General features: G+C 44.5%; 4 protein-coding genes across 8 annotated transcripts in view; all 4 read right to left on the reverse strand.

Annotated features, from left to right (window-relative positions):
* Positions 1 to 9,355: 9,355 nt before the first annotated feature.
* Positions 9,356 to 29,098, reverse strand: LOC102089843 (ly6/PLAUR domain-containing protein 2). The gene is made up of 3 exons (XM_005513746.3): positions 18,179 to 29,098; positions 13,089 to 13,208; positions 9,356 to 11,462 (listed from the first exon to the last, which is right to left on the reverse strand). Exons 1-3 carry the CDS (start codon positions 18,228 to 18,230, stop codon positions 11,251 to 11,253), a joined length of 384 nt encoding a protein of 127 aa, XP_005513803.1. The 5' UTR covers positions 18,231 to 29,098; the 3' UTR covers positions 9,356 to 11,250.
* Positions 29,099 to 31,848: 2,750 nt separating this feature from the next.
* LOC102089526 (lymphocyte antigen 6E) lies at positions 31,849 to 38,075 on the reverse strand. The gene is made up of 3 exons (XM_005513744.3): positions 37,872 to 38,075; positions 33,785 to 33,904; positions 31,849 to 32,681 (listed from the first exon to the last, which is right to left on the reverse strand). The coding sequence occupies exons 1-3, from the start codon at positions 37,921 to 37,923 to the stop codon at positions 32,476 to 32,478; spliced, it is 378 nt and encodes a 125-aa protein (XP_005513801.1). The 5' UTR covers positions 37,924 to 38,075; the 3' UTR covers positions 31,849 to 32,475.
* An 11,316-nt stretch (positions 38,076 to 49,391) lies between these two features.
* On the reverse strand, positions 49,392 to 65,194 carry LOC102089150 (lymphocyte antigen 6E). Of its 5 annotated transcripts, none has more exons than XM_065054594.1 (4): positions 59,955 to 60,093; positions 54,285 to 56,670; positions 50,476 to 50,595; positions 49,392 to 49,676 (listed from the first exon to the last, which is right to left on the reverse strand). In XM_065054594.1, exons 2-4 carry the CDS (start codon positions 54,334 to 54,336, stop codon positions 49,474 to 49,476), a joined length of 375 nt encoding a protein of 124 aa, XP_064910666.1. In that variant the 5' UTR covers positions 54,337 to 56,670; positions 59,955 to 60,093; the 3' UTR covers positions 49,392 to 49,473. The 5 variants fall into 5 exon arrangements, with proteins under 5 accessions (XP_064910666.1, XP_064910665.1, XP_064910664.1 ...); XM_065054593.1 differs by lacking the exons at positions 49,392 to 49,676; positions 54,285 to 56,670 and adding exons at positions 60,750 to 60,869; positions 64,974 to 65,194 and having other exon boundaries at positions 50,524 to 50,595; positions 59,955 to 60,109; XM_065054592.1 differs by lacking the exons at positions 49,392 to 49,676; positions 50,476 to 50,595 and adding exons at positions 60,750 to 60,869; positions 64,974 to 65,194 and having other exon boundaries at positions 56,575 to 56,670; positions 59,955 to 60,109.
* Positions 65,195 to 68,536: 3,342 nt separating this feature from the next.
* LOC102088955 (lymphocyte antigen 6E) overlaps positions 68,537 to 70,440 on the reverse strand; it is a 3,816-nt gene continuing 1,912 nt past the window's right edge. The window contains exons 2-3 of the mRNA XM_005513742.4: positions 69,592 to 69,711; positions 68,537 to 69,020 (exon numbers count right to left, since the gene is read on the reverse strand). Of these exons, the coding sequence (XP_005513799.1) occupies positions 68,812 to 69,020; positions 69,592 to 69,711 (329 nt within the window). The 3' untranslated portion in view covers positions 68,537 to 68,811. The remainder of the gene's footprint in view (positions 69,021 to 69,591; positions 69,712 to 70,440) is intronic.

Raw genomic sequence — 70,440 nt, forward strand, 5'->3', positions numbered from 1 at the left:
GGCAGTTGGTCCTGTCTCAGATGGTCAGTTAAGCTAAACAAGCCAGCCTGTTCTGATATACTCTTGGAGAATCAACTCTCCAAGCACAATAATCTTCATTACTTGTGACTGTGTCATCTTCAAGCCATGCTTACCTTGAGACATCCAAGCTATGTGCAAGATTTCATGAGCTAGAAGGCCATCACAAAAATCATCCTTAGATGATCTGTTGTTGCAGTGGTCTCCTGGGCTGGATAAAGATGCTGAGAGGTGTTTTGCTGTGGCAGTCTCTGTGCTACAACGTTATCCCTTTATGGAAGCAATTCATGAACCCTTATTCAGTGGAGGAACGTAGATGAGACTCTTGCTGGAGTCCTCTTGGTATGCTAGTTCTCCTGAATGGGGCAGGGAAAACAAACATTTTTCACTAAATAAGGAAAGGGGGTGAGCAGGATCTTCTGTCACCTAATCAGAGCACACATGTGTGCACAGTAATTGCCCTCCACTGGCAATGTGAGGATGCATGCACAGGGCTGAGCTTCAGCTTTTAGGGCCCCATGTCAAAATCCTCTCAAAATCCTCAGAAAAAGTTTAGAAAACATGCACCCTTTTTTTTCACATGTAATAAAATGCAGTTGCTGATACGTTGCTACTTCAACAAGCCACGAGGTCTTTTGGAAAGAAATATAAAGTGTGAGCAGTCAAGCACTAATTTTCTGATCAGGAGACAATCACTTGGTCACACAAGTGACTCTAATCCCTATAGAAAATGCTGCACCATGCCTTAAGTAGCAGCAAAATGTAAATGGATGTTCACGCATTCAATTTTTCTTTTTTTCTGGAAACATCTCGGGGTAGCAGAGTAGAATAGAATAGAATAGAATAGAATAGAATAGAATAGAATAGAATAGAATAGAATAGAATAGAATAGAATAGAATAGAATAGAATAGAATAGAATAGAATAGAATAGAATAGAATGGAATGCTTTGGGTGAGAAAGAACCTTAAAGTTAATCTCATTCCAACCTGCCATGGACAGCAACACATTCCACTAGACCAAGCTGCTCAAAGCCCCATCCAGCCTACATTATTGCTTATCCCTATTTGTTCAATAGTGTCACTTGTTTACTTTGGCATAATCTTGACAGACCTGGAGGCCAAGGGAGCGTTAATGGTGTTTCTGGTATTCTGTAATCACACAAACCTTGAAACAACATCTGACAACATGATTGTTTCATTAAGTAGAAGTAGGTGCATCAAAGGTTAATGAGGCTTTTGAGAGACACTTTGTTTGTAGTCGAGCACCAGCTAGCTGTCAAACACCACCTACAACCCCCCAGAAATTTGCAGCTTATTGTCTCCAAGATCCTCGTGCTTTGTTTTTGGGGACATGGAGTGACATAGTCAGCTCCTCCTGACTCCAGAACTCAAGTAGAAAGAGCCCTGAGAAAGGTCTCTGCAATGTCCTGGGTGCACGCAGTCTCAAGGGACTGACCATGCCACAGGGATCGGTGGTCGCAAGTTGCTGTATGGGTGCACTAACCAACTCTGCAGCCCAAGCAGATCCAGCCTAGAGCAGGATCATCTTTTACCTGATTGCAGGAGCAGGCACAGTGCCAAACCTTTCCTGCTCCTCATTTCATATTCTTATTCAAACTCAATATCTACCCACATCCTGACCCAAATTCTTCCATGACTATAGGACTGGAAAGATGCAGCAGAGTTAATGACCACCTAAGTAAACAGTTTTTAAAGCAAATCAGGTCCATGGCATACCTGCAGCTCTTGAAATGCAGGGCTGTTATTTCTAATGTTTTCTTTAATTCCTCATGAGGTTTTATTCCTCTCTATTTTTGGTACTGATATGTAGGTTTCCATTATAAATAGCTGCATATTCTAATTCAGTCTCATAACTAGGACAAGGATGCGCTGGGCATCCAGACCTTGATTTTGGGGTAAGAAAACTGCAACATTTCAGGCCAAGCTTCAGGCTTTCTGTGAGATTCTTCTCTCAGGAAAACCAGTACCTTTGCATCTGGAAAGTGTCCTGCACTCCGTGGGTGTAAATCAAATGGCAGCGCTGGTAAGGACTCATTGCCAGGCTAGCAAATCATAGAAACAAGGCTTTGAAGCTCTATAGCAGCTTTCCCTCAGAGGAGCTCAGAGTCTGAATTTAGACACAAGGATTTCAGCAACAAAGCTGAGTGATAAATATTCTTCCCATTTTATAGTCAGAGAGGACATGCTATAAGCTGTGCATCCTTACACATGACACTGAAATAAAGCCCTTTACAAAAATAAAAAACAAAGGATCTCTGTGGTTTGTGAACACTTTTAAATGACTGATTACTCCAAAGAAAATCAGAAGCAGGTTGCAAACATGTCCCAAAGAAATGTTGTTCAGCCATGAATAAGGGAGAGCTGATGGTTCAGAGCAACTATGATGATGACTCAGTTCCCATCCCACCCTCATCCTACTGTAGGGTGGGGAAAGTCTCTCAGCCTATATAATTTACCATGAACTTTAGATCAGGACTTTAATTTAGATGTTTCACAGGTATTTGTTTGAGCAAAGCAAAACTGTCGCTCATGCTGCTGCCTTGGGGCTGGGGAAGGAGAGGACAGATCTGTGCTCACACAGGTTCTACTTATGTGTGAAACAACAGCAGCTAGTGAAGAAATTAGTTGGACTGAACCCCAAACCAGCCCTGCTTTGTTCAGGGGGTTAGAAGGCAGACCTGAGATCTCCCTTCCAACTGCAAATCTTTGATAATTCCAGATCTGGACCCATACTGGGGGTAACTCCTTGTTCTCTGCTTTACTCTCAAAATGCCTTTCACTGTACACCAATTTCTGTCACTTAGATCTGGATATCTTTCAATATTACAACAACAGTATGTATTCTTCTTCTTCAAAGGACTACAAAACAGTGACTGTGCTGTATCTAGTCCTTCAGAGTTTGTTTGCCAAGGGGACGCTGCACAGGGAGCACAGATTTGCAAGTGCATAATCGACTGATGACACAGCCTTCCTCTTAAGGCCATGACTCATATTTATATAGCCATTAAGTGAAAGATAATCTTCTTGTTATATAACCATGGCTATTCTTCTCTGATTGAAATAAGTCACCTAGACTTGTTTTAAAAGTAAGTTTTGAAAAGAGCTTCCTGGATTTTACAGGTGTACATAACTGCTTTGCTCTCTATGCACATACGCAACTCTACTAGCAAACGGTGACACTCACTCTAGGTACAACTATCCAGGTTTTTTTTTTTTCCAGGAGGGTAATGTAGCTCTGTGTTGCTGAAGGTGTGCCTCTCCAGGCTTGATCAGAAAAGTGCATGGTGAAACACAGCAAATGAGAACAGCCATGAATAATAAATAAGCAGTAAATGAGATGAGGTCTTGCTGTGCAGCTCTGCGGGCAGCAGGGAATTAGTGATGCTTTTCCAGAGGGGATAGCACGAGCACGCCTTGAACTTCAGACTGCAGCTCACCTTGTCAGCAGCAGCAAAGTGCGTGTTTATGCAGCGACATGAAAGGAAACCTCCGTGCCTCCTCCTACAGATATTACTGAATGGCTCTGCAATCTCAGCAGGAGGTCACAAATGCCGTGGCCTCCTGAAATGTTTCTTCTGGGGAAGAATTAGTAAACACAATAGATTCATACTACTCTGTGAGGACTGTAAGCATGATACTGGTCTATGCTTCTCAGATCTGGAACAGCTCTGCAATGAGGACAGGCTGAGAGAGTTGGGATTGTTCAGCCTGGAGAAGAGAAGCTCCAGGCAGACTTTACTGTGGCCTTTCTGCACAAAACAGGGGTCTATAAGAAAGATGTGGACAGACTTTTTAGCAGGAGCTGTTGTTATCAGACAAGGGGTGATGGTTTTAAACTAAAGGAGGGTAGATTCAGGCCAGATGTGAGGAAGACATCTTTTACACTGAGGGTGATGAGACACTGGCCCAGGTTGCCCAGAGAGGTGGTAGATGAACCGTCTCTGGAGACATCCTAGGCCGGGCTGGACAGGGCTCTGAGCAACCTGAGCTGGTGAAGATGTTGCTGCTCATGGCAGGGGTTGGACTGGATGAGCTTTGAAGGTCCCTTCTAACCCAAACCACTCTATGAGTCTATGAACAGACAGTCATGCCAAGTCTCAAACCAGAGCATTTTGGCAGGGGTGTTTGTTGCCTTCTAGTTTCCTTGCTTGTGCTACATGGTGCAGTCACAAAGCTGGATTTTACCTGGAGGGCTTCCAAGCAGAGCGTTCACCTGCCCAACCAACTCACTCCCTTTCCTTTGCCACTGGGGAAAGGGAGAAAACACAATGTATCCAGATAAATATGTTTTAGGTAGCTTAGCTCTGCAAACAGTGATGTGTTTACCGAGAGTGCTGGCTGATACCTGCTTCTCCCTGGACAAACCTGTCTTAGATGGCTGCAAAGCCCAGGGGAAGAGCTCTTGGGCTGGTAGCTGAAGCAACAAGCTGCAGCCAGGTTGATCTACAAAAATTTATTGCTGAGCTGAGATAGAATGAGAATGCAGATTACTTTGAGAGATACTCACATTAACAAAAAAATTAGGCATCAACTCATCCCAGCCCCATACAGGTGTCAGGAAGGTGTGGGATGCATGGATGGATGCATGCATGGATGGATGGATGGATGAATGGTTGTCTACTTCAAAGCCAGTCTCTTCTTCAATGACCAAGAAAAGTCCTGCCTGATTTCCTCAGACAGCTCTTGGTCACATCAAGTTTTCCATCTCTCCCTGAAATTCTCCTTGCCTTGCACCTGGAACATGAACTATTGCACTCTCCTAGCATTTCAAAACACTTCCTGAGATAGTTTACATAGGTGTTGGGTTTTTTTCATTTTTAAAATAAACAGCCCACTTCTGTCATTGTTGCAAGCAGTCGACGAAGAATCTCCATGACATGTTTACAGAGACCTCAGATATGAAATATGCTAAGCTGTTTTTTGTCATTGAACCAAGAATTCCCAGATTTTTTTACTCTCCAAACTTTTCTAAACAAAATTAATAATTTTGACTTTTCACTAGTTTGGGCGAGTTTGTAAAACTTCCACCCTTCTATTCAAAAATATAAATCAAAGACCAAACATAATTCTGGGAATTACTGAGGAAAATATTACCCAAAATATTGGGATGTTCAGAATCTTTTGGGGAATGGAAAAAAAATATTTAACTGGAAATCACATGAAAACAACCCTCTTCCTCCTACCTGTCTCAAGCTACAACCTGTTGTGCAAGAAGATACATAAGGGCTTGTGAAGCAGCAGTGTGCAAACAGACAGGCTGCTGTTGCCATTGCTTCACTTTGGGTGAAGATACCTCATCCCTGCAAAGTACCTGATATTACATTCATGTCCTGATCATCTTTCTGTCTTAATTCAAGCACCAAGTGCTTTGGCATATAAAAAAACAGGTTGACTGCTCTCTCAGCCCACCTGGGTCATGTTGTTGCCACCTGGTTTCAAGGCAACTCTAAAAATGCTATTAATCCCATGGTCATATGTAACATGAAGTAGGCACTGCTGGATGGCAGGGGTGGTGCTGTGATGGCACAACGTGGTTCATGCCCATGTGCTCTCCTAGTAAAGGAGAGAAAAGAAAAGGAGAAGGAAAAAATGTCATTCAGCTTCACCGTTGAGGAGCTTTGATACTGCAAAATCATAACAAATACGTCTCCTTTGGGACACCAATACCAGAAAGATGTTGAGAAGCCAGAGCAACTCCAGCAGATGTTTTCGGGGGGCTGGAGCCCAAGAGGTATGAGGAGAGGCTGAGGGACTGGTCTTCTTCACCCTGGAGCAGAGAAGGTTAAGGGAAGACCTTATTGCTGTCTACAATGACCCAACGGGAAGGAATAGCAAAGACTGAGCCAGAGTCTTCTTGAAGATGCACAGTGATAGGATAAGAGACAACAAACCCAAGGCATTGGGAGAGCTTAGGGACAGAGGCCATAAGTGAGCAAAAGACTCATTCCTAAACAAATGCAGGCAAACCTTCAGCCTTGAACACTCCTCAGGACTGAGAAGGACGGAAAAACACAGATGGACCTGGAGATGAACAGAATGAGGAATGAAAATATATTTTAGCAAAAATGAACAAAAAAAACCCCACCCTTATGTGACTCTTGGGGGGAAACATATGTGCAGAAACATCATTTCCAGAAGCAGGCTACGTGCAGAAAATTTTACACCAGGTCAGTGGGAACAGAGCTATTATACATACTAATTTTTCATGCCACGCTACTTGCTCCTTGCAAGAGAAGTTCAGGTTTATGTTTAACCAGATAGAGTTGCCCTGTGGTTTGAGAGCTTTGTTTGGTCTGGGGGTGCAGCTACAAAGCACAGTTCCTCGCCCACACAGATTTTATGCTTTTCAGACTAAATCTCATCCAGAAGCTGTGATCCCTGCCGTAATAGCTGAAATGTGGGAAATGTGATGACAAACTGGCCAGAGATCAAAGAGGTGAAGCATCCATGGTCGATGAAGGGAGGGGAAGATTAGCCTCCTCCACATGCAGTTTGTCAAAGTGATGACAGCTACGCAGATGCACAAGTTAAAGTCATGGAGCACGAGCCATGAGAAACGGCAGCAATCGGCTGTGTCTAATGCTTTTTAGCTGGTGGGGATCTCAAACAAATCTCCTTGGTTCAAGGGCATCATAAAAGGAAGGGATGAAGCACGCAGCTGTATGAAGAATTCTCACCGCTCACCTCTGATGAAGTCACAGGACAGTCAGGTTGTTGGGATATTTTGATTTTTTTTCTCCCAGTTGTCACCTTTGCCACATCTACCTCTGTGGTTTTGGTGTAGAAAACCCCACCAAGGGTTGCTGTGCATTCACATCTGACTTTCTTTCCCAGTATGTGCTCCTTGTTCTGGCTTGTTGTGATGCCAGCCTTGTTACTAACATGAAAAGACACTGAAGTTAGAGCCTAGCTCACCAAATCTTGAACATTCGTATGTGGAAGGCTCCACCATAACTTTTTGTTCAAGCTCCTTGAACAACCACAACTGAGCAATAGCCATTTCCATCCCACTCTATACTAGAATAGATGTTTGTTAACACATAAAATTACTTGCGCCCTGGTCAAATTAATTGTGATTCTCTGTCTTTCCACTGATTTTCAAGGGAGCCACAAGGACTGGCTCAAGTGTAGATGACTACACTGTAATTCTGCCCCATTCTCAGTTACAGTACTCTCTACAAAAAATATTTCCCCCTAAGAGAGAATCCATCCAAGCACTTAGTAAACTGTTCATGAGGTTAAATACGCACAGCTTATTTCCAGTCTGAATTCGTCTGTGTTCAGTTTATAGCATCTTGTTATGCCATTGTTTGCTGGAGTGAAGAGTCCTGTGTTATAAGATTTCCTTTTCTTGTGGAAATACTTATATGGCTCATTCTCAAACTCATAATACGAGCACAAAAGAAAGGAGAAAAGTGCAGCTCTACTCCTCTATGTCCTGCCACAGGAAATCCCACCAGTCCACTACAGCCAAATAAGCATCCCTTGAAATAAGGTCTACTTAAGCATCTGTGCATCAGGCTGTCTCTCCATACCCAGCTGGGAATATCTGTGTTTTTGTTACTCTCAAGATCTTGCTGTGGGCAATAAGGAAACACATCTTATATGTAAAGCCAAGAATTTATTATTACTATGTATGAAACATTAATATTTTAATCAAAGAATTATGATTAGTGAAGATCAAATTATTACAGATATAAAAAGAAAAATGAAATTATTATTGTTACCAAAAAAGTTTTGATAACATTGCAGTTAAAATTGTTATACACATACTTACTAGTTTCCACCCATTTTCCTGGTGTTATGCTCACTCTTCCACTGCACATTCCACCTTGCAGAGATATAGTGAGTTATCTTCACCCTGAGTCCTCCACTGGGAGGAGTATGATGGTGGAAATTGATTCTTCTTCCTCAACCAAGGATCTACTCGGAGTCATTTTGATTATGTTTGCTAAAACACTTTTATGCCGTGCTCTTTTCTCTTTGGCTGGAAGGTGCCGGTCCACCTCACATCTGATTTTACCACATATGATGCATTGGTTTGATATTGGGTCTTTACTCTCCTTGTTATCCATAAAGCCAATTTTGACCATCTTTGGATCTGCATTTCTTTAACTTACTGTTGGTGATTTGTTCATAGCCAAGTGGTCTTTAATGCCAAGACAGTGTCCCACCTCTTATAACCCCATGCCTGCAGTATTCTGGGCCATGTGCTGCAGCTTCACCTCTCCAGGTCTCTGCTACAATGCCAGGTCTGTATTTCTTTACACCCCATCATTACTCAGAGTTGTAAATAATTCATTCTACACATAAAACAAATCCTTATTACAGCTGTCTATGTAAACTTACAGTTGCACCATACAAAGATAAACAAAAGCAACTCAAATTAGGCATAATTACCTGGCCAATTAGGAAAACTGCTGTGACAGCTGAGCAAAGTAAAACCAACACTGAAGGCAGGTCAAGGCAAGCTCAGACAAAGCAAATCCAACAAGACTTATCCCTGAGGACTTGTGAATTCCATAAAAAGAGCATGCCCTTTCATGAGCCATGCCAGTATTGTGTTTACTAGACCTCTGTCATCTCTTGCAATTGGGAGCTAATGGTTATTCTTCTGTACACCTTTCTGGTGATGTGACTTTAGCTCCAGCAGCCAGATGTGGTCTGCTGACCTTCCCAAGCCCAGCTTGGTTTCAAGCATTTTCGGTATCTCTGTCCATGACTTAAACTATCAGTGTCCATGACTGCAGTGGTATTTTTAGTGTCATTCTCTAAAATGACGATATAACACAATAATCTGGCTCTTGATGTATTTGTTTTTAAATGCTCTTTGACATGATAATTTCATGATGTTCTGGGCTATGACTGTGCTGCTTATCAACCAAGGCAGGCTAAGGACAGGGTAGTCTGAGCCCAGTAACTCATGCCTGAGCAAGAGCAGTGCTGTGCAGTGAAAAAAGTGTGTAAAGTTGTATTTCTTCCTGAGTTTTGCTAGTATTTATTATAATTAATGTTGGTTTCCTGTGCGGAAGTGCTGACATATGCTTCTGGACAGTGAAGAAGAAATGTCTAATAGCTTTTCTACTCCTAGCAAGTGAGTATCCAGGTATTTTGACCATTTCCTAATAAACCCTCCATTTACAACAATGCAAAATAATCAATGGGGTTCTCTTCAACTTTGTTTGGAGAATGAGAGGTGGCCATGATGGAACCCAGTGGCCACGAGGTGATCTGTCACCATCTTATTTTACCAGTGCATGATAAATCATCTGTATTAGGTATTAGCAACGGCACAGCAAGAACATGAAGTTCCCACTTCATGTCTTGGCACATGTGCATGTCCTACGACTGGTGAGAAAATTCGACACGTCTGAAAAGAATAAGATATATTGGTGGTGTTTCACTGTTGGTTATCATACACAGTGGTCCTGATACAGCCCCTGGGCCAACAAAACCTGAGATCGTTGACTGACAGAACTGGTAGGTAAAAAGGGACAACCTCTACGTACCACCCTTGTGCATCAGAAAGCCAAAAACTTATCTCACACATCTGAGGACTGAGCTCTGGGCATGGTTCACAGGTAGAGAACACTGCAAAACACATACTGGCAGGAAATGCAAGCCTGCAGCTGGTTTCCAAAGTCCTTCCATAGCCAGGGATGTGGTTCATCCAGCCGCCTCCACACCCATGCAGCACCCTGACCACTTACATAATGTTGTTCCAGCAAAGGAATTATATTGGAGCAACCTGGGAGTTGTGTGTGAATCCAGAATTGCTGTTTGTTCCAAAGTTGATCTAATTTTGGCAATGGGAAGCAACGCAGGACAGGTGAAAATCATTGCAGAAACATCTGCCAGACTTTGCAGAACACCTGGAAATAATGGTTTGTGCTCTGGCAATCTCAGTGAGTGCATCATAAGATCATAGAAAATGTGGATTGGAATGGGGAACTCAGAAAGTGTGTAACACAAGTTCCTGAACAAAGGTCTCAATCATGAGGTCAGCCCAGGTTTCTCAGGACTTCATTCAGCTGACAAAGGATGGAAGGATGCAAATTGTACCAACTCTCTTAGAAACCTGATCTTATGCATATGCTACATGGTAGACTTTAAATCACATCTTTATTGATTATTTCAAATATCACAAGCAGAGTGATAACTGGAGGAGGACGTTTTTTGCTGAATCTCAAAAAGGGGATTATAGGAAAATGCACAACCAGATCAGGATGGCTAACATCGAAACTTAGTAGCCCTGACCAACACACAAGCAACTGCAGGTGATGCTCTGGAGGACTAAAGCAAGGGAGAAAGTCACTGCATGGAATACCCAGTTCAGGCTAGAACCATTATATAAACCATTCACTCTTGCCAGTAAAGGCAGTGTCATACCAGTGGAGCTGGTGGAAGAAACGTGGATGGAAGGTCACTGCCAGTGGGGGATAATAGGAAATGTCTTTCACATCTAATGCAAGACGTATCACCAAAGCTAGCTTATATCACTGTATGAACAATACTGAAAGGTGGAACTGGAGTTTGGAAATAATTAAAATAAAATAAAATAAAATAAAATAAAAAAAAACAAAACAAAATTTAAAAAACAAACTTCACTATATATAACTTTAGTGATCACTACATCTTTAACACAACATTCTTTTTATTCTGCTCAAAAGGATACAGAAAGCAAAAGATTTTAGCCTCTTTGGATCACATCACTGGCATGGGCAGTTCAGTCTCCTGCCTTATATTTTGGACACAGAACTGTTTCCTTAATTTCTCGTGTACAAAGAAGGAGATCTAGACAGCACAAAGAGCCCATAACTGAATTTTATTTGAGGACACTGCCCAATTCAGCTATTCTGCTGGATAACACCTGGGGAAAAATGTTCTAAGGAGGTATGACAGCTTCTTAGTGCAAGGTTTTTTGTTTTAAATGTACCTCATACTGTAGAATTTTTTTAGTTCAAAATGAGACAGACCAACAGAGCAAAGAAAATCCAGTTTTGTGGGAGCTGTTGAACAGTCAATTTAAAATTTTATGTCAGGACTTCCCGAGTCTTCCTTCTCTCTTGGTCCTGGGGAAAGGGCAGGTAATAAAAAAAGCAATTTCTGGGAGATATTGAGGGTTGTCCATGAGGCATCCAAACAGAAAAGTGGGCTAGTTAGTGTTAATTCTCTTCTTCATTGGGTTCTTCAGGTCTCCCCATCAGCTCCTCAAGGTCTAGTCCAGAAGAAGGCACAAAGGGAACTTGCCAGCACCCCAACTGGCACAAAGCTGGTCCTCAAACCAGCTGCACCATTAGAGTTGCACAAGTCAGTGTAGCAGCAGGAGACGGGGCGCGTCTGGCCAATCCCATCCACATCAGATGGGACGCATTCGGACGCGCACATCTTGGTGACAGTCAAGACTCCTGTGAAGGGATAAACTACAACAAATCAAGAAAGAAAGAACAGTTAGGAATGGCAGGAATAGAGAACTCCTTAGTGAAATATTAGATGCCTTCACCTCCAAAGTCTTAGCTCCAGTTCAAACACAATTGGTCTACTTCCTTCCAGGAATATAGGAAGAATTTCCCAGGTAATGGCTGCAATCTGAACAGCACCTTGCATCCTCTGCCTCCTGCCTGGATCACCTTTATCTTGCAAAAGGTCAATTAGGCACTTTTGCTGCCACTGCTTTGACACCACTCACTATCAATGGACTGAGGCCAATTGCAAGTGCCAGGTCCTGCACTTGGGTCAAAACAACCCCAGGCAGCACTACAGGCTTGGGTAAGAGTGGCTGGAAAGCTACCTGGCAGAAAAGGACCCGGGGGTGTTGGTTGATAGTGGCTGAATATGAGCCAGCGTGTGCCCAGGTGGCCACCAGTGTCCTGGCTTGTGTCAGCACTAGTGTGACCAGGAGAACCAGAGCAGTGATCGTCCCCTGTACTGGCCACTGGTGAGGTCAAACCTCAAATCCTGGCATCAGTTTTGGGCCCCTTATGACGAGAAAATCCTTGAGGTGCTGGAGCGAGTGCAGAGAAGGGAATGGAGCTGAGGAAGGGGCTGGAGCACAAGTGTGATGAGAGCGACTGAGGGACCTGGGGGGTTCAGCCTGGAGAACAGGAGCTGAGGGGAGACCTTCTCACTCTCTGCAACTGCCTGAAAGGAGGTTGGAGCATGGAGGGGCTTGGTCTCTTCTCTCAAGTAACAAGTGATAGGATAAGAGGAAATTGCTTCAAGTTGCACCAAGAGAGGTTTAGATTGGATATTAGGAAAAATTTATTCCTGGAAAGGTTTGTTGGGCATTGGAACAGGCTGCCCAGGGAAATGGTGGAGTTACCATCCCTGGAGGGGTTTAAAAGATGTGTAGATGAGGTTCTTATGGACATGTTTTAGTGACAGTGTGAGCTTAACAGTTAAGCTTGAGGATCTTGAGGGTGCCTTCCAACCAAAATGATTCTACGATTCTGTCTTCTCCCTCTCTCATGTGAACCAGAGTTTTATCAGCAGAACCTCTATCTTCACAGTGCATTTGGTTATTTGGGCAGGTTATGACCAGGTTACCAGTCATAGAATTAGACTGATGATTCCTTCCTAATAGCTCCAGAGAACTCAAGAGAATTTCTATTTTGCCCCCAAATCACCAGAAGTTGGTGGCTCCACCTTACTGAGCTTGGTTCACCTCTACTGGCCTCTCTGCTCCACCCAGCTTTCATAAACAGTTTTTGGGTCAGGAGAGTATTATTTAAACCTCACCCATTGTGTGTACCATGCAACTGGTCTGGAGAGGCAGAACTCTTTATCTCCATATCTCAAGTTCTATTCAGTGTGGTTTTTTCTAACTGTGCTCAACACTGAGCATTAACTATGAGCTTGCATTCACTAAGTATTCACTCACATGAAGATTGCTCTCCACAACAGCAGGAGAATGCTCTCTGCCCTGCAGGAGCTCTTTTCCAGGCTTAAATATTTAAGTGAGAAAAGGTACTACTCCCCACATCCAAAGTCTTCACTGTAGAAACACTGACTTATGTTAAAAATACAGATAAAAAAGTAATTATTTTTACCATCGTCCAGGGAATACATGGTTGTCTTGCACATGGTTTCACCTTCCGTGCAGTTCCGGATCGTCACACAGTGCTCAGCAGCAGTGAGTTCAGGGCAAGAGTAACATTGTAAGGTTTGCACTGCAAGGAGGAAAAGTATGTGGTTAACCTCAGCGTGGACCACGAGATTCTGTCTGTGCCCCTCCAGGTACCTCTGGAGAGTGTATCTTTTCAAAATACTTCTGCTGAGAACAGAAATGGAAAAGTAAAAAGTGATTGTACCAGTGGGAGTGAGAAACACAGCAGTCTGGTGGTCAAAGCAAAGCCTCAGATGTGGGTTCACACCACTTGGAACAAGTCCAGCAAGACAGAGCCACATACATGGAAGACCCCACGATGCGGGCAAGTCCTATTACAGAATCACAGAATGTTAGCAATTGGAATGGACCTTGAAAGATCATCTAACTCAGGTTAGACACAAGGAAGAAATTTTTTACAGTGATGGTGGTGAAACATTGGCCCAGGTTGCCCAGAGAGGTGGTGGATGCCCCATCCCTGGAGACATCCCTGGCCAGGCTGGACGGGGCTCTGAGCAAGTTGAACTGGGTGAAGATGTCCTTGCTCATGGCAGGGGTTGGACTAGATGAGCTTTGAAGGCCCCTTCCAGCTCAAACTATTCCACGATTCTAAGAAATTAAACACAACCCTCCCCTGTGCTGAGATTCTGGTTTTGCCAGAAGAACGTGTAAAAACTTATTTTTAAAAGATGACAATGGCCATAATAAAGTAGACTCCTTAAGACATGTACTGCTTCAGATATACACCATGACAAACAGATTTTGGTACTCGAGTCCCTAAATCACCCTGCCTCCTCACTCACTAGCTCCTAGATGTTCTTCATCACCTCCCTGTTGAGTCGCAAAGGCTTGTGCAAGCCTGCAGGTTCCATTTGGCTCTTAGACATCCAGAATAACGACAGCCCAGGTTCTTCAAACCTGTGTCTAAAGACTTTTGAGATGGACAGGTTTTACAGAGACACTGAAGAACCCAGATTGTTGCAATGCAGTACTTCCAGAGCACTCCAAGCTAAATGTATCAAGTCAAAATAGTGTCTGGAATTTCCCATCACCATTTTTGGACAAAGTTTCCAGGGAACTTTGCTTTCTTCAGGGCTTTCTGAGGAACCCAACACCTCATCTAGGTCCCCTTTTCCAACCCCCATCCAAACACCAGAACTCATGTGCCTTATAGGCATAGCAATGCATTTTGGTACCATCACAGACCAGCAGCCCCTCCTTGGTTGATCTGGTAAACAGTTCTACCCCATCTGTGTGACAACCCTGATGAAATCCCTTTAAATCTCATTTAAAAAGAAAAACAATTCAGCTCATACTGAGCACACCTAAGATGGGGTGTCACAACAGCAGGCTTAGGCAAGTAAGCCACCTTATGATAACAAGTAATGCAACTTCACCCTAACTAGTAAGCCAGAAACAAACTCAGCAATTATCCTGCATTTATTCAAAGGATTATTGTGGTTCCCTCAATTCGAACTGATGTGTTGTTTGCATCAATTCTGACAGCTGTCAAATACAGCTTTAGGGAGGATCTTCATCATTAGATCATGATAATCATCACTAGACAAGACAAAGCTACCGAATTTGTGTTCCTCTTTGGCAAAAAATAAAGTAAGCATTGTCCCCAACATGTGCAAAACAGGTATTTTCATTAACCTTACCCAAACTAACATGGTCAAACATGGCTAAATATGCTAAAAAGTAGCTATAGTTATGATCATATCTTTATTTTTTTCTTTTTTTTTTTTTAAGATGGAAAAGATAAAAGTTCAGGAAGTTTTTAACACTGTAAAATAACCAAAAACTGGAATGAAACAACTTTACTTTTGCAAATGAGACAGCTCTTCAGCAGCAATACTCAGCTGACATCTCACAGAGCAAGGAGAAAACACAATGACTTGAAGAGCTGCTGTCTAAAAACCCAGTTTTAGGAGGGCTTTGGGATATCTATCTGGCCTATTTGTGAAGGGTACATATTTGTGAAGTTAACGGAACTATAGTGGTCCTTTTTTTTTTTTTATTTTTGCAAGCTTATGAACTTACACACAGACAAGCAGATATGTAGTAGCATAAAAATGAAATTACACTATAAAAATGAATAGAGACACATTAGAAGCCTTCTTTAAAATCAGAGGTAAATATCAACTGCTAAAATGATTCAGTGTAGTTATAGTACATTTTTTTTTGGAGAGCTGAAAGCAAAAGATGAGATAAAAGTGCAGAAAATCTTGGAATTTATTAGAACAGATTTCAGTAGCTTCATTTGGATGTTGGCAGATGATCTATCTCCTTCAGCTCTGACTGTCTTTCAAGGAAATGCCAAAATTACACAGATTCCACTCATGCTCAGAAGAAAGCTTGGAGGAACTGCTGATACATCATGGTTTTATCCCAGCTTTGCAGAGGAGAGACCATGCAGAAGAAAATTCTGCTTGCCCAATCCACCATGAAGCTTCCAAATTCTGTCAATGTTTGCCTGCCAAAACAAAGCATCCACCCTGACTATACCTACCTGAGTGGGCCAGGGAAGTGGGGAAGGACCAGAAGGAAGAAATGTGGCAACACCGAGTCACAGCAGGAGCTCCTCCTCCCCAGCTGCCCAACTCTTGACAACATCTTACTAAGTAAGATGGCAAAATTAAGTTGATGAGTCAACCCTAGAGCAAATCTGTATCCCACCCCATTTTCTTCCTGCTCCATTCTGACTTTCAGACTCCTGCCCATCCCTTAAGAATATCCAACTATAGAGTCCCTTTGTCTCCAAGCCATCCTCTATTAATCAGTTACATTACTCTCTGAACTGCTGTCTCTGCATTGACAAGCAAACACGAATCCCCAGAATGAACATGGTATAATGATGAAAGAAAATATTCCCTGGTTTGGAGACCAATGGTGACTGGTCTCTATTGCAGCAGTTGTGGTGAGCACATGAAGATCTCGCTACAGTGGAGGCACCCCAAGACTTTGAACTACCAGTGAACAGAGTCAGGACACATGTCTTATAGATAACAAGATAGTCAGTGCATTACATAAAAAGGAGAGGGCTACTGTTGCATCTCTGGATCTTCCTTTCCAAACAGCAGCTGTGTTCTCCCAAAAAAAATCCTACAAAACCCCTTTCTTTCTCCACACACTTCTCCCTCCCTTGCAGAACCTGTTCTGCAGATCCCGAAGTGGAGAAAGGAAAACATCCTTACATAAGAAGGAAACAAAACCAAAGGAGAGGCCAGGTTGGTCAGGGCTTTGAGGAACCAGATCTAATGGAAACCATCCTTTCCCATGGCAGAGGGGTTGGAAATAGATGGTCTTTAAGATCCAACCCAAACCATTCCGTGATTCTATGACTCAATAATTCTAAGAAAAAATCCTGGCATAGCTCCATCTCCCAGCCAGGCACAGATAAAATCAGACTCTAAACTGCCTAGATCTGGAGGAGTTGTGCAGAGCATGCAGATGTGCCAATTTAAAACTCACAGCTCCAGCAGTGACAATGCACAGGACTTACCTTGCCCATACAGGCTAACACCAGTTCTGAGCTTGGGATCGTTACTATGAATTAAGTTGTTGTGAAATAAGTTATTCTGATGGTAGCATCAAGGGATGGGGAGTCTACACCAGAAGGGGGACTCTATGCCGGGATGTCCTTTCCACTGTGCAGTCACCTTGAACCATTAGAGGTTATGGCATCACCACTTGTATGGGGCTGCCTGCAATGAGTGGATTCCCTGCTTCCTAGGGAATGGAAACACTCATATCTCAAACAACCCTGTGTGTTTGGCTTCTTGGAGTTGGTGCTTGAGGAGAAACAATTGAATCCCACTGATGGAAACCGAGGGGTAAGATTTGCATTGTATCCCTGTACAGACTGGACTCATGGGGCTCGTTCCCCACCTCCACATCCCAGATGGGTCACCCCCAAAATCAGGTTGCTGTTGTCTTCCCATCTGGACTGTGTGCTTCAAGACTACCCCATCCAGCGAGGTGGCAGGTCATAGAATCATAGGATGTCCTGAGTTGGAAGGGACCCACAAGGATCATTGAGTCCAACTCCTCTCCCAGCACAGGACAACCCCAATATTCACACCATGTGTCTGAGGGCATTGTCCAGTCTCTTCTTGAACACTCTCAGGCTTGGGGATGTGACACCTCCCTGGGGAGCCTGTTCCAGTGCTCCAGCACCCTCTGTGTGAAGAACTTTTTCGTAATGTCCAACCTAAATCTCCCCTGGCACATCTTCCTGCCATTCCCTTGGGTCCTATCATTCTATCACCAGAGAGAAAAGATCACTGCCTACCTTTCCTTTTCCCCTTGTGAGGAAGCTATGGACCACAGTAGCCTAATGCAGACAGAAAGGAGTGGGAGAAGATGGTTGGGGTCCCTTCCTGTGGTGACAAACTCTCACATCCTCCTGCAAATGGGGAAAGTCCCCAGAACACTTCATATTTGGTTGTTCTCCAAGATGGTCTGCCTGAATTGTCTTTGACTTCACGCAAACCACAGTGTGTTACTAAACAGATATGGAAACATCAGCCCTGTGGTAGCTGTGCCACCAGCTTCGTATCCCAGAACATCTTTCCCATTTCTAGTGGCTGAAGTTTAATTAACCACACATGCAACATTATACCTAGAGAGAGCCACTACACACACTGCATTAATTTGGCTAGCTGGCTTAAGGGTTAAGTATCAAAAGAGGAGAAGAAATTTTAAAAAAGCACAACCAAAAGATCCAGAAGATGAAGGTCAGATTGAACAAGAACAGCAAAAAGTGAAAGCTGGAATTTGCATTCAAGAAATTACATGATATAGTCACTGTCTTTCTTGTAACACTTCCTAAAGAGCCTGAACTAACAATCCCAATGAGACCATGATGTTCCTGAGCATCTGACAAGCTGGAAATATTCCAAAGACAGATATTTTTTTTTGCTGAAAACTGTTCAAAGTGGGAGGCATGGACTTCAGAGGGAACAGGACGCACGTCACCCTGACATGCTACATCTCCTGTTAGAGTTTAGATAAGTAAGAGCAGGAACTTACCGAACTCCACGCAAGCGATGGCAACCAACAGAAGAGACAGAAACACCTTCATCTTGCATGGACCCTCGACACCTGGTCACTGGGCTCCCACCGCTCTTCACCACCAGATTTAATGGCACACCTCCTGTTGGCTTGCCATGAACCGTTTCCGACCCAAGATCCAATTCTACTGGAAAAACAAGTCTGATTGAGCTACAAATGAATAGAAAGACCTGAGAAGCAGTCCCCACCTCCTGCCATACTGTCATGTCTTTTCATATTCCTTGGAGAAGAAAATGAGGGTTTGCACGGTGGACAATAGCCGGATTAAGCCGGGTTGTTTGTATCTGGGCATGATGCATAAACCAGGGGTATCAAATAATCCCAGTGCCTACACCTTGCCTTGCAGCTTGGTGTTATTTCTTTTTTTCTTTTTTTTTTTTTGGTAGTGGTTAGAGAGACTTGGGTTGTTTCCATGAGTCCTGGAAAAAAAGCATGTGTAGCTGTGAACAGCAAGGTGTTGAACCTCATGTACTTTTTTCCTCTGTGTTTTTATGTCAGCAAGAACCAGAGTTGATCATAGAATCTGAGAATCATATTGGTTGGAAAAGACCTTTAAGATCATTGAGTCCAGCTGTTACCCCACCCCTGGCACTAACTCGTGTCCCTGAAAACCTCATCTCCGTGTCTGTTCAACCCCTCCAGGGATGGTGACTCTACCACTGTCCTGGGCAGCCTGTTCCAATGCCCAACAGCCCTTTCTGGGAAGAAATTGTTCCCAAGATCCAACCTCAGCCTCTCCCAGCGATTATGAGCGAAAGAACTGGAAAGCAGACTTGCAATCCCATACTCATTGGAAACCGCATGGTTGGGTTTTTGGTATTATTAAACCTCTCTCCAAGCTGTGAGCAGGATTTCAGGGGGCTATGGGTGGGACCACACTGTTTCCCTCTCTCTTCAGTGTTAAGCTCCTCATGTTAGGTTAACGGTTGGACTCAGTGGTCTTAAAGGTCTTTTCCAACAGAAATCATAGAAGCATAGAATAGTTTGGGTTGTAAGGGACCTTCAAAGATCACCTTGTCCAACCTCCTGTAATGAGAAGGGACATCTTCACCCAGATCAGGTTGCTCAGAGCCCCATCCAGCCTAACATAAATATAAATAATAATATATATCAATAATCTATATTATTAATATAGTAATATATATTAATAATATATATTAAAAAATTATTACATTATTTTATTCTCCCTGTCCTCTATGGACAGAGGTGGAGGGAGTACTGGGAAGACAACAGGAGCAGATCGCTGAGCCAAAGGAGCATCTCAGGCTTGCTACCCCGAGTCATTCAGGGAGAATGATGCCTGGATAAGCCCATCTGCTCTAAGCCAAACCTTTCCAAGTGTTTGGCAAGCCCATGACTTCTTTGCTTGCCAAACATCTTGGCTTTCCCATCCTCAAACACTGCTGCCCCAGGCATCTGACTGCTTTTCCTGTGCCTTAGGCCAGCCCTGTGCTTGGAAATCCTCCCACAATGTCTGATGGGGAAGTTTGATAGTGGAATTTCGAAAACTGATAAGGAAGAGCCTTTATGTGGTGATGCCAGGTGCCCACCCAACACACAATTTTAATAAGGAAAGAAAGGAGGGAAGACTGAAATAAAGATGTTCTTGGAGATATTCCCATCACCTTTGATATCTGTCACACTGTTGGAGGAACTTTATTCAGGGTTAGTATCACTGAATACTTGAAATGTTGAAAGGTCTTCTGTTATTCCCAGATAAACAATCCAGTCCTTATCTCTCCAGTGACAGTGTCATCATTTTAGCAAGCCCTGCCTCATTTACAAACAATTCTGGGTGATCTACACCCTCAGGAATTCAGACTCATTATTTTCACGTGGCCTCCATAACACAATCATTACATTGATTATGAAAATTTAGCAGTTATTTCCAGCACAAAATTATCTAGGGAAAGGCTTTTCCTATATTCTTGGTTTGGCATTGCTCATGTTCAGCAGAAATTCATAATCCTACTAAGAATGGGGAAATACACTGATCAATCGTGTTAGTTTGTTCTTAGGAAAAACAAAACAGAACTTGGAAAGGGGTGTGGTTTCTAGTTTCTGGTATTAAGTGGCCTCAAACAATGTGTGCTAGATGATTGGTTTCACATGTATGTCTGAAATGTGATCTTCATTACATTATAAGATTTTGGATGGAAGAACCCTCCATCAGCACCCTGGTTAAATCTTGTGCCCTCCTTGAGTCTGGAGGGTTGTTTGTGGGGGGTGACAACATGCTTCACTTGTTTATAGTTCCAGCTGATCTTGTCTGAGTCTTTAAGCATTGCCTGAAATGTTTCCTCTTTTATGCACACCCTAAGCAATTGCCTTGCAGTGTTGGCAAGTCACCAAAGAGACCACAAGAATTAATAGCAACATCCAAACAGCCTTTTGTTGAACTCCTTTTCTTCTTTTGTGGGTAATTAGGGCCTGTTTTGTTGGGAGTTTTCCATTAACTACAGGGAAAAAAAAAAGACACAACCTGTATAAATCTGCCTCAACAACCCACAAGATGGATTTGAAAAAAATATATATATTTTCTGGAGTATGTGGTCAAAGGTAAACTAGTACCAGAATTCTCTGTGTTTCAGAGGGGTTTGTTATCATCAACAAATTTCAGCTGAATTTTCACTTCCAGCCTGAGAAAGCCATGCCAAACACTTCTGCTGCCCACCTGGCCAGATGAGACAGTTTCTGGGTGGAAGCATCCTCACCTGAGATGAGCAGTCATGCAACAGTTGCATCCACACTGCAAATAGTCTCCAAATCCCAAAACCTCCCAACAGACTTGCTCACACTGCATAATAACCAGACTGAGAAAGTCACACTGGGAATTCCTAAGATATCTCCATCCACTTCCAGGGCATTTTCAGGGAGCACGGGCTGCACCTGTGCTTAGAGAAGTGCAGGCACGTGTTACAACTGAGAGCCTTATTGGCTTGATCGTTTTAAACTCTCAATTTTGTTGATTCTAATCAGCTCTTTCTATATCTTCCAGGAATCCCACAGCTTTCCAGAGCAAACAGATGTATGTGCAAAAGCTACAATTAGATTCAAAGATAAATGTGGAGAGGTGTTGACATGACAATGTCATAACACTAGCGCTAAGCTTCTGCTGCACACCTACAAGTAGGTTAAACCCAAAACCACTCCTGTAAGATGAGTAAATATTATCTCAATATGTATAAGGAAGCTGAGATGCAGAGAGATTAATTAGGCTCATGCAGCAAGGTAGTAGTTACTCCAGAAATATTCCACATGGTTTTACCACTGGTTAATGCTTCTTTTTCATCAATGTTCTGCTGTTTTTGTACAATCCTGATAGGCGGTTCATGAGCTACTAGAAGAAATAAGAGTGAGCACTGGCCTGAAAACTGCATACTTGGAGGTTTACTGTAAGTTCTGTCAATTATTTGCTAGTCGACCTTGGAAAATTAAACTCGGTTTCCCCATTCTAGATATTAAGTTGGTTCATGTTATAGGGTTGACCATAACTACAGTATAAACTATGTATTGGAAAGGCTGAAGAGAAGATTTGTTTAAATAATTCACAGTTTTCTCCTAGTAGCTTCAAAACAGTGTCAATGATGGAAATCACTTAAGGAAGCCAGCAGCAAGGGTGGGTTAGTCTAACCAGTAAATCTGCTGTTGTGCAGTGTGCCAGAGATTAAATTATCACGAACTTCATCTCTGACGCATCATGTTCCCTATTAACTGTCTAGAACCCACAATTCTCCAGAGATGAGAGCTACTTTGCACTGAAAAGGGAGGAATTAAACAGGTATCTTTGCCCTCCTACATTTCCTTCACGGATGAGGAATGTCCTTAAAAGTTAAAGAGAAACCTGGGAAAGCAAAGTGAAAAATAAACAGTGCCAAGTCTGAATCTCGCCTATCCCTATGAATAATGTGTCAGGAATCCAACCCTGCAGCTCTTTTAGAGCCGTTTCCACACAAGCATCACTCATTAGCTCATTAGTCACAGCAGCCTGATTCTTACTGATCGATTTTACTACAGTTCCCTGCTACATGTGGCCAATATCCAGCATGTCTCCGTTATACACATCTTTGCAAGACACATCAGCCCTCCCTGAACCCTACTGAGCATGTAAAGGTTGGGTGATTCTCAGACCCAAGTTGTTGGAAGGTACCCTTGGGGAAAGAACGAGTGCCCTCAATCTGACAAGTCGTAGGCTCAAAACACTCCTTCTGAGCAAAAAGTTGTGACTTTCACACCTGGTAGTAGGTCAGTCTGCTGGAGATTGGAGCTGTAGGTGGGTACAGAAAGCTTGGCAGATCTCTCTACACTGGTTTCCACCTTGGTATTGGACTGGGACATGAGGGATGCTGGTTAGTGCAGGACCTGGGGCAGACAGATCAGACCAGACGACAAGTACAAAGGGTTTCTTTAACTCTGCTGCTCTTCCCATATTCCCACCAGACTGCACTATAGCTATTCCATCTGCCCCAGGCATGTGTTGTGCCTGAGAACTAGTGATGCTTTATATATTCACCATGACAGGAAGGTAGGGGACAAGATAATTTATTTTTATAAGGAGTCCTATTCCCTGTATTTAATGATTCACCTGACTTTTTTTTTTTTAACCTGTTTTTTTTCTTCCCTGTTGAATTCAATGCAGGCACCTCTTACCTCCAGGTTGTTATCTAGACTAACCTCTGTGTAGCACTTAACTCTTTCTCGGTGGGACCTTCATATTCATCACTTGCCTGGCCAGTGGCCAGCACACGGATACAGTGATCCTATGGGAGAATCTTACCAGAGTTACTGACTACTAAAACGTGTCCTTCCTCTGTGTTCATAATGTGCATAAAAAGGGTTGATCATATATTTATGACTACTGGGAATATGTCTTCCTTCCCTACCAAATTTTTCTGTTTTGTTTTGTTTTTTTTCTTTTTGTTTTCAAGCTTATATCTTTTTCCTTCCCATCAACCCTGACAGACTGGGGCAGTAATCACTTGTTTCAAGATTATTCACTCCATCCAGCTTTCCAAGGTATTATTAATGATGGAGGAACATAAAGCACCCCATAGAATCCTATGAATCATACAGAGGTTTGAGTCGGGAGGGACCTTAAAGATCATTTGTTCCAGTTCTCCTGCAATGGTCAGGGATACCTTCCTCTAGACCAGGTTGCTCAAAGCCCCATCCAACCTGGCCTTGACCACTTCCAGTGACAGAGCATCCACAGCTTCTCTGGGCAACCTCTTCCAGTGTTTCACCACCCTCGTGGTGAATAATTTTTTCCTTATATCTAATCTGAATCCACTCTCAGTTTAAAGCTATTATCCCTTCTCCTAGAACTACATTCCCTTGTAAAAAGTCCTTCCCCAGCTTTCTTGTATGTCCCCTTTAGGTACTGAAAGGCTGCTATAAGATCTTCCAGGCTGAACAACCCCAACTTTCTCAGCCTGCCTTCATAGGAGAGGTGTTCCACCCCTCTGATCATCTTAGTGGCCTCCTCTGGACTTACTCCAACAGGTCCATGTCTTTCTTATGTTAGGGGTCCCAGAGCTGGACACAGAGCTCCAGGTAGGGTCTCACATGACTAGAGTAGATGGGGAGAATCCTCCCTTGACCTGCTGGTCACACTTCTTTTGACGGATCCCAGGACACAGTTGGCTTTCTGGGCTGTAAGTGCAGATTGTCAGGTCATGTTGAGCTTCTCATCAACCAACAGCCCCAAGTCCTTCTCCTCAGGGCTGCTCCCAATGCATTCTCTGCCCAGCCTGTATTTCTGCTTGAGATTGCCCTGACCCATGTGCAGTACCTTGCACTTGGCCTTGTTGAACTTCATGAGGTTCACATAGGCCCACATCTCAAACCTGTCAAGGTCCCTCTGGATGGCATCCATCCCTCCAGCGTGTCAATCACACCACACAGCTTGGTGACATCAGCAAACTCGCTAAGGGTGCACTCAATCATCCATGTCCTTGCTCAGTTTAGGTGTCACCTGTTTTAATTATCCCCTATGTTCCTTCATCTGATGAACAAGAGATACTTCCCTATCTGAGTCACTTCTCATTGGCCTGAAGGGAAGAACAAGGACAACACATATAAAACAGTAAATGTCCTGAATGAAAAGAAGCAGCTTTGCCTCCAGGCCTTTTTCATCTCCATCTAATACTTCAGTGCTTGGCATTGAAGCTGGAAAGATCCACGTGTCTTTGGCTGAGGACTGGCAGGAGCGTGTCCCCAAGTTGTCTGCCCATCATGTCCCTTAGCAAATAGGCGTGTTGTCCAGTTACGTCAACACATCCATCCCAGGACATCCTACTGAGACTGCACTGTCAGATCTGGGGCCTGCCACTGCCACCTTCTGACAAGAGAAGAAAATGCAAATTTCTGATCTCAGCTCATTTCCCAAGGAAGAGAGGGAGGTATTTTTAGGATTGTTTTTGTATTTTTCAATTTTCATTGTTCCATTATTCAGTTTTCATATTCATTTGGTTCCAACCAGATTTAGGATGAGAAACATCCATGTGAAAAATTAAAAATAAAAGGGAGAAACTCAAGTCAGTCTATCTAAATTGCTTCGTACAAACCATAAGTTAAACTCCAATGTGAGCAGATTCATCTTGCCCTTATAAAGAACCTGAGTACTGCATGCAAAGCTGTCACATACAAGGTGCCACCATCCTACATCTATTCTTTTGTTTGGTTTTTGTCATCTTTCCTCTAATAATTTGCTCATGGCAGGGGCGTTGGACTAGATGACCTTTAAAGGTCCCTTCCAACCCAAACTATTCTATGATTCTATAATAATAAATGGGTGCCATTCCTTAAACCAGCAGGTTTAACTGGTCTGGGCTCAGGAAGGGAACCTCATGTGAAACTCAGACTCTAATCCGAGAATGGGTCACCACATCCCTCAATTTTAACAATAAGACAGAATTAGAGCCAGGAGCACCTGGCGCTCAGGGACAACAACGTGACATCATTCTTGGTGATGCGGGCACGACAAGAATCTGTATGAAACACAATACACCCAGTCGTTGTTTGTGTTAATCGGCATGGAGAAGGAGAACAAGGCACACTATTCACACCTCTTCCCCACGGGTTTGATGCTGTATGTGTTAAATTTTAGTCACATTAGTTTAACTCTTTGTACACAGGAGTTATTAACTTAATAATAGCTTGGATGTCACAGGAAGGGTCAGATCACCAAACCCAAGGAGACCAAAGTATATTGTGCATTGTTTTAAGACTCTTTTTCTCAGAAGATGATAAGCAGGAATGTGTTCCCAAAGCCACACAAAGTACCTCCCATCTTTCCAGCCTCCTCCCATTTTGGTTCCTGCCCAGGTCAACATTGTGGCCTGGAGGTGTCATCTTCCCACTTGCTCCCTATGGCTTCTCATGTGGACCTCAATACACAGGAACTGGGGAGAAAAGGAAAAGAGGGGAAAGAAAGCGGAGAGGTTTAGCACTGACAGGAAGGTGGAGCTCTTGATTCAGTCTAGTTTTTTTTCTTCCTTCAGCACCGCTCAAATTTTCACTTGCAAACTATCTACCTACATGCTTTTCTTGACTCCTCCACCTCAAAAAATAGGAAAGGAACTCATTTTCTGGAGGTCCTCCTCCAGCCCCAGAGTTATTCCTTCCTTTAAAACCTGTGTTTGCCACAGCGAGAGAGGAGATATCTCCAGAGAGACAGAAAAGGGCAGGGATGCGGATGCAGAAATTCTCCTACTTTCAGACCCATTTGCTGGCATGTGGTGTCTCATACCCCAAGATAATCATCACAACCTTGGAATGCCAGTGAGAAACACCTGCAGAGCCAACCAAAACACTGGCAACAGCCCATGTTGCTTAGTTTCCAGAAATACTTTCAGGCATTTGGTATCACTGCATCCCCTAACGAGGCTCACCTGGAAATACAGACCATAATGAAGGAAGCAGCTCTGTTACCTCTGTGTCAAAACATTAATGGCGTCTCCTTTTTGATTTGGACAAAAGGCACAATTTCCCTGAACTTTCTGGACACCTGAAATGTGCAACAGCCCATCCTGGGCCTGTCTAGAGACAGAGAGGTGCCCATAGAGCAGTAGGAGCAGAGACATCAGTGGCAATTCTTCAAGTAAAGGTGGGGATGCCAAGCAGGAGGGATGTGTCGCCTCCCGGGGACAAGTTTCTTATGTCATCACATGCTGTGCAATGCCCTCCAGTCCCCAGAATACTCCCCGTCACCACTGGTGCTCTCCCATCTCCAAAAACACTTGTAAGGAAGGCTGCAAAATTTGGATTGCAAGGATGGAGAGCAGGGGAGAAGATCCTTTCCCAGGAAGGAGATAGTCCAGGCTGGGGTTATCTAGAGAAAAAGAAATATACTTTTATGTCTTTGTTTCAAATAGCCTGTGGCTGCTTCTGAGAATCTCCTGAGAGCCCATCGTTATTATTCTGCATTTATCTTACATTCCCCCAGAGAACATGATCTCCTTCTCCCATGGTATCCAACTGGGCTCCCAAAAAAATAATAAAGCTTATAAAAAAAAAAAAAATAGAATAAAACATCTTTGCACAGCAGCACGAGTTCAGGAAAGCAGGGGGCAATCTCCAGAGCAACCAGCCCCATGTCCGTGTGTCTGTGTGTCCATGTGTCCATTTTAGAGATGCCAGAGCAGCCCCTGAAGCCTTGGAGAGCTCAGGAATAGGAGCAGCTGCCCAGAGACACCCACAGAGGGACCATTATGTGCCCAAAATAGCCACCATCTCCAATGAAAAAAAAGAGCAGGCTCACAGAACAAATCCCATCTCCATTCCCAGTAGGGTCATGGGCAAGTCAATGATATTTATGAGCAGGACTATTGAAGGCAAAGACAATCCCTGTTCTTTATCCACCACCAGGAAGAGACTCCAGTGGCCTTGAGATGGCATCTACGGATTTATCTGTCCCTATATTCTACAGGCTCAGCCTCATGTCTGTCCTTTTGACCAGCCTGCAAGCCTCAGCTCTGGGCTTTGAATCCAACCCAAGGACTTTTTTTTCACACAAAGCAAGAGGTAATATCTATAATATCTGCAGAACCATCAAAAAATTTTGTTCCAAGTGCACCTTTTTATTAATTCTATATATTTTTATTAGAGTATAAGAAATGATATGTAACATACACTACACTTATGTTAATATTTTTAAAGGAATCTATTTTACTTTATTCTGCTTATTCTGTTACAATAAAGGTATTACACAATTACAAATCTCACATATATGTATTAGTAAAATCAACATTTGAGTGTAACCATCGCAGTGAAGCGAGATCACCCAACAAAGCTGAAATAAAATGTGTCAATATTTTTTTCTGCAAAAATTTATTTGCCTCATTATATTTTCATGAAGTGTTTCCATTTTGATGAAATGGCAGATTCTGAGCTGGAAAAAGTGTTCCCTCGGAAAGCATTGGACCTGGGAAGCCTGTTAAGCCTTTAATTTCTCAGTTTACACTATCAGAGCAAAGGTGGACAAATTAAAACATTCAGTCTGTCTCTAAGGTTTCTGATTCCCTGTTTTGCATGCAATTATCTGGTTAAAGATAACTCACCCTTGGCTCCCTACTCCTGATTTCACACGTTGATGGTTCCTCCTTGACTTGTGAGATCTGGGCTTCAAAGTGTCTCTACCAAATCTGTCAAAAGCCAGTAGATGGCAGGACTGACCCAGGACTTCACTTCCATGGGCACCATGGGCGCTCCCAAAATGCAAAACTGGGTGTGTCTATCCCCATTCCAGTTCTATAGCCTCAGACAGAAGCTTTCCAGGGGCGAAATAACTCCTCTGGGATCAAGGAAGGATTCAGAGCCATCTTCACCCCTAACAGCTGAGACCCGGAACACCTCGCAACCAAGGATGACAGTGAAAGCACAGCCCAACTTCAAGGTGCAAAAGCGTTGGGATCACAAGAGTAATAGGCTCGTGATAGGGCTCTAAACCTCCAAGCATCCAGATGTGCACCACATCTGCTTTTCCAGAGACAGAAGAGCATCGATGCTTATATCTCACTCCAGCATGGACAAATAGGGACCTGGACCAGAGCTACCAAGCTTCCCGCAGGTGTGGTGGGACCACAGCCTCCTTCATGGCAAATAGGGTCCTTGGGAGGCAAGTAACCTCAAATAATCTGTAACTTGAGTAACTTAACGTCAAGCAAGGACATATTTTGAGTAATGAGGTGGATCATTTGAGTAATCATTAAGCAACTGGCCTTATTTGTTCTGGCTGTTTGTGCAACAAAGTCACATCAGGTTTGTGTTTTCCAAAACACCTTTTGCAAAAAAAAAAATCCCAAAAACAGTTGGAAGAACTTTGTTCATTTTTAAATCCTCCAGCAAACAGCGAACCTGAGTGGAAAGGGCTGGTGTTGCAGTAAGCTTTGTACGGACTATACACAAAAATAAGAACCCTTGCGACATTGGCATAGTGGTAGATGGCAGCAGCTGCCGCTGAAATACAGCAGTTTCCAGGGTGGAAGCACAGAAACCACTTTCTCATTAGCATGCTCCAAAATGAGCAGGTTTTGACTTAAGCTCTTCTCATTTTCCAGTGAGAAGTGTTGGGGATATTTTATGCTTGTACGGAGCAAATCTGCCTCCCCTCGTAACCTCTTGTCTTGTCAGAAAAGATGAAGAACTGAATTTTCTGCTGAGATTTCGATCTCTACTTCCACAGTCCAAGTAAACACATTCAAAGCACTTAAGGGCTGTCCCACCATGGCCCTCAAGTTCCAAATCACATGTTGGGTTTAACGAGCCACTAGTTTTAATGCTCTATAAATGCTGGGCTCTTGTTATTTATTTTCTTATTATTATTTATGTTTTTAATTATTGTAGCTGCACATTTTCAGGCCTTTCACTCCAGGGCTTTACAGTAGCTGAGGTTCTCACAATTTCTGGTGCTGGGGTCTTGGGAATTAGAAAAAAAGATGTATAGTAGAACCAGAAATTGTGAGAGTTGGCAGAACTGATCATATCATGCTTGGGATTAAACTGTTGAATAACATCTCTTGCATTTGACAAGCTGTCATACCCTCCCTCTCTCTCAAATATACATATATCTATCAAAGAAATCTTTGCCACATGTGTTCAAAAGGAAAAACTGCAAATATCTCTTCTACCATATCCTAAGCGTACAAGAATATAGCCCATGAGTAGGAAAGAAAGACAAAAAGAGAGTGAAGAGGAAAAGAAAAAGATCTCCATATGTAATCTATTCCTCATCTATAGGCTCGAGAGCATGTGCAAACTGACCTTCAGATATGTCCCCTGGCAATACCACTAATATAACTTGCTATTTGTATAGGGTAAGTAGCCTGCTGAATGCTCTTCCCATCAGCCCTTGTTCCCTTGCATAAGTACTTGGTATGAGCAAACTCTGAGAAGTTAAGATAGGAAGGAGATGGTCCAGAAGGCCAATGCATCAAAAGGATCATGACCAGCATATGGAGGGAGGTGATTCTGCCCCTCTGCTCTGCTCTGGTGAGACCCCCTGCAGTGCTGGTCCAGCTCTGGGTCCTCAGCACAGGACACACTTGGAACTGCTGGAGAAGAGCCAAAGGAGCCACAGAAATGATCTGAGGCTGGAACAGCTCTGCTGGGAGGACAGGCTGAGAGGGTTGGGGTATTCAGCCTGGAGAAGGCTCCAGGGAGACCTTATTGTGGTCTTTCAGTGCTTAAAAGGGGCTGATAAGAAAGATGTGGACAGACTTTTTGGCAGGGCCTGTTGCAACAGGACAAGGGGTGATGGTTTTAAATTAAAAGAGGGGAGATTCAAGCTAGATACGAGGAAGAAATTTTTTATGAGGATGGTGAAACACTGGCCCATGTTTTCCAAAGAGATGGTGGATGCCCCATCCCTGGAGACATCCCAGACCAGGCTGGACGGGTCTCTGGGTGAAGATGTCCCTGCTCATGGCAGAGGTTGGACTAGATAACCTTTGAAGGTCCCTTACAATCCAAACTATTCTATGATTCTATGATTGGAGGAGGCAGCCAGGTCTCATAACCCTGCTCGTAGCTTTTTAGCCCATGGGGTTGTCCATTGTAGCATCCTTAAGAGCCTTGCAAAAGCATGAGCAGGCATCAGGACACAGCTATGCTGATGGCTTTTAAGTTTAGTTCTTTGCTCACAGCAGAGATGTTATGAAGGTAATTGAGTCCAAAATCAAGGTATCTTTATCAGGTGGCTCAAAAAGACTCACAGCCCCATTACTTGCAAGGTAGAACACTCTGGGTGCTGCCTTGGTCTCACTACTCGCAGCAAGTGGTGAGGAACAAATCAACCCTTCAAACAAGGTCTCTCAGCCTCTTGGAAGGAAGGCTCAGGCACAGGGAATATTTACCCCATCTCATAATTTTTCCCCAATTTTCCATGTGCTCTGTGTGCATAGCAGAGGTTTGCAGTGGTCCCAGCAGGCAAGGGAGGATGCATTAACCAGAGGAAGGCACATATGAGGAACAACGAGACAAGCGATGCGTTCTTACCAAACTCATCATCACTTAATTGCAGGTCATGTCATGGTCCCTCCTGTTGTAAAAGCTGTCATTAGCATCTGTGTCATTTTAATTAAAAGATGGGGATAAGAAGGAGGAAAAAAAAACATGCAACTCCTTTTGTTGCAAATGTTTCTATACATCTGCACACATCTTTCAAAAGAAGCTGTTTATCACTCATTTAAGTGGGGACAGAGATATAATCAAACCATGTGCAGCTTGAGAGGATTTTGTTTTGTTTTTTGATACAAAATAAGAGAACCATGTACAAAGGAGACAAGGAGGGCATGGCTAAAGAGTGCCAAGGCTACTCCTGATTTCTGTTGCTAAAGAGGAAAAAAAGCCAGTGCAACTTTGATCAATCAGAGGAAGTAACAGCATTTTTTCACCTGACAGTTTAAGGCTCAATTTTGGCTTGTTTTGTGTCTAGCAGGTCCATAGGTAGAAAACCAACATGACGCAGAGATGGTAGGAGGACACATCTCCCATGGGACAGTGGAGAACTTCCAGGAGCAACGCTGGTGAAAGACCTGGGAAGATCCTGGAATCCGAGGAACAGCAGGAGTGGCAGGTTTGGTGTTGAAGTCACCTTCTTTAGTCCACATGCACCATCAGCCAGTGACTGCAGGTTGAACCTAAAGATCTGAGTATTGATATCTTTGTCTCTGACTTCACTACATTTTGTGAACAGACCTGTTGCCCTGGATCATTTGGGTATTGATGTTATTGTCTATCACCATCACAAGTCCAAAGTGGGGAAATCAAGGTCTTTGTAACATGCAGACTAATTTTTAGAGGTCTTGTCTCCAGTGCGCTTGGCCCATTAGGAGCAATGGGGTTGACTCAGACCTCAATAACTGGCATTTTTCACTAAAACGCACCTGGAAAAGGTGATTCCCAAGAGAGTTGAAACAAACTGGCCCAGGGGTGTTTATCAGAAAGGACAAGGAGAAGATGGACTTGCTGCTCAGAGGTGAACCAGAAAGAATGCTGATATGGAGCACTCAAAAGCCGCTTGAGAGGGTAACAAGCCCTCGTGCTGAGCATAATATTTGAGTTTCTTCTAAGAGCTTTTCTAATCTCTCTGTCTGGAGCAAGGAAACACAAACAGCACACTTCCCGTCTCAGGTAACAACAGGAGCATGTTTATTCAGAGGTCGGGCACTTACAGATCTTGGAAGGACAAGGTACGCGTCATTTGTTTTCCAGAAAAAAATCAGCCCAGGATCAGAAGAAAAGAAACTATTTTATAAAAAGAGACTGCAGCTGCAAGGGGCTGGGAATGTGTCTCCCTTCGGGTCATGCATTCCCGGTGCCTGGAACACCCATGTGCCAAAACACGCCGGTGCCGGGCACCTCCATGGCAGTGAGAGAAAGGAACGTCTGAACGCTTGACCGGGTGGTATCTCGAGTTAATTAATTGGTTCTTGGAAAGTCCCAGCCTTGTTTTAACCAACTTTAGAAATGAGAGAGGGAAGTATTAGGTATAAAAGCAGAAACCCTTCCAAAATGATCCACCTTTGCCAAGGAGGTGTGAAGGTGCAGTGGGGTATGTCCACAGAAGGAGGAGTACAGCTTGGCCAAACCACCCAGGTCTCCGATGCTGGAAGAGCATAAAGTCTGGGAAATAACCACCTTGGAAGCCTGCTGAGAAGTAGAAGATCTCCTTGCAGACAGCAACAGAGAAGATATTGGCTAATCAGACCTGCGAAGGCCCGTGGAAGGTGGGTCTTCCTCAGCCAGCCCCATCACTAGCGAGCCCTGAGGACGTAGATGAAGCTAACGAGGACACCCAAGGCCAGGATGGTGTAGCTGGCTTTCACGCTGCTGGAACCGCTGATGTTGCAGAGGAAGGAGTCGCAGCAGTAAACGGAAGCAGCCGCTATGCCGATGTTAATCCCAGCGCTGGGGCAAATGGGAGAGCATCCTTTGGAGATGGACTGGCCAGATTTGCTGCCTGCATTTAGGTTGGGGGGGTGGCAAAGGAAGGAAAGTAAAAGGAGACGGGGTTAGAATGTTTCTCGGCTTTCTGATCACCTGTTTCACAAAGGAAATAACAGTACTGAAATAGCCGAAGCATCACAGGTGGCATGGAGAAGATGAAGTGCTTCTCGGCGTCAGGCTACAGCAGTAATCTCAGCCAGCCCACACATTTCAAGGAACACCCATGATAACCTCCCACATGGCCCTTAGAGACCGTGCAACACCCCAGGGACACCCCTTCCAGGCTGTCAGCCAAAGTCTGGCCACTACGGCTCCACTGAAATATCTCAAAAATCTCACTCGAGCATGACCCTGGGACTCCTTGAGCGAGAAGGGGAGCACAGGGCGTACAGAGCACTGGGGGAGGCACTCACAAGCAAAGGCTGCGTTTCAAGCATCAGCTGCGAGAGAGGCACAGCACACATTTAGCAGCAGGAAATAGGAAACCATTAGCACTGCACTAAGACAACAGGCTTGTAAAAGCTCCCAGCCTCCGTTTGTGCATGCACGACTCGCCCACATTGCAGACTGTGCAGCTCGGGCATGCAACACCCCTCCCACCTGCAAGGGAGAGCAACGCAATCCAGGTTGGGCTCTGGTCTCTGCAACGGTGCCAGACCTGCCAGAGCAGCCTTCTTCCCTAGGAACAGTGTCCAGGAAGGACAGAGCCACCTCCTTAGAGAGGAAAATGTGCAAATCTCCCTTCCTGGTAACCCCACTTCATCCAAGGAGAGGATGGGACTGAGGGATAAGCAACCTGAACACAGGAAGGGCAACCCGGGAGCTTCTTCCAGAGGAAGCTTGGAGCATTCTCCACCCTTTCACTTATTCTTCAGCAACCTCCCCACCCTGAAATTCCCCTCAGACTCTTGCCACCAGTGCAGGCATGTGGGCTTTAACGTGTCTCCGTCCGGCAGCACGTCCCTCGTAAAAATTCCCTTGGGATGGACTGACACTCAGCTGCTAAGCAGAACTTTCCCCTTTTTCCAGCCAAAGGAAGCAAAGGCTTTCAGGAGATCAGCAGGTGGCCCGGGAGAGCAGCCAAGAGGGGCAGGAGAAGGTCCTGTCACCACTCACCGAGTCCCACTCCGACGTACGTTGTCACACAGTGGTTGTCATCTTCCCCGCATTTGACAGGCGTCAGGCAGGCCCAGTTGGTGGAGGCATCCTTGCATGAAAAGCAGACGAGCGTGTGGGCTGCAAGGGAAGAACACGCCTCGGTTAGGGTTTGGTGGGAACACCTCCTTGCTTGGTGGTCCCCACCTCTGACACACGGCACCCACTGCATCTGGCCACAGCCACCCTTGCTATTTTGGCTGTATCAATCTGCGATAGGTATTCTCCCCAAAAAAATGGCCAAGTGAAGGGTTCAAATACATATTTCAAGCTCTTGGCAGCATCAGCTGTCAGCTAAAGCCTCAACACAACCACAGGTTAGGCTGGTACTTTATGGCATGCTCCTGTTTGCACCAAGAGGGGGTTCAAGATACAGTTGACAACTTTAAACCAAGCAACGGAGACAAGTCCGAGCCTGCAACCTGTAGCCTGATATTTGGGCTTATTCAGCTCAGCTACCATGAACACTGATGGAAAATGCTCCAGGTGTGGCCTGGAGTATTTCCGTGACCTGCCTTTGGTAGCAGGGAACAAAGCTTAGGCTACGCTTGATCTGGCACACATAGTGGAAATGCATTCTCAGCTAGACCAAGCCCAGCATTGCACCAAGACCTGCAAGGACATGCACTGTCCCACTATCTAGGGAGTCATAGAATTATGAAGGTAGCAGATTAAACCAAGCTTTTTAATTTGAGGAAAAGCAAAAAAAAGCATGCCTTCCTCCACTGCAGGTCCCCTAAAATGGTTTATCCTACACAAGCAGGATGGACCAGCCCAGCTGGCTCCCACCCCTCATCCTTTAGATCTACCCAAGAAGCACAAAAGATTGGAAAACAGCATTCAGTGGAGGGCAACAGTTGCAGAAACAGCCTGGACCGGTGACTCAGCAGGGACATACACAATTTACAGTGGACAGACGATCTTCTCTGTATTTTACATGAAAGAACATCACATCCACACTGCAATTGTTGACCTACATAGGCAGACAGATCAGGTCTGCTTCCGATGCTCCAAGGGCTCCGATTTTTGAGCGCTCGGATGGACAAGCCCTTACATGAGGCACTGCCTTTCTCTTCTGAATTTATGGAATGCAAAACGGAGCACGGGTCTGATTCAGGGTGGGAAGTGCAAGGCAGTGTCATTCCTGCTCCTACCTCTTTCAGCCCCACCACAAACAGCTTATCCTAAGGAGATGAAGGTGGTGAAGCCCTGGGAGAGCTCACTTCAGTAGTCCCTGTCATGGAGTCTTTAGGTTATACAGGAAAATAAAAGCTTTTTACAGGGCAATCGAGATAAAAATAACAATTCTGCTCTGAGAAATGACTTCTGAGCAGTGACTGTCAAGGCAGGGAAAGAAAGCAAAAACATCATCTCAGGGAATTGGATTAAAGCAAGTTAGCGGGAGATCCTGAATGCCACATCAAGGCAGCCAGATAATTCTGCTTTGGTGACAAGGTCAACACCAGAACCCCCTAAGCAAGAATTCCTGGACTGTCTCATCCATCCTCCAATGATCATCAGTTTCCAAATGACCCTTGCGACAAAACCAAGTCACCTGATAATTTCAACATAGCAACCATAGCCTACACAGAGCACTCAGGATTACAGGGCCACCACCTGAGTCAAAAGGAGAGATACATCAGTGGACATTGCCTCTGGATCTAGGAGACAGGAGGATGAAGCCAGACATGGAGCCTACAGGCCAACATTGTCCCTTGTTGAACCTTCAGAGTGTTTCAATTGGTGGTATTTTTGACCACGTTGGCCAAAACCCAGTGTGGGACCTCAAAAGTGAAGCCCAGCGCTCTCTTGCTCCCAAATCTCAGGTGACCTGTCCCAAACCCTTCTCTTTGCAACCACCCTGTGAGTAAAGCAAGGAGGGCAAATTGACTCATCCTATTTCACAGGAACCATCTGTGAGCAGGAATGAAGTGGATTATAGGCTTTCCATGGACATTATGGTGGAACATATGTCCTTATGTGTATTTGCGCACTAGGCTGACCACAGAAGTCGAGTGGTGCAGTGCTATTCATTAAGGCTTTAAAGGTTTCAGATACAAACACATCAGAAATATTTGTACATGCACATAAAAGTGCCTTTAGGCATGAAATTCTCCACCATGTGACTAAATCTATGCTCCTACCACAGCATCTCCTACTTGTCCCCATGCTTTTCTTTGTCACACCTACCTATTACCCCTTGCATTAATACAGACAAAATCTTTCCAGGAGAAGCAAGTCTTTCAACATAGTTTAAGAGAGGAAATACAGAGTCATAACTAGTGCCACTTTCTGCCCCAGCAAAACAGATGATAACTAAATAACCCACTGCAGAGTTAAGTGAACAAGCAGGCTGAGTGTCTAAGACAAAAGGCAGAAGACGGGTGGCAGAATTATTATACGCAGCTGGAGACAAAGCAAAGAGTTGGAGCTCAAGGCTACAAAAAAAGGAAAGAAAAAAAGTGCTCAAGACTGAACAATGCAAAAGGGAAGCCTCGTTTTCATAAACTAGAAAAATGCAGCGTTCTTCCACGGGAAGAATTTATGTGTTTATTTGTTTGCTGCTTGGCTTCTCGGAGGAACAAAGAGCTACCAAAACAGAGCAGATCATCTGGGGGAATTCCTCAGATGAGAGGTTGAATTCATTCTTGCAAACAGCAATGTAGGAAAAAACGAAAGGAAAAAAAAAACATTTAAAAGCCCACTCTGAAGCTCAGTAGCAATTTGGTTCAGCAGCTCTTCCATTCGGTCCCTATGCCAAGTGCTTTTTCCATTGCTCTTAGACAAGGTCCATATCATATACAAGAATATACCATATGCAAGATCTTCAGGGCACTTCAAGCAGGGCGGCAAAGCTTTTCTGTAAAAAAGACTTCATGATGTGTTTGGGGATAAAGTGACCTGCAACAAACCCTTCTGCCTGGCTAAGAACTTACTTTGAAGCTGAAAGGTTTTTTGAAGGCATAGGAGGGGGAGTGAAACCTTTTCACTGTCTTGGCCTGGACAGCCCATCCTCCCAGCTGGAACTGAGCACATGCCAGCTGGGCTCTGACCGAGACCCAATGCTTGAATTGCCAGTTGTTTCCCAAACCCCATGGGAAAGGGCAGCAAAGAACCAGTTTTTTCTCACCCATGTCCTCAGGAAACAAGAAGGGCGCGTGTTTCCCGAGCTAGGGGCTCAGAGGGGCCAGAACTCTCCTGTTTGCTCTTTGTTTGGCTTCTCCAAGCATCGACATATGGAAGCAATATGGTTTGTTTTTTTGGTTTTTTTTTTTTTGCACAGCCCCGTTGAGTTTGGATGGTCAGAAATGGGAGTCGACTGGAAGGCAAGGATTGCAGACCCAGCGACTTGGAAAACTTGCAGTTCAGTGCCCCAGCAACAGGAAGCACCTTCTCCCCAAGCTTTGGTGGCAACCCCAAGATGTGCTTCACAGGATACAGTCCCTTGGGGGCCACCACCCCACACGTTGGCCACCGCAGCCTGGCCTGGAGAATGCTGGAGTCAGGATCACGAGTGTCTCTGCCCAGACTTGGCTCCATCAGCCATTGCCGGGCTCCATCTCCCTTCCACCCTCCTTCCCTTCGGGCTGCATCTCAGCCCATTTCGGCACCGTTATCCCGGCTGGCTGCGCCGCAAAGGGGGAGCGGAGTCAGCCCTGGTCTTTGTTCGAGCTGCAACTGGGAAAAAGCTCCGAAATATCTGCACGCACAGCTGGAGATGCACACCTACACACAGAGGCACGGAAGCCCCGAAGTTCCTGCTTTAAGAGGGTCACTGCTGTGAGGCAGGGCTTGGAAAGACACCCCTCACCCCCCAGCAAACCTCGGCAGGGCTCAGCTCTCTCTACCCCCATGCTCTTCGCAACCCTCATTCCCCTTTGCAAACGTCCAACTTCCAGAGCTCACCCCGCAAGACGCAGAGCACACCTCCCCCCCCTCCAGTTTGACCCGAAACCCAGGGCTGGGGAGGGACTGGGGGACCTCAGGAAGAAAAGGTGGTGTCTGGGTGGTGATGGTTGGGTGATGGGGAAACCACCCCCGCCCTTACCTCTCTCCACGCACAGGACCGCAGCCAACACAGCGAGCAGAAGCGCCTTCATGGTGCGGCGGTGTGGCCAGCTAGATGCGCAGGACGGCTGGCTGCGCGCAGGGCTGGCAATAGGGCCGGGCGCCGGGGGTGGGGAAAGGCCAGCGGCCCCGCCCCCCGGGCCGGCCCGCGCCCCGCACCGCCTTCCCCCACCCCCTTCCCGGGTCCGCCTGGTTTCGTTTACCCGCTCCGCAGAGCCGATTTCGGGGAAAGTGGTAGTCCACGTAGCGCCTCGGCTTGCCAGGGCCAGACCCGCCGAGTGGGCTGAGAGCCTGGCCGGAGTAGAGCCGCCTCTCCCCTGGCCCTGTCCCAAAGGCTTTTTCCATCGCCCTTTCAGTTCCCCTCCCTTTCCCTGAAGGAAGAGAGAGGAGTAGGATGGCCCCCGGCATGCCGGACCCCACTCGTGCACAGCCCTTTTCAAGTGCAGCCGCCTGCATCCATGACTTCCCTCACCCACAAGGACCTGCTGCATTCGTGCCTCCCTCTCCTGAGCATCTTCATTCACAGATTCCCTGGTCACACACAGCCCCTGTACCTGCAGAACCACCCTGTGTGCGCGCATGCCACGCACATGCAAACCTCTGTGTGCAGGATTCCCTTCACACATGGATGTCCTGCATGCAAGGCAAGCCCCCCGCAAGCAGGACATCCCCTCTTCATGTATAACCCCTCTGCATACACAGCTCTCACGCAAAACCGAAGTATACACAGAACCAATTTACCAAAGCCTAAATGGGGTTAGACATACAGGGCTGGGAAACTTGAAGGTACAAAGGCCCAGCAACTGGGATGGCACAGGGCAGCCTGTGCTGCTTGGCAGGATGGGTCATCAGAGAATAGGATAGACCACCAGAAAGATTTATTGTAGTGGCTCATGTTCAGTTGGTCCCACAGAAAGAGCCAAATCCTCTAGGAAATGAGCTGCAAGGAGGGCACGGGGGAAGGGACCCTGTGAAGCTGGCTGTCAAGGAAGACTGGGAATGGAGGAGTTCAAGAAACAGGCAGGTTTGACAAACTCTATATGCCACAGATGGGTTTAATTCTGCAGAATCAGCGTTTCCTGACAAATGCATCTGCCAGAAGAAATTCCAGCTCCTGTCTTGTCAGGGTGCATTAAGAGCACTCTACTTGAAAAACAAATCCATGCCTGCAAACCCTCATTTCCCTTTTCTTTTGTACGGCTCATTTTTATTTGTCATTGGCAGTTATTCTAGCAGGAACTGACTGTGAGCAGTGTGTTTCTGTGGTCTGATATCTTGCACTGGAACAGGCTGCTGGGACTCTTTCATTCTCTGGTTTACAACTGAATACTAAAAAATTGGGAAGTTTTAGCTTTCTAGTAGCCTGAGCAACCATAATTGAGATACACTCAGAAGACCCATGTCTCATACAGAACAAGTTCAGGTTGTGGCCATAAGAGTCAGTCTGGCTTTTTGTAGCCTACATATGAGCAATCATAGCATTTATTTCAGCTTTGAGGTGCAGCACCTGAGATTTAATTTCTGGGTATCAGGAAGGCATAGCATGTCCCTCAGCTCTCATTTTCCATAGATGTCTTCCACATGTAAGGAACATTTAACAAAGAACTGTTGTTTTTACATAACTGAGGACCTGGCACCTGACCCCAGCATGGGGGGAAGGACCAAGAGACATCAGACTGTGGATCCTTAATGTAAAACAGTCTTTTCCCTGACACCTGTATACATACTGAAACCTGTATTTACAAGTTAATTTAGGGGAAGTGTAGCCAAAGTACCAGGAATCCATATCTTAAACAGATTGATAAGGGGAAGGGTATTGTATGCGTCAGTGTAGTCTGTAAACCCTGAAGTACCCAGCCAATGGGGAAGAGGGGAAGGAAATTGCAGCTGGGATTTTGGGGGGATATAAGCAGGGGCTTTTTGCCCTATTAGGTGTGCCTACGTTTTTAGGTAGAACACCCGGTCTTGCAAAACCATTATTAAAATATGCTTTGCTGAGAGATCCTGCCTAGGCCTATTATATTTGCAAAATAATTGTCTCCTACACACATAAGAAGTGTACAAGGGCCTACAGCTTTCTGGTTTTCTCCCCCACACAAATTTACCATCATCAGTTCTGCTCTTTCCTGGAGAGGACCTGTCTGCTGGTAGAAAGGAAGAAAGAGGACCTAAGAGTCACACAGGGCACAACTCACCATGGGATCTGGAGTCATCCCAATACTACTGAAATGCCTGGGTGGGGACAGAATTAATTACAGGATGCTGCAAACGGAAGAGGTAGGCAAAGAAACTGGGGACCGATTCACTATGGTGGAAGATGTGCCAGGTAAGGAAGCTCTTCTGAAAGCTTGTTAGTCTAAGCCTATCTCTCCCACCTGCTTGCCAAGGCTGTGCTCTGGGACAACAGCCTGCAAAGTTCAACACAGTGACTCTGATGTCGGGGCTTTCTGTTCCAGACCAACACGCAGCAAAACAGTGCACTGAATGCCCTTCTTGCAAGTTTGGGGGTTGTTGGAGGTCTTCATTGAACCATTTGCTTTGTATTGTGAGTGCAAGGCAAGAAAATGTCTCTTCATAAGAAGTGGGAAGTGTTAAGAAGGGCAGCAGGGATACAGTCCAGCAACAGGAATGTGAGCTGTGCTGGGGAAAGGTGGAGATAGGTACAAACACATGCTTAAGGGAAAAGGAGATAAGGAAGCAGCTGGATCATAAATCAGCCGGACTAAATACCTCAAGGTTTGCTTGCACTGTGAGGAGGAATGGCTGGTTTTAAAATAAGGAAATGAAGAGTATGGCCGCTCCCTTCATGAGTCAAGGGAGCAGGGTAGCAGAGGTGGGTGCAGCAATTAAAACTAGAATTACCAGGTGTGAAAGGTTTTGGTGTTTAACTGGCACTTGAGGAATTTGAGCTTGAAACATGTGCCTGCTAAAAGCTTGAGTAAGCTTCTGTGGACACAGGTGGCATGCAGTTTCCTTCACCACCACATTTCTGTTTCAAGGCTTGGATGAGACTGCCTGAGCCTGGCCGGGGTTGTGCACGTGGGTCTCTGTGAGGAACCTAAACCCCCAGTCAAGTTTGCAAACAAAGTGTTTCCCCAGTTAGTGGAGTAGAGTTGGTTGGTGGAGCAAACCTGCTGAAACTGCCCTGCACAGGTGACACAGGAAGGGGACAAAGTCCTTTGTTTTCAATAAATACGTTATTCTCTGAAAATGAAAGGTGTTCAGTTTTCTCTTCTGCCAGAGAGGATAGGGATTGCTTTATAGAAAAGTCCTGTACAAGCTATTTCATAGTAAAATGTGGAGTATCAGTTTGGCAGAGCAGAGGACTGGGAGGACATGATCCATTCTCCAGCCTGGAAGAGCAGGAGCCCAGGATCTCCATCCTTGCTCCAAGGTGTGTTTCCTTTCAAACAGACAAATCTGTTTGCCCAGACCAGTTGGCTGCAATGTGGTCATGATATAAAGGTCCTCACCACCCTGGCGGCTTCCACAGCCTTCTACACTGCAAAGAGCACTGGAGCTGTGATGAACCATCCCCAAGACTCCTGCTCACACTGTCCTGTTCCACCTGGATAAATAAGACGTCTGATAGACTTTCCCCACCATCGCACCCCTGGATGTTTCTCCTTCTGAAGCTCCGCTGTTTGCTCTGTTTCATAGTTGCCCAGAAAAGCTTCAGGAACATTCTTGGATCATCCAAGGATGCTCCAGACACAGGTTCTTCATGGGCAAATCAAGCCATAAGTGCTTCTTTGAGTCTTCTTGCTGCCTACAGTGTCAAACATCTGTCCTCCACCACCCTGACAGGCCATGGGGACAGACCTGAGGCAGCTCTCAGTTACTGAGGTTCCTGAAAACGTGGGTGCATAACCTTGGTACATCTTTGGGCTGCAGTGCCTACTGGAATAGGACCTTCATCTGCTCACTTAACCCACAGCCTGCAGACGTAATCAGGCTGTCAGATTTATGAACTTTCATTTCTGGCCGCTGACATCAATGTTTCCGTTTTCCTTCTCTCCCAGAGCGGTTAAGGTGAAGGTGGTTCGCTGGCAGGTGCATGCTCAGTCCGTACGGGAGAAATCAGTATTTTCACACCAAGTCTGCATGACTCACCCCCTGTCTTGTTTATCCTGGGCTTCTGACAGGAAAACAATTGTGAATCTTTAAGCAGGGGTCATCACTCAGGCAAAAAGTTAAACTCTAATTGCTGCTGGAAGTGTGCTGGAAGATATGCCCATGTCTGGAGCAACCAGACTGCCTTTGAAGAAAGGTTGCTCTAGGGTGATCCAGCATCATAAAAGACAAATGGGCTCACATTGTCATGCCTTGAGTGCGTGCACAGGCCTTAATTGTCCTGGGCAGTCTCACCAAGGACCTCTCTTCAGACTGTGCCCATGGATCCAGGAGCCCCATTTAGGCTCAATCCTGAACCTCTTGTCCTTGCCAGGGTTATGCTGTAGGTGTGCCTATCTCCAGCCATCTCCTGGATGGACCTTGGACCTGTGCTGTGTGTAGTTTGCCTCCAGCTCTGTTTCTGGCCTCATGATGGCCACTGGACTCAGGTTGTGGCCTTGTCTCCAACCCTGTCTGCTGGATGGCCCTTGACATATGTAGTAGCTACACCTGCCCCTAGTCCTATCTCCATCTCCTGGGTGAACTTTGTACCCATGTTGTAGCCTTGTTTCCAGCCCTGGCCTCTTCTGAACCATCATTGAAGTTCTGCAGTGACCTGCAAAGGTTCCTCTGCCTGGGGGCATCTCCTCTCCCACAGCAAGAACCTCATCACTTGGTTGTTTTGGGGAGAGAAGCAGCATTTCAGGCCCTTCCCCATCCCTTCCACCAAAAATATGCTTCTCTGTAGAAAAGACATTTACCAGGCTCCAGGGAGGCTGTATAAACCATGATAGTAGAAATGTAAAATTTGGTATGAAAGACAGAGGAGTGGGAATGTGCAAGTGTATGAAAGCACCAGGAACAAACAGCAGAGCAAGGGTTAAAAGGAAAGGCATGTGTTAAATGCTCTGGAGCACCCTGTGTCTGACTTCATTCAAATGAAGAGGAGGAACAAACTGACCTTAGATAAGAGTCTCCAGATGTCAAAGAACAGGGTGGGAGGCATAAAGCACCCAGATAAAGGAAACAAAAGGACTGGGAAATACAGGAATTTCACCTAAAAGGGACAAAATAAAGGGGAAAGCGAATCAAAACATCTTTTTAAAAGCTGTAGGAGGCAAGTCCAAAATCGGTTTTGTAGTGCTCTGCCAAGAACCTCAGAAGCATGATGACAATGGCATAGCTGTCATCTCTTGGCTACCAGAGAAGTGACACTGGCCAGATGAATTGGGCACACACGTGTGGGTGTTTGTGAGACACTGATCAAATTAAATCCCTAAGGATGACTGTGAGAGGGCAAAATCAACTTTTTTAGAGGTTTTTGTATGATAAAAATTGCTTTCTTCTCCCCTCCCAGAAGATCTTGCAGTAAGTTTTATTACACTAATTTCCTGTATGCTGCAGAAGGGAGTTTCTTGTTCCCCAGAGCAGTGTCTGCACTTTATCTAATTGCTGATTAACATCTAAAGCTGGAGCAGGCCCTGGAGCTGGATGCAGGTCCCAAATGAGCTTTTGTGAGAACCAGGCAAGGAGCCAGTGACGGTGTCCTGGCCCTCCTGGACCAAGGAAGATTGAACCCATATCATCCCATGCATGATGACAACACTTTGTGTGGTGCTTAGGGATTTGCGTAGGTGAGAAACCAGCTGAGAGAGGAAAAAAAAATTATATGTCATTCATATCATGCTTTCCCTCCACTCACTACCTCAGCACCGCTTTTGCTTTTACTGTTGACTGAGATCCTGGGAAACCTGGAGGTGTTCTGAAAGTTGAACATACTTTGGAGTAAAGTTCCTACATGATGTCAGTGGAAGAGCATCTTTGGCTTAGCTTTGCTGCTAGACAGGGCTATATATTTGTCTTTGAGCAACCTAATCTAGTGGAATGTGACCGTGCCCATGGCAGGAGGGTTGGAACTGGATGATGGAACTGGTCTCTTCCAACCCAAACCATTCCTTGATTCTATGATAAAGAGAAGTCAAGCCTGAACACCACAATTCTGCTTAGGTGAAGGGAGCAAGAATTGATACCCAAGAATGACAGAAAGGAGACAGAGAGAATCAAGAAATGCAACAGAGTTCATCCTCCAGCCCCAGTGGAGACACCAACAAGATACTGACGGTCTTTTTCTATCATGCTTTGATGCATCTTGATAATGATGCTCAAGCTGCTGATGCTAGAGGCAGTTCTCCTGCCCTTCACTATACATTAGATGCCAATAAACCTTTCTGATCCTATCTAAAAGCTTCTTTGCTGCTGTGTGAACCCTAAAGCAAAAAGTGGGGAGAATGAAGCAGCCCAGGCCTTCCCTTTGGAGAAGAGACTGGGAAGATCTCATCCCATCACACTCCAGTTAATACTTCCCAGTAAAATGGGTAAGACTTTTCAATGGATTGCAGAGTTCCAACAAGGCCTTCTTTGTCATATTTTTTCCCTAAGTTTGATGCATGTTAAACTTGTGATCTGATACAACACCCACTGCAACTTCTTTTTCTGCAAGAGAGATTTCCTCATCGTGTATTTGTGCAGATGATGGGTCCACACTAACTGTGAAGCTTTGTTCTTGTTCTTTTTCTTCCTAAATTACATCCTCTTTCTCAGACTATCACTTAGATTTACCCGAGTCACCCCGAATTCTCCTGCTTGCAGATTCTCTCGGTTTGTCACCTGCAAGTTCAATCAATTTATTCTCTAATCCATCATTAAAACTGGTAATTAAAACATTGCATCATACCAGAGCCAAGGCAACCCACAAAGAACCCTGTTTGATAGATCATTCCAGTTTGACAGCAAACTGTTGACAGTTATTTGCTCATGATTTTAGCTGGCCTGTGTTTTCTTAGTTTTGCTTATGATGCTGTGATGTGATACAGTGCCAAAAGCTTTATGAACATTGAGTTATGTGACAGGTACCACTTTTACCCTAACTACACGTTTTGCCATCTTGTCACAGGTGGGAATAACACCCATCTGTCACAAAGCTCTTGCTGCTCATCCCTATTTCCTTGATAGCCCCTACACCACTGCAAATTGTCTGATGATCTATTTCAGTTTTTTTCCAAGGCTGGGGTCCGGGTTGATGCTCTGTATGTCTCCAGAGTCTTCCCCATCCTCTTTATAATGGTGGATGATGCATTTGGTGGCATCCAGTCTTCTGAAATACCCAGATTTCCCTATTGTGAGGAAACAGGAGCATGTGAAACAGGATGGGTTTGGTAGCTGCGATGGATGCCAGAGATTTCTTTTCCCAGTGTGCCTAGACACCACTTAATTTGGCTGATATCCCTTGCTGATGTGCATATTCATATTGAAAACACCACATTTTATTTGCTTAGACCTGTGCCCCACTTCATTTTAATGTTCCTGCTTTTGATGTGTTAGTTTGCTAATCCATGTTAATCTCCTGAACATTTGCGGCAGCAAAATGGCTCTGTTACTCTTGTATTAGATGTGGTCAGTGTTTCCACACCTGTCTTCCCGTCTACTCTGCACGTACTGCAGGCTGGAAGCAAAAACACATCTCCTGACTCTGGGTGTGCAATTCGAAGTTGTTGTGAGATTGCAAAACAAGTTCTACACCGAAGTGGCACCTCCAACCATCATCTGGATGTCTTCTCCCAGCAAGCTCAGCTAAGCCTGGAGAGCACCATCAACAAAATGTTGTACTGCAGCTTCATTTGAGGAGGCAAATGTGATTGATAAAGATGACGTGAGGAGAAAGAGGAGACTTGTCTGTATTTAGACTCCTGGGCCACAGGAACCCTCACCTTCATCTAGCCCCTGCGCCTTCAGCACAGGGAATGCAGGTGCCAGTGTGGAAAGGAAGCTGTGGCCTTGTCACTAACCAGACCAACATGTACTTCACTTCATATCCCCAACCAAGAAGATTTCAGACAGATTTCAACTGTCCCACTTCCTTCTTTATGTATTTGGAAGAGTTTCAGTGATTTCTCACTCAGAGCATCAATTGACAAAGTCCATTCATAAATTCTACCCACACACTCACTTTTCAGAGACTTTCCGATCCTCATTCATGACTCTGGACTTTCAGTCCAGGAACCAGGTGGGTGCTGGTATGACTGGCAATGCAACCAGTAAATCATAGAATCATAGAATAGTTTGGGTTGGAAGGGACCTTCAGAGCTCATCCAGTCCAGCCCCTGCCATGAGCAGGAACATCTTCACCTAGATCAGGTTGCTCAGAGCCTCATCCAACCTGGCCTGGGATGTCTCAAGGGATGGAGCATTCACCACCTCTCTGGGCAACCTGGGCCAGTGTCTCACCACCCTCATTGTAAAAAATTTCTTCCTCATGTTCAGCCTGATTTTCCCCTCTTTTAGTTTAAAACCATCACCCCTTGTCCTATCACAACAGGCTCTGCTATAATCCTTTTAAACACAGTGAAAACCCTAAGGCACTTCAACCGTTACGGTGAAGATAATGGGAAGAGTTAGGAAGAAAAATAGGGCCTATAAGGGGGAACGATGCCTGCAGAAATCTGCCAGCAGGAGAAAGTCCCTGTAAGCAGAACCAAAAGTCTTTTTTAAAGAGTGTACAATAGCTGGGGATCCCAGTGCAGAAATGAAAGCCCACGAAAGGGAGCCCTCGATAGTGGTTTCTGGGCTCATCTGTGCTCTGAGCAGACCAGCTCTCCCTCCAGACCCTACAGCAGCTCCCACTCTGCTGCTCTATAGGAAAGATCTGAATTACATTTGTTCTCCCTCTTCATTTTGCCTATCCAGCACCCCACATGTCACCAGCCTCCATGGCCCCTCAGTTCAAGAAGGACAGGGAGAAAGTCCAGCACAGGGCAACAAAGATGCTGAAGGGAGTGGAGCATCTCCTGTATGAAGAAAGGCTGAGGGAGCTGGGGCTCTTTAGTTTGAAGAAGAGGAAACTGAGGGGTGACCTCGTTAATGTTTACAAATATATAAAGGGGGAGTGTCAGGAGGATGGAGCCAGGCTCTTCTCGGTGACAACCAACAGTAGGACAAGGGATGATGGGTTCAAACTGGAACACAAGAGGTTCCACTTAAATTTGAGAAGAAACCTCTTCCCAGTGAGGGTGCCAGAGCCTGGACCAGGCTGCCCAGGGAGGTTGTGGAGTCTCCTTCTCTGCAGACATTTAAAACCCGCCTGGACACCTTTCTGTGTAACCTCATCTGGGTGTTCCTGCTCCATGGGGGGATTGCACTGGATGAGCTTTCCAGGTCCCTTCCAATCCCTGGCATTCTGTGATCCTGTGATTCTGCGACTTGTCCCAACCCTTGACTCGTTCCCTCCCCACCAGCTGCTCACACCCACCTTGTTCATCCAGTGAAAATGGTTGAGATAAAAATTGCTCCTTTTCTTCTGCTTTTCTGCTCCATCTTGCCTGGTGGTGAAGACAGTAATGGACAGTTTTGGCCTGAAGCCCAACTTTCCTGGAGTTTGTTGAAAACATCTGACGTATTTAATGAAATAAGTGTCTTCCTTCTGTGCAGGGTATTTGTGGAGCATGTGCCCATAGCATCAGGATGCAGCACGGACACTACAGCCCATGCCAGCCCCTGCTCTTAGCAGCTGGACATCTCTTCCTTCCTTTTAATTTAAAAAGTCTTTCTCTTCCCCTTCACCATCATAGGTTTCCTTCCCTCTTGTGGTTGTATTTAGTGAGAGAAAATTCACAGCATGTTCTGATGACAAGTTCACATTTTTGGCCCTTTTGACGTGGAATCATGGAACTATAGAATCATGGAACGGTTTAGGTTTGAAGGGACCTTCAAAGATCATCTAGCCCAACTCCCCTGATTCAACTGGATCAGGTTGCTCAGAGCCCCGTCCAGCCTGGCCTGGGATGTCTCCAGGGATGGGGCATCCACCATCTCTCTGGGAAACCTGGACCAGACAGAAAACATTATTTGTGTCTGGGAAGGAGACTCTGAACTGGCAGCATTGACATCTGTCATCCCTGGCATGGCTCACAGATCAATGGACATCACAGTCTTCTTGTCTCTGCCCAGCACTGTGGTGTCACCTCCTTCATTTGCTTTGTTTCCCTCCTATCCATTAAACAAAATGTTTAAAGCTAGGCACCAGGCTTCAAAGTTCTTGATACGAAACAACAAGTTGATGGAGCATATTTGTCCTCTTGCTTTGTAACCCAGGTAGTATGAAACATCTCAAAAATATGCACCCTTCCACATGTGCAACCAAAACAGAGCAGGCTTCCGAGGAAGTGCTTCAGATAAACCAGAGATGTCATTTAGCCATCAAATACAACATCTCATCCAAAACCAAGCTCAAACACTTTAATTGCTTGGACAAGCTCTGGTTTCCCCCAGAAAACAGCTGAGCTAGTGATGCTGCCAAATTTTCCTTTTTTTTTTTTTTTTTTCCCCAGAAAAATTATCTTGCAGCAGGGGTTATGACCAAGAAGCTCTAGGCTGTTTGTGTTAGTCTCTGGCTGCCTGCCCTTCTTCTCTGTAGACACTCCCAGGCCTCCTAAAGAGCTTTTCTGTCTCCTCTCCACTGCAGCTCTCACAGAGAAAGAAGGGAGCGGAGAGCCTGGAGTGCAAAACCAAACAAAGCCCAGCACAATCAGTCGTTTCTCTGCCAGGAATACGGTTTTGTAGAAACCATCTCACAATCTCTAAATGACCAGGGTTGGCAGCAGCTGTCAGGTTGGTTTGGCACAGCATAAAAAGAAGGAAATGGATATAAGAACATCGCCTTTTCCAGCTGGAGCAGGTCCATGAGGAGGCAGTGTGCAGGCAGTTCCAAGTTCAGTTCTCATGATGCTGCTCCTCACCCTTCCCTTCTCCGTTCCATCTCCCCTCTGGTTCCCTGCTGCTGCCTTTCTCAGCCACATTTGCCTTTTCCCTGAACTCAGCCAACACATAGGAGCTGGGCGATAAAAGATGCTCTTTTCAAAATGTGACACCCCTATGAGAGCAACGAGCCAGAAGAACCAAAAATTGTTGCTCGCTGAGGCTGGAGGAATGTCCAAAATACTGCCAGAAATAAACTTTACCTCTTGTTTATGAACTGCTTGACTGATGTGTGATAACCAACTTGCTGTGAACAGAAGGTACTGAACATCCCCTCTGTGCTGACATAACTATTGAGCTATTTACCTGTGTTTTCAGGCAGGGTGGGTTGTTATTCCTCACAGTGCTTTGAAACTCAAGGAGATAAAAATATGTCTTCAAGGATCTCTTCAGAGCTGTAATGATTTGAAGCCCAAACATGTCAAAAAGGCTGTGCTTTGTGTGTTTTTGTAGGTGACTTGAATGTCTGGGGACACTCAGGATTCAAGTAGGCTTAGGAAATCAATGGGAGTTCAGCACCTAACTTGTTTAGACGCTCTCAAAAACCCCAGGGGAAGCTCAGCCGCAAAGCACGACTCTTTGAGAGCAGTAATTATCCCAGAGCAACGCACTTTTTATTTCAGCCAACAATACCATTGTGGAGAGCTTTTCCTAACCCATCACAGTCCACAGGCAAAGATGTAAGTGATACTGGCCAGGACACCCAGGGACATCACTCCAGAGCTGCTTTGCTTGCTGCTGACTCCATTCACATTGCATAATGGTTTCTCACAGCAAGAAACCTTCTGATAGGTTTGGTTTTGTGTTGCTGGACATGTTGGAGAGCACATCTTAGAGATTACATATTTAGGCTTGTCAGGCTCTAATGCAGAAGAGAAAGAGGGAAAAAAAAGTGTAAGAATTATTGTTAACATGTTTCCATGGCTAAATCTGCATTGGTGAATAAAAGGTGGCCAGCTGCTGGTCATCAAGGCAAATTTGTCCTCTGCTCAGGACTAGCAACAGTCTGGACATGTCTACAGTGTTGCAACATGATGCTGGTCTTCTCTGGGCTTCATGTTTTATCTGTCTCTAAAGCAGAATTAGTTTTCAGGTGTCTTTCAGTTCAAGCGATGCTCAGGCTCAGTCACTGCCCACCAGCGTGGTTTTCCCACAGCATAAGAGCAGGGGGAATGTGTTAAATGACCTGAGATTTGGTCTGATGGCACATAGGGGTGTTTGAGGGTGCAGAGCCACAAGGACAGACCTGAAGGATTGTGCATGGCAAAGGGACTCAGCCCTTGTGCAGTTTTGCCCAAACATATTTGAAACAAACCCTGGGAGTGAATATTGCTGTAGCAGGAGCTGGCTGGAGTGGTCAGCAGAAAGCTGGAAGGACCTAACCATGAAGCAATGCACACAGACCCAGGCTTGAGTTCACTTTCTGGTTTGCTGGATATATTTTCAGCATTTCCCCCACTCCAAGTACCAATATCAAGTAAGTATTGACACCTCAGTGACTGCAATCAACACCACAGTGAATGCAATAGCAAGAAACAAGGTCAGTATTTCCTAAAAATTACTGGGGGCTATTGTTTCCATATGTGACCATGACCAGGATGAAAACCTGTTTCTGGGACTACTCTTCTACAGCAGAAACAAGATGTTGTTCAGAAACGTACTTATTCCCGTGTTGTTACGAATGGTCACGCAGTATTTGTCTTCGTTTGCACACATGGAAATGGTCAAACAGTTCTTGTTGGACTCTTGTTCTTGGCACACGTAGCACATAAATGGGTAAGCTAGGGAAAGAAAAAAAAAAAAAGAAAGAAAAAAGAAAAAGCACATCACATGGTTTAGGAACCACAATACCTACAATCCTGATATCTCCATTTTCCTAGTTATAGCCTGATGAATGCTTGTGTGTGAATGACCAGTGATTTTCTTTATCCCTTGACCCGTGGCAGCAATGTTAAATCCCTCTCTGTCTCATACGTCTCAGACTGCGAAGTGTTATCGATCTGTTTGCAATCTCTGGCAGCAGTAGATGTGAGTGGAATTCAAGGATTTGAGGTCTTTTATGATGGAGATTATTGCTGAGCAATAGCTTCTCTGTCCTGAGAGCTCTGCCACGTGAATTCCCAATTACTGCCCAGTCGCTTCTCTTGACCAAGCCTATACAGGACTTGCCAGGGAGAACCTGAGCATGCCTGGAGTGTTTTTGAGGAGATGGACAATGTCCAGTGTCCTACTTCTCTTTGAATTGTTTCAGAGACTACTGCCACATATCCTTTCTTGTGGTTGAACTGCACCAACTGAACTGGCCTAACATCAGTCCTAGGAAGCCTGGTGACAGTAGTCAGACGCTCTGTCGAACTCTTCTGCATATGACCATGAGATAGAGAACAAATGGGAAGTCTTAATCAAAAGTATGGTTTAACTGGTAAACACAGATTTTGTGGGATAATTCATACATCTGCAACACAGATAGAGAAGATGACTGGCAGGCAGGGATGAGCAGTCTTGTCTGTCAAAAATGCACCACTTGCCCTCAAATCCAGAAGGTGGTAGGTAGACATCTGGAAAGCCTCTGGAAAGTAATGATAAAAAAGGAGAAGAGAGAAAACACAGTCTGGATGAGAAACCACACCAAAGTGTATACAGAGCACTCCCCAGCCAGGCAGATTAATTGATTTATAGGTTTTGTGGTGGTGGTTGGGTTCTGAGCTTGTGAAATCACCTCAAGCAAAGCCTGTGGTTTTGTGTGTAGGAGAGGAGATGAGTTACTTTAAAAACACAGGCATTTTGAAAAGGGAAGCAAACATAGCATGGAATGCTTGCTAAGTTCCTAGTAAGTCTGGGGACAGTCTGTCAGTATGTAAAGGGCAGAAAACAACTTGAGGACACGTGCCTGTGAGTGACATTTTGCCCGATAAGCAGTTGGCAGCAAGAAAGTGGAAGGGCAGTCAGGTCAGAGAGTCCATTAAATGAGAATTTCCTAATGAAGGGAATGGAAGGGAAAAGTTATAAACTGTTGGTGCTGAGGGGGATGTAACATTGTGTAGTTTTTTTGCTTTGTTCACCACTACAAAATTTGAATCTTCAAGTATAGAGGAGACTCAATAAGATTTTACCAAAATTTTTGGTACAATCTTGAACGACGTTGTAATGAACAAGCCCAGGAAACACAAGCTAGTGAAAATACAACAGAATGGGTGCAAAGCCAGACATAAAAACACATTCACAAGGTGGTTCACAATGGTTATTAGACCAAGCAGTTAGACCAATGCAACTCATAAGGTTTTCCAAAGTTTTGCTGCCAGCTCAGATCTGTATATTTTCATGACTAGTGACAGGAGAGATGGGATAGAGGATGCACATCACATTTTCAGATGGTCCTGAGGACAAAAGAGCTGAAAACATGCTGTAAATAGAGTTCTAAGTGATTTTGACAGATGGATGTAATAAAAGAATGAAAAAAGCAATGGATGCATTTCAATAAAGAGAAATACATTACACTAAGATAAAAGTCAGCCACTTAAATGTAGGATGAGGAACAACTGGTTGAGTTACAATTAAGGTGTAAACAGCAGGAGTCAACCGTGTCACACTGCAGCGATGAAAACAAAGGGAACAACAGGCAGCAATGTCATGTGCGAGATACGCAAAGTGGCCTTTCCACTTTGGCAAGCCCTCAGCTGGAATGCCAATGGCCAAATCTGTATGCGGCACTTCAAAAAATATGTGAACCATTTGGAGAAAGGGAGGAGAAATGGTCAGATATCTTGAAAATATGACCTCTTAAAAAAACATTAGAAGCATTAGTTTGTTTAATTAGAAATGATAGAATGCTGAGGAACAACACGATAACCTTCTTCATGCAAACAAAAAGAAGATGCAAAGAAGAAAGTAATAAACTGTTCTACACATCCTATGGTGAAAACACAGGACAACGGTACAAAAAAAGATGTTAAGATATATTAATGTTCTAAAGGGAGGAGGATCTGAGCAATTCCAGATTCCAGAATGTTCTTTCTTAAAAATCTTTGAGGACACCTTAGACAAACTTCTACCTGGTTTGGTCCAGCATTAGATCAGGAAAAAGGATCATGACCTTTAAATATTTCTTCTGGACATAATATACATATCACAGTGAGTTCATGGAAGCAAGTGGCAACAGACTCTCTTTGGTGGCCTTTGAGGTCAAAAGTTTCAATCAAAAGTTGGTCTTTAGTGGGACCCCAGATACACGAAAATGATCAAATAATGGTTGTCTCCACGATTTCTTTTTTCCCTGTACTAGACTAGAAAGTTAGGATCTTTTACTCTTGAATATGAAAGTCTTGATATTAGAATTACTATCTTTCTCCTATCTAGAATGGGCTACAGAAAGGTGCTGTGTGAAAGACTGCCCTGAAGTCCATTTGGAAGGTGATGCCAATATAAAATGTCATGAGCTTACTGCAGAAATACGGTATCCCACCATGGATGGGTGCTACCAGAGTCTTGGATCTCTGTTAGCTTTCCACTTCATTGTGGATAACACTGAGGATGTTTCCTTTGATAATTACTTCTTTTTGTCCATGTTGTGTCACTGCATTAGGGAGTTATGGGCATAAAGTCATAGAATAATTTTGGTTGGAAAAGACCTTGAAGATCAAATAATTTGACTTTTTTTTTCTTTTTTTTTTTAATAATAAAATACCCTTTTCCCCACCCCAAAACTGGCCACAACTTCTGATCTTTCAGGCATGCAGAACCATCTGTCTAAATACTATAGGAGTAGCAGGCTGATAGATCAGAAAGTAAGAATTAATTAGATTCCTCTTTCTCAACCCCTGCTAGATATGTATCATGGTTTCTGGGAAACCATCAGGCGTGGGGGAAATATCGGCAATCTGGTCAGTATTCCTATGTGCAAACAGAGATGTAGCAACATGTATGTCTGTCCCAGAAGAAGAACACATATTCAGAGTAGCTCAGGCTTCCCTTTGGGAGAAGGATGCCTTCAGTGTGAAAAAGCGCTCTCAGGTCCACCTCTGATTTAGTGTGTAGAAATTCGCACTGGTGCATTTCTTAGGAAGCAAGACACATGTCAAAACACATGGTTTTCCACAGTGGAGGAAGCAGCAGTACAGAAAAGTTTGTAAAATATTCAATACGCATAAAAAAATATGTTTTGTTATGTTTTCAATCTGCATGATTTGGGAAGATCCCATAGACCGCTGCACGGATATAACCTGACATCCAGCATCGTACAGTTAGAGCTCTATTGCTCAGTACTGCCTGCTGAAAAGCAGAATTATTTATCAGAACCTTATTTCTCCAGCAAATCATTAATCAAGGTGCTAAAGGAAGTTGGTGGCAGTGTGGCTGCAGTGTTGTATTACTGCAAAGCTGGTGACAGCCCTCTACATTTTTGCCACATGCAACGTTTTCACCATCTTCTCTATAAGACTCATCTTAACTAGCAGCAGGATTAGAGGCTCACCTTGCTCCACACACAGGACAGCAGCCAGCAAGGTGACAAGAATAGTCCTCATCTCCACCAGATCCTCTCAGCTAGACTGGGAAGATGTTTGGAGGGCAGGTTTTATATCTTTTGAACAGCAGTTTTACAGGTTCTAGATGGCTCATGGGTCTGTATGAAATCAGCCCAAGGGTGTGTAATGTGCATGTGGGAGTCCTCCGTGATGGAGTCCATGGGGCTGGCACATTGGGGAAAAGTCCTTTTGCCAACACATTTCTTGCTCTTCCAGTCATGTGAGTGATGGGAAGTGAGGATCTGATCTCTTCTCCTTCAAGTTTCTTCCTTTCCTTCCTCCCAGCAGAAGCAGCATCTGCACTGATGAAATGGTGGAGCCTGGAGGCACGGGGCAATAGTCCTAGAAGTGCAATTTTATAATCCCTTCGGATAATCAGCACGTGATGTACCAGGGTTAATACCATTCATTTTCTTTAATTATTCCACAGTACCAAAAGCTCAGATTCTAAACTCACCTGTGCTGGTTTACCTCCAATAAAATCAGTGTATTTTACACTAAATGAAGTTAGCTGATGGTTAGCTAAACAGATTTTCCTCAAATTTTCATGTCAGTCTTTATTTCTTTATCAATATTCCATTACCTGTAATTAGTCGCTCTGCTTGCTCCACCCTTGGTTGTAACTGTCAAATACCTTTTACACTTTTTATTTAATGAAGTTTTGCTTCTATTTCAAGGATCATTTAAAGCAGGAGTGTCCAACTCATTTTCACCAGGGGCCACATCAGCCTCACAGTTGCCTTCAAAGGGCCGAATGTAATTTTAGGACTGGATATCCTACATTTATACAGTCCTAAAATTACATTCGGCTCTTTGAAGGCAACAACAAGGCTGACGTGGCCCCTGGTGAAAAGGAGTTGGACACCCCTGATTTAGAGGGTCTGCTTTTCTCCATGCCCAATAATTTCTGGAAATCAGACCTCCATTTACAGTACCGCAAACTGAGATCCTGGAATTGACGCTCTACTTTGAAAAAAAAATCTCTCAAACTCTCTCTTTTTCAACCTTTCCTCTTAAATCCATCCCTTTTCTTCTATTCCTCTGTGTTGGACTCCTCTGAGTTTCTTAAAATCTGTTTCTGACATTCTGGGAAATAGACCCTAAGACAAGATGCATCTTGTAAGAGCTCGAGCTGTCATCTTGAGCTTTTTCCAAAGTGAAATTAGCTCTGGACAGCAGGTAGCAGAATGTGCAAAAGAAAAAATTGCCAATCATGGAACAACATAACAGACAGTTCCTTAGAAGTAGCCATCAGTAGGGTATTTTTGGCTGTTTCTAATGTGAATAATTCTGAAACTGGATGATTTCCTTATTCATGTGTGTTTCTGACACTTTTTTCAGGCCCTGATAATCTGCTCCTAGAATGACAACATCAGGTGGTGAATTCCAGAGCTGTTCAAGCCCGATGTCAAAATAGATATCCCCACTCTTGTTTTTGGAGGTTTGTGAGGTCAACAGGGGACGTGCTGGTGAATGATCAAATAGAGCCTTCTGCTTGGCAAAGGGCAATTCATTTTACAGCCCAAGTGTGTTACAAACAGGTTGTTCTTCATAATTAGTGGGTGTGCCTTCTTGATGGCATTTTGCAATGAGGGTAAAAAGGAAGCAACCATTTTTTCCTTGTTTTTTGTCCTATTAATTATCCCATAGACTTCTGTTACATATGTTCCTTCTCCCTTCGTCCATTAATGAAAGAATGTTGTTATTATTGCCATATCCCCCCTCATGTTGACTTTGCAAACTTCCATTTGTTCCTACACGAACCTTTATGTCATAGGATGTTGGCTCAGTGCAAATTGGTTTTGAAAGAACTGAGAAGCTAAAACATAGAATCATAAAATAGCAGTGGTTGGAAAGGACCTCTAAAGTTCTTCCAGTCCAAGCCCTGCCATGAGCAGGGACATCTTCACCCAGATCAGGTTGCTCAGAGCCCCATCCAGCCTGGCCTGGGATGTCTCCAGGGATGGGGCATCCACCACCTCTCTGGGCAGCCTGGGCCAGTATTTTACCACCCTCATTATAAAAACAACCCTGGCACTGCCAAAAAATGTGTAGTAAGGAGAGAAATTTGAGTAGAAAACAAGCTCCTCTGTGTCAAATCGTTATTTGGGCGCTGTCCTCAGGACAATAATGTCTTTGTTAGTACCTAGACATACTGTAATCCCTCTTCCCAGCATTTGCAGAGCAGTTATTTTTCTGAATCACAGTGATTTCTTCTTTCTCAAGAGGACAGATTATGAAACTCAAATGCAGTCAGAGGCAACACTTGAGCATCCAGTATGGGGAGGGTGTCTCCTGCTGCCCAACGTCATGTCCTTCAGCCTGGAGGAGAGCCTGGAGCAGGGAAGCCAGGGACACCAAGTGAGATGTAAGATTGAGAAGACGGCAAAAAAACTGAGGAAACGGAGTCACCTCTGTGGAGTAATCTCATTGTTGCCCATTTGGGAAAACTAAAACAGACCTCAAAATGGAGCCATGAGTTGAGTGTATGACAACAGAGCAGCAGTTGATTTTGAAAAAGGGATGCTTTTGTCACCACATATTCCAGACCTAGTGAAGACCTTGCTTTGCTGTTTTGCAACCACCTTGTTTCTTGCTTTGTCATTGATTCACTGGGTGCTAATTGGATCTGGACAAATAAGCAGAGAGAAAGGGAAGAAATTTCATGTTGTGAGGGAAAAGACAGACAAATTATTTGAGGACAGCAGAAGGCAGCATGTGGGCTTCAGAATCAGTGATGATACAGTCCTGAGTGAGGGAAAAGTAGGGCCTAAGTTAAACCACATCCTCCAGGTGCCTAATTAAGGCAGAGCAAGACCCTCTTGGCTGATTCAGGTCCTAGCACGATGACTCCAAGCACCAAAAACTCTTATATAATCCACAGAGAGCCAGGTAACTCCCAGGAGTAATCCCAAATATTTGAGTGAGACACCAAGCCCGTCTTCTTCCTGAGAGCCCTCCAGGCACCCCAGATGTCTCTGCACGGCAGCTTGCCGCTGTCATCCAAGGAGTATGCAACCATGAGAGCCAAAAAATAAGAAAGAGGAGAGATGTGGAATTGGGCAGCAGCATCTGCGTGGGAGATGTCACACCAGGATTTCTCAGGAAGGCTGATAGAGACAAGTCTCCTCACATACAACACCCATTGCCAAAGGAGGCTCCCTAAGGGATTTTTCACAGTTTTAGAACCTCCCATCTCTCAGGGCAATTGCTGCTCCCACCTACAGATAAGGACACTTTTATGTAACTTGAGATATGGGTCAATATTTGGCCCACACACATGGGTGGTGTTGCTGGGCAGAAGGGAATGTAAAACCTGTGGGGTCAGGGAGAAACCAGGCAGGTTGGTGCCCATGGATGGAGCTGCTTCCTTAAGCTCAGGAATTCTGGCTTCCTGGAGCCATTCATAACTTTTCCATGCAGCAGCCACAAGCAGGCCATGAAACCTTTCACAGAAGGAGCAAGCTTGACCACCTGCTTTCACCTCCTTTGCCCACATGCTTTTATACCTTTGTTCATGTGCCATCTTCCCTGCCAACCCAAACCAGAGGCACCTGTGAAGTTCAGATAATACAAGAAATGACCTTATCTTAAACCTGGATGCCAAGAGTGGGTCTATATTCACAAACTCAGTAGGACAAGACCTGTGGCAGCACTAGCCCCAGCTTAGCCTTGGCCAGTGCCAACTAGCATTGTCCCTAAGGAATCCTAAAGCTGTGAATAGCAAAAGATAGAGGCTATTTCCAATAGTTCAGTTATTACCATCTTATCACCTGGGTATGAGGTAGAGTATGGCCATCCAAGGTGACGGAACCGTTCTTGGCTTGTTTGAGATGTTCAGATACGTGTGCCACTTGAGTATCTCTAGATCTGGTAGGAGGGGAGAAAAGTTGAAGAGAGTAGATAGGGCAGAAGAATGGACAGAAGAATTGAGCCAGCTCAGCAGTGGGATGACAGTGTGATAGAAAGCATGGGGACAACAGAGAGTCTTATGGATTAAGACAGAGTATCCTTGGCCAATTGCCTTTGCACCAACGCGAAAAAAACCTGAGCTGTGGCTCTAGCAAGAAAATACAGGTCAGAGGTAAAGCCCAGACTAAGCCTGGGTGAAGGATACAATGAGGAAGGCTGGGAGAGAAAACAACCAGGGAGTGCACAGCTGCATATCGGATGTGGATGGGAGAAAGGGTGGACAAGAAGGAATGGGAGCAAGTGTTAGCCATGAGACCACATTTCCTTTGCAAACCTGTTATAAAGATCTGTCTGTTTCTGAGTGTCATTATTCCTATGCTCTCGGCAAATACCTGGTAGAGCGAGCAAAGTGTCTAGCTGCTCTCCCTGTGCAATGAGTCTACAGAGAGGAAACCAGTTGGGTGAGCTGCACCCAACTAATTACCCTGGGAGACCTTGTTGTGTTAATCCTAGTGGAGAGCTTCTTCAGCTCAGGAGAAAGCATTTCAGCCTCTTGTGACTCACTTTGGAAAGGTGCGAGTGAGCAAATCTCCCATTCCTCGCTAAGACGATTGACAGGGAAGGTCAGTGCAGATGAGCGAATTCCTTCCATGTTAACCCCAACAGGGAACTTGACCAGCAAACATAAAATATTTATTTTCAAAGTTAGTATTTTGTTACAGATGAAGCTGAAATTTTCAGACTTCAGCAGACACACAGCAGAAACTGTCTTCTGATTATTTTCCTTTAAACACCATGCATGATACTTTTCTCCCTTTTCAAAATAGTCCATAATGCCTTTATAAAAGCAATTTCCACTGGAAGATCTTCAATCAGTTTACAGAAAACTTAATGCTCAAGATCCCTTCTTGTTGAGTCCTGCCTTGTCCCCTCTGTTTGCCTGCTGAAGCCATTTCCTTTCAGCCACCTGACCCAGAACAGAAATTGAAAGTAAGTTAAATAGAATACTCTGAAATGGAGTCACAAAATGACACTCCTGCCAATGCAGAAAAAAAAAAAGATCTGGGGAGAGGCTTCCTGAAGTGAATGCGTAGTGATTGTAATACCTTTCAGCATTGTTTCAATTAGACTTGCAGATTAATGCTTCTGTTTTTGTTGCTGCTAACATGGATGCATCCAGCCGCTGCGCCTGATGTACCGTACCACATAGCCACACAAAAGAATAAAATAACACTTTATTGTACCTGGTTTCTGTTTAACAACTATAATATTAAAGGCTTCCTCAGAGCAAAATAATACAGGGCAAAAAATGTTGTAAAGGGAAAAATGGCACAGGAGAATGGGCACAGACAAAATGAAGGAGAAAAAAATATGTGGAGTTATAAAGGCCAATAGTAGGAGAGGTGCTGACTATATGGTGCCATTCTGCATGTGCAGGGCTCCACATCACACCTTTCTCTTCTAAACACCATTTTGAGGTAGGGCTGTGCTCTTATGCATTGCCATCAGAGCACAGAAAGAGCAAAAATACTTGCTGGTGGGACATGACCTGTTAGGTATGGAAAACAGGACAGCATTCATGCTGTACAGAGGAGAGTTTGATCCCTTGCAATGCAAGGCCAAGCAGCTCCTTTACCCCCCACCAAGTCACTTTAGAAACCCAGACGGAGGATGCAAGCAAGACTGGCCAAGATGCCCAGAGTTACCATGGTGTAACTGGTTTTCACGCTGCTGGCACCGCTGACATTGCAAAAGGAAGTCTCACAGCAGCTGGAAGCAACACCGGCTATGCCAATATTCAGGTCAATTGCTGGGCAAAATGCAGAACATTTCTTGGTAATACGCTGTTTACGGTCTTTGCCTGAAGTAAGGGAGAGAGAAAACAGGGAGAAAAGTCAGAGTTTTTATCTTCGGTGGTAGAATGGCTGTGCGATATCCAGTGGGGAATAGAATCATAGAATAGTTTGGGTTGGAAGGGACCTCTAAAGGTCATCTAGTCCAAGCCCTGCCATGAGCAGGGACATCTTCACCCAGATCAGGTTGCTCAGAGCCCTGTCCAGCCTGGCCTGGGATGTCTCCAGGGATGGGGCATCCACGACTTCTCTGGGCAACGTGGGCCAGTGTTAAGGTATCACCGCTTCAAAGTAGAAGCTGTTGCTTCCCAATCCTGTGCCCAAACTTTCCCTCCTTCTCTCTTGTAGCCTTTCTTCCCCTATATTCTTTCAAATAAATATTGTTCTGTACTTAACACTGTTGCTTTTCTCTTTAGCTTTGGCATACCGGATCACTATTTGTGTATGTGTGACATATGGAGACCACCTCCAGACCTTATGACTTCTCTGCTGTTTTCAGAGTGCAACCTAGGACAGGAATCTGGAGATCTAAAGCATTTGTACAGTACAAGATTGCAAGACATCATTGTCACCATGTCTTTATATTGCCCCTTCAGGGGTACTGAACCTCCTCTTGTAATCAGAGCCTTAGAAAAGCTTCACACTTACCATATCCCATGGTAGAGTAGGTTGTGACACAATACTTCTCGTGGTCAGCACATGCGGTTGTGCTGAGGCAGTGAATGTTGAAAGTTGCATCTTTGCATGTGAAACACCTCAAGGAGAAAGCTGCAAAAGAAGTAACCAACACTCATCAATCACCTCTAGAAATACCCACAAGAGCAAAAAAACTGATGGTGCTGGTCCAGATGGAGGATCTGTCAAACCCAACATCCATAGACAGATGCCCTCCTGAGTATATGAAACATGGCCCCAACGACTCTTGTGGGCCCAAATTAAGCTCAGATTCCTGATGCTGGTGTGTTTTTCTCATTTAGTAACTCTCAAGGGAACTTTCTTCTGGATAACTACTTGAATCTATTTAAACATCTGGCATCCGAAGTGTGCATCTGGAAAGAGCTCCCCAGTCTACTGCCGCTTACAGCATGAAGCTCATGTGGCTTCTTTCCAACCTGGCTCCTCCAAGCCCTGGTTGCTGGCCACTAGTACTTATATGGAAACAAACCAGCTGATTCCTGTCCACATTCATCCTCTTCAAGTCATCTGAAGAGTCCTGGTCTACACATCCTTCCTCAGACCACACACCTCAATAGTGAATGATCATAGAATAGATATTTTAGATAGATAATAGATAGAATGATTTTGGTTGGAAGAGACCCTCAAGATCATTGAATCCAATGATAACCTAACTCTAACACTAAACCATGAGAACCTCATTATTATTATTTTAAAAATCATCTAAAATACAAAAAGGGAGAGGCACACCTGAAAGTAACCTCACTGACCATATTGGGCATAATTGTTTTTGCTCCATGCCCCCATGATATATCTCAGATTAGGGACAAATGACCTAGATCTTCACCTCAGTGTTTACTGGAAAGAGGGATGCTTGCATGTGGCTGGTTCATTTTCAGACCTCTCCTGTGCTGGACAACCCAAGACCTGTAGAAGACAGGGCTCAACAATACACCCCCTTGGCTGCAGCAGAATCTGTTTTACAGCCATCTGTGGATGATGACTGCCTAACACTACGAAATGTGTACATCTGTAGCACTATGCATCAGCACAGTGCTGTGCTAATGTGAATGAATGAAAACAGCTTGCACTCAAGCTAAAGCAGTCATTCATAGCAAAGAGATCCTTGGGGAATGTTTCTTTGCATGATAAGAGGAAATTCCTACTCATCTGTTTATCTGGAGCAAACACTCCTGCAGTAATGTCACCCACTGGGGATTAGGCTCATTCTTCACATTTCCAGGCTACCCCTAACTGTGGCCAGTTAATCATAGAACAGCTTGGGTTAGAAGGAAACTTTCAAGCTTATCTAGTCCAAGCCCTGCCATGAGCAGGGACATCTTCACCCAGATCAGGTTGCTAAGAGCCCCTTCCAGCCTGGCCTGGGATGTCTCCAGGGATGGGGCATCCACCACCTCTCTGGGCAACCTCAGTCATTGTTCCACCAACTTCAGTGTAAATAATTTCTTCCTCATGTCTGGCCTGCATCTCCCCTCTTTTAGTTTAAAACCCTTACCCCTTGTCCTATATCACAACAGGCCCAACTTATTTTTGCACCAGCACTGTCCTTTGCCTTCCTTGCTCGTCATCTCCCTCACTCTTCTTCTCTCTCATCCAAGATTCCTTGCCCCTGTTGGTGCCTGTGCCAGCGATGTCCCAACCTCATCGCTGCCCTTGTTTGACCTTAGGCAAGCTCATGTGGCCCAAACAAGCTCTCTTCTCCCTGCTGTCCTAACAACCCCAGCTCTGACCACGACCAGCTGACCAGGATGTGGAGTCTATGTCATAGGAGGCCACCAAAAATACCTTTCAGGGAACTATTCATTCTTCTTTGCCTCTGTGGAAACTGTCTTTTCTCCCCACGCCAGCTATCAGCCCCTTTGCACTTTCCATGGCCACCCAACACTGACCAGCAATTGCCTCTCATGGTCTGTCGTCCTTGCACATCCTACACTCTTTTGTCTTCTGCAGAAGAGCATCTAGAAGAGGACATAGGGGTCAGGGAACTGGTATTCCAGTGACTCAGATCCCATCTCCCTCCATTCCCATGCTCAACACCCTTCCGATGTCAAAAGCTTCAGACCCGGCGCACTCTGATTTGATACCAAGACTGTTGCAATCTTTTCTTCCTGCCTTGGCCACGGTCATTTCCATCTCCAGGGTCTCTTGGTTGTCCTGCATGGCTCTTGCATTCAATATTTCTCTGCTACTGCTGGCTAAATTTTTTTTTGTTTTCAAGTCTGGGACCCTCCTTTAGACTATCTGCACTCAAAGTAGTGTGGCTTCATTCTCTTTTCTTGTGCAAAACCCACCCAGGCACACTTCTGCTCCACCCCACTAGGAACCACCCTTTCCTCCCAGAATAACCCTACACTAGAGCAGAGTCACCAGACTGGGTTGTCCAGACATGTGACTCATTCCTTAATTAATGCAGCTTCTTTAATCAAGCCCATTCCAAGAAAAACTTCCTGAATCTATGCAGGAAAGAGTGGAGCTTCTTGCATGCCCAAGTCCTGTTTCATCCCAACTTCCCAAAGCTGCTAATTTAAGAGTACAGTTGTCCTGAGACACTTTTAGCTAGAGGAGGGGGCAAACAGCTTCAGGGGTGATTTTTTCCAACATCTCTCTGTGTTCAGGAGGTTTCTGTCTCACAATTTTGATCCTCTGTTCTGGTAAGTACAATTGCTCATAATACTGAAAGACACTTCTGATTTCACTGCATCTATTGAGATACCTGTTGCAACAAGGATTGAGTGGGGAAGGGAACAATATTTCTTTAGAAATGTGTCCCACTCTGAATGTGAACCTGGGGTTAAACCAGGCTGTGGGGTTAAACTAAGCTGCCTTTGGAGTTCTTCGTTCTGTGCCTAGCAAGACCTCTGCTCTACCTGAAAAACAATATTCCTCAAGAAAAAATTTCATGCAGATAATTCAAGCCACCCAGGTAGACAACTTACACGTATAAAGCATTAGCAGGTGCAAGTGCCAGTGGTGCAGGATTTACACTGTTAAAAACCAGTCAGGTTCAGGATTAAGTGCAACAGCAACCAGCCTTCCAGTGAGATGGCACAGTGAAGTAGTGCTGCATGTGTGTTTATGTTTACCAACTCCTTTGTTAAGTTTGCTGCCTCATTACATGTTATTTTTAAAAAAAATGTGATTACAGTTGATAAACTTCAGGAAAGGATCCTTTTATTGCCCTCAACATTTTCAGCCCCATTGAGCACAATGATTCCGCACATGCCAAGTTTAAGCTTGTGAAGTTCCACAGTAAGAACATTTACAGCTTCAAATTAAGTGTGAACTTAAGTACTCTGCTAGACTAGGACCAGAATGGCCAGTAATTTGCAGGTAAAGCCCTACACAGGAGCCTGAGAAAGATTCAGTTTGTAAATAAGGCAAAAGACCCCCGAGCTGAGGAAATCAAGTATTTCCCTGAAATAATCAGAGGGATATTCAGGGCTGCACCCCCTGTGTTTTGCCTGACCCACAGGCAAACTCAGCATCTTCCAGAGCACAAGGCAGTGGCCCTTCGTAGAGCCCAGCCAGGCAGAATTAAAATACATCTTCCCAGTGCCCCTTTCCCCCCAAAAACCCAACATCCACCCATCACAAGATCAAGAATGGGACTCTGCGTCTGCATCCCAGAGCTGGGATCAATGTCAGCAAAGCTGCATCTTAAAGCTCCAAGCTGCAAGAAGGAGGTGGGAGACAGAATTCCATCTTCTTGTGGCATGACCATCTCTACCAATTTAGGTAAGGCTGGTTTATAATTGCAACCAATAAACAAGAAAGTAAAAACAAACAAACAAACGAACAAAAGGCTGTAGTTATATGTCAAATTTGCAGCTTTATTGTTCATATTGTTCTTTGCCTGTATAGCTCTGTGTATGCCTCAACTAACCCACCTTCTCACTGAGCTTCACCAAGGTCTGAGCCACTCCAAGGTCTGGGCTGGGACTGCATGGGTCAGGTGAGGTGGGCATCTCATCCCTTCAGCTCCTCCGCATCCTTCCAACTTCTGGTGGGGACACATCCCTGATTTCTCATCCTGAGCACTGGAATATTATCTAGAGCCTAATGACCCTTCAGCTCTACCGTTCATGCTGCAAAATCCCCTTGCTATCCTGCAATATCAAAATAACGTCTCAACTCTAGGGGGGCCTCGCTAGTAGAAAGCAATCCTTGGAGACTCACCACTCTCCGTGCACAGGGCTACGAGCACGACAAGAAGAGAAGTCTTCATCCTTTATAGGTCTCACAGATTCCAAACCAAACAGGACTCACCCAGGGCAGGTTTTATACCTCTGCAGTGTTTGCTTTGATGATAGGATAATTACCACACGGTTGCCGTGACGGTGGGTAATTGGGAGTAACGTGTCAGTGCTTGTATGTGGAAGTATGCTTTGCTAGAAATCTAAACAGGCGTGTGTTCCCCCCACTTCTTCTTTTCCTAGTTATTTCACAATGCAGCTTGTTCGTCTGGTGTCAAGTATGCAATAGTTTCTAATTCTGGATAAGTGGAAGAAAAGCAAAACAGAACAAAAAAAAGTATCCATGTGAGAAGAAGAATGTTTTCTTTTCTGGACCAGTTTGGGGCTCAGAGCAGGCTGAATCCTTGAGGGTCCTGTCCTCCTCATGTACTGTTTTAATGCATATGGAAATTGATTGAATTTGAAATCGAACTTGGGATTGAAACTTCTTCAAAATATCTCCCAGGATTTTTCAATACAGATAGATCAGAAGAACAATATGCTTCCACTGCATTTCACAGGGGACCAGACATCATTTTCTGTGGGCCTTTTTAAGACTGCAGTTCAAAATCATAAATGTTTCTGTTCAAAAATTGGATATTTTATACGAGGGAAAATGTTCTCTTGTTAGAAAATAAATTCCATGGGGTGGTGAAAATGGCCTGTTAAATTAAAAAATAGAAACAACACCCACCCCCATCACATCGAACAAGCTGTGACTTTTCACAAATTACAAAAAATAAATGTCAGGGAGAAAAAAAACAAGCGAGCTAAAGCATGAAGCATGAGGGATTGCCTGATCAAGAATCTCAACTCATTAAGTCTTGAGAAAAAAAATATTATAGCCAGCCAAAACTATGTGAAATGCCAAATAAGAGCACTCCACTGGTTTTCTATACGGTGCTCTTTATTGCTATTTTTTTTTAATCATGTTTCATCCTATCTCCCTGTATAAAATCATAATCTTTCCCATCTTCTTCTGATTGCTGTTGATTTTTTCCTCCTATTGTTGTCTTTCTGTCATCTGTTCCAGCTGGATCCCCTTCAGATGACACTCAGAGCTGCAGGAGCAACCTGGTTCCCCCAAGCCCCTGCCAGTGATTCTGTCCCTTGCTGCTCTCCATCTGTTTTATTTCCCTTCTTAGTCTCAAAATTGCTCAGATATCTATCTCCCATTAAATATTTGGGCTTCCAATATGATCCACCTACAGTCATTATCTCACTGAAGAGGCATGCCAGTTCTTCGAGTGATGTAACTCTTTCCAACAGCTCTAAATTGGATGCCTAAATATTGTTAGTATGGAGACCTGCGTGATTAAGGTGAGGAAATTTCTGCTTTCTCAATAGGTAGAGCATGAAACTCAGTTGGAATAAAGGTGGCAATTAAAGAAGAAAGCTCGAAGGAGGGGTGTTGTTTGGCCTCATAAAGCCAACTCCTTTGCAAGGCAGGAGGAAAACAGAAGCAGTGCAGCCCTCTCTTCCTTGTGAAATATTTTATTTTTTCCCCAATCCAGAAGAGATTTCTCGAGTCTTTATTGGTAAATCAACTTTTATTGCTGACTGTTTGAGGTAATAGCAGAAAAAGGGGCTGTAGTCACAAGGCGATGCCATTCTGCATCTCGTACATTGCACTGCAGAGGCAGCCCACATCCAGATTTATTTCAGCCAACAGCATCCATTAACAGGTACAGAAATAGCAGCTCAGCCAGGCACTTCTTTTTTTTCCTCCCTTGTAGCTTCATCCAAGCAAAAACTAAAATATCTCTTGCCTCCTGCAAGCTGCTGAGATTTTGAGATGGCAGGGCTGTATTTCTTAAATGAGTTATTGCACAAATTCTGACAGTCAAGATTTTCCATTATATGGTCCAACTGGTCCCATATGTCCCTCTGATATTAATGTTATCTTCATCCCTCACCAGTGCCAGGTATGACAGATTGAAAAGAACCCATGGGGGCAGAAAGGGCACAGATGATCAGAACACCAGAGGGACCAAGGCAAAGGAGAAGATAACATCAGAGTTTACACATATTTGAAAGCTACGAACTTCAAGAAGATTTTGCAAAGAGTAACAGGGGATTTAACTGGAGGGTGGAGGATGAGGTTGGAAATACTTGTTTCCCTTGACACAGTTGCCGAGTGGAGAAGGAAGGAGAGTGTTTTACTCCTCTTGTTCTAAACCTGGTTAAAATTGTCTTGTGAGAAGGGCAAATAATTTATTTACTTTGGTGAAGATATGTACATTTCATGAAAAAGAGCGTTGGAATTTAAAAGTTGCTGTGAAATTCAGATGTTTTTACTGATTGTGGATTTTCAACTTGGACAAAAGCTTCGAGAATCATTTCAGAAATTATTGTGATTAACATATATGAATAGCAATGGAAAAAGTGGTTAAAGAGAAGTGTGAAAAAACAAGTCTCTGTGGGTTCCGCAGCAGAGAATTGCCACAACCTTTCTTCAGTCAGCCCATGTCATATCTAAATAAATGCCAGAACATCGCCCTTGCTCAGAAATTAAATCTTTATAGGATGATAAAGCCTAATCCCATCTTTACAGCATTTGTCCAGGTTTCTCCTTGTTGCACAGAAACACATGGAATTTGCAGCCTGTCCTGAAGGCTGATGGAGCAGGACGCCCCTCAAATCCAGCTGGGCTGCAAACATCAGGGCTTTTTTCTGGGTGCCACTTATATACAAGCCCTCCCAAAATGCAGCACTGCACTTGTGAGCTGCTCAGCTGGGAATTAGGCACCATCCAGCTCCAAGAGTCTGTGTATTTTGCTTGTCTTAGCTATAACTCCATTCCTCCAAGAGCTGCAAGTGACCTCCAGCCCATTTGGGCTGGACTAGATCATCTCCAGAGGTCCCTTCCAACCCCAACCATTCTGTGATTCATTTCCTTCATCACCCAAGCCTGGAAAAGTAGCAGCAACAGAGGAAAGGGAACGACCAGAGAACTTCCCAACAAATCAGACACCCATCACCTTTGCCAGGTTGTTTTTGCCCATTTCCCCTGTTCCTGCAGGGAAGTCATGAGCAATCATTCAGACAGCAGCATCTTCTCCAAGCACAGAGGTCCTCATTCTATGAGGACAGGTTCCAGGAGCACCATCCTCACCTTGAACTTCTCCCAAATCTTGGTGTGGCTTTTTTACCTATTTTAAAAGCTGAAACCATCCGCCCTGCAGAGGTGACATGAGAACTATGCAGCACAGCCAGGAACACAGCCAGTCCCTGCCAAACCCCCGATCCTGTCTCTTAGAAGTTACAAAACAATTCTCATTATTGCTTGCAATGGGAATGACACAAACATCTTTGACCTTTCCAGATTGACACCTTCATTCGTTAGCACTGAGTGATCACGCAAAAGATCTGGCTTTATGGAATGCGTGTCTTGAGCTCCTGGATGCAACTGAGGAATTCAATGTGAAGCAGAGATTTAGACTGCACCCTTTTCTGGCAGAGCTGTTTTCTCAGGCTGATCTTAGCATGGATATAGCAAACACACTCTAGAATAACATAAATCTTTATTTTGTCTGACAATTGTCACACACGCGCTATCAAAAGGGCTTTCCCAGGGAAAATTAGTACAAAACAGCAAATGATACAGGGGAAAAAACAGGAGCTACACTGCCATGCCATTTTGTGGATGGTACCTGAAGCAATGCCTTGGAAAAACCAAGGTAGCATAGACACTGTTGGAGACACTTGACAGAGGATGTTGTTTTCTCACTTGGGGAATAGCTTGTAGGTTCTTGGGCTGTCCAGTCTTCTCCCACCCCTCATCACAATCCTGCCTTGATTACACAGATCAAACTGGCCACAACTCCCAGGAACATCATGGTGTAGCTCATTTTTATGCTGTTGGCACCACTGAAATTGCACAGGGAGGTGCTACAGCATTTAGTGGAATAAGCCGCCACACCGAAGTTCACATTTGTCTCGGGACAATCTGCAGAACATTTCTTGGTGATGCGGTGTCCCATGTCTTTGCCTGGATGGAGAACAGACAAGAAAGGAGGGCTGTGATTTAAGATTCTTCTGAAGTCCCTATCAGAGGATGATAGGAGGAGGAATATTGCACTATGCTTAATTTGCAATGCAGCATTAACGGAGATTAAGCAATTTGATGAATGCTGACTGTCCACACAACCTGGATCAAATGACACTAGAAAGCCCTTGGTAGAAACCCACACCATGCTTCATGTAGGACAGCAAAAAATCACTGTCAATGCATTTCTGGTTTCTAAACACACATTACTTAGGTCTAACCCCTTTCCATCCTCTATCACAAAGTATATTTGTAAGCTCTTAGAACATACAACAGGGTCTGCTCATTAAACTCTGTCTGCTACAGCCAGGCTTGCCACATGGTGGTGATGAACATACCCCAGGTGGTGGATCGCAGGGCACCACTGAGGGTTTCACACACATTATGTGTTGTGATCCTTAAAACTCAGTGACTGATACTTTCCAACAAGACAAACTACTCCCCAAAATAAACTATTGACCATTGGTTTATCAGGAGGACAAAAAAAAAGCCTTGGGCTGTTGCTGGTACTCACCCAACCCAGCAGAACTGTATGTGGTGAGACAGAATTTCTCATTGTCTTCACACTTGTAGGTTTTAAGACAGTTCCAGTTGGAGTGTTCGTTTTCGCATACGTAGCAAAACATCGAGGATGCTGGAAAAAACGCACATGACATGTATTAGTGGTTTCCAGCAATGTCCTCCTAGGAAGAAAGTGTCAAAAGCCGTGTCCCTTCTTGGAAAATACAAGGTGAAAAGTATATATTGAACACATTTTCATGACAAGTGAAATAAGCAGCTGGTTTTGATTAATGAAGCTGAAAAAGTAAACAAACAGAACAAAAGTTTTCTTTCTTTACTTGAGATTTTCAGTGATTAAACCTGAAAACACATTTTTTCAGCCCGAGCAGCACTCTCAGGTGACCTTTCTTTCTCTCCTGGGTCCACATTGGCCTGGTTGGCACCCAACCTGCAAAGAAGAACTCGCAACCTGCCCAGCTGGGTCTAGGATAGTCCTGGCAAGGAGAGGATGAACTAGCGCTGTCCTCAGGTGACAGCTTAGTTTTTAGCATTTTCAGACTGCATCTGCAAAACACCATACAGATATGAATTAATTAAAGCCTATGAAATCCCTGTGAGCTAAATTCCTGAGCAAAGAGCCACTTTAAAGGGAGTTCCCTGGGAGAAATTGCTCTGGACAATAAAGATATTATTTCTACCAGTGCCTGAACAACATGTTCTCAGTGATATGATTAGCAGGGCTGAGGCAGGTTTATTACAAAGCCAGAAGGAAGTAGGATATGTATTTCTGAACAAAACTGAAGTAAATTGAGCCAGATTTCCAGCCTGGCCATGCTAGAAACACAGGCATGTGCCTTCTCGT

The sequence above is a fragment of the Columba livia genome, chromosome 2 (genome assembly GCF_036013475.1).
Source record: "Columba livia isolate bColLiv1 breed racing homer chromosome 2, bColLiv1.pat.W.v2, whole genome shotgun sequence".
In the NCBI taxonomy this organism is placed as follows: domain Eukaryota; kingdom Metazoa; phylum Chordata; class Aves; order Columbiformes; family Columbidae; genus Columba; species Columba livia.

What these genes read in the sequence shown, in the direction of transcription:
- LOC102089526 (XM_005513744.3), bottom strand. Translation starts at nt 37,923, where the DNA reads ATGAAGGCGCTTCTGCTCGCTGTGTTGGCTGCGGTCCTGTGCGTGGAG. An exon ending in GGTCCTGTGCGTGGAGAGAG is followed by an intron (nt 33,905 to 37,871) that starts GTAAGGGCGGGG and finishes CTTCCCTTGCAG; the next exon opens with CCCACACGCTCGTCTGCTTT. An exon ending in GTACGTCGGAGTGGGACTCG is followed by an intron (nt 32,682 to 33,784) that starts GTGAGTGGTGAC and finishes ACCTAAATGCAG; the next exon opens with GCAGCAAATCTGGCCAGTCC.
- LOC102089843 (XM_005513746.3), bottom strand. Translation starts at nt 18,230, where the DNA reads ATGAAGGTGTTTCTGTCTCTTCTGTTGGTTGCCATCGCTTGCGTGGAG. An exon ending in CATCGCTTGCGTGGAGTTCG is followed by an intron (nt 13,209 to 18,178) that starts GTAAGTTCCTGC and finishes TCCTCCTTGCAG; the next exon opens with TGCAAACCTTACAATGTTAC. An exon ending in CATGTATTCCCTGGACGATG is followed by an intron (nt 11,463 to 13,088) that starts GTAAAAATAATT and finishes GATTTGTTGTAG; the next exon opens with TTTATCCCTTCACAGGAGTC.
- LOC102089150 (XM_065054592.1), bottom strand. Translation starts at nt 65,022, where the DNA reads ATGAAGACTTCTCTTCTTGTCGTGCTCGTAGCCCTGTGCACGGAGAGT. An exon ending in AGCCCTGTGCACGGAGAGTG is followed by an intron (nt 60,870 to 64,973) that starts GTGAGTCTCCAA and finishes CTTCTTTTGCAG; the next exon opens with CTTTCTCCTTGAGGTGTTTC. An exon ending in TGAAAACCAGTTACACCATG is followed by an intron (nt 56,671 to 59,954) that starts GTAACTCTGGGC and finishes TCCCTGCTCCAG; the next exon opens with GCTCTCCTCCAGGCTGAAGG.